Source organism: Myotis nattereri (assembly GCF_964212035.1).
Source record: "Myotis nattereri genome assembly, chromosome: 3".
Lineage (NCBI taxonomy): Eukaryota > Metazoa > Chordata > Mammalia > Chiroptera > Vespertilionidae > Myotis > Myotis nattereri.
The window spans coordinates 123,842,981-123,915,069 of record NC_138077.1 but is presented as its reverse complement, the minus strand read 5'-3'; the positions used below and the strand labels follow the sequence as shown (position 1 = coordinate 123,915,069).

General features: G+C 43.1%; 1 protein-coding gene and 1 pseudogene across 5 annotated transcripts; both read left to right on the top strand.

Moving 5' to 3' along the window:
• Positions 1–3,564: 3,564 nt before the first annotated feature.
• Positions 3,565–4,752, top strand: LOC308515474 (actin-related protein 2/3 complex subunit 1B-like; annotated as a pseudogene). The gene has a single exon. The product of its transcript is annotated as an actin-related protein 2/3 complex subunit 1B-like (transcript).
• A 32,788-nt stretch (positions 4,753–37,540) lies between these two features.
• On the top strand, positions 37,541–62,992 carry ECI2 (enoyl-CoA delta isomerase 2). Of its 4 annotated transcripts, XR_013995660.1 has the most exons (11): positions 37,541–37,670; positions 39,498–39,660; positions 43,148–43,246; positions 43,470–43,658; positions 45,360–45,429; positions 54,274–54,376; positions 55,127–55,247; positions 59,764–59,853; positions 59,953–61,164; positions 61,254–61,397; positions 61,999–62,258. XR_013995660.1 is itself a non-coding variant. In XM_081086221.1 (10 exons), the coding sequence occupies exons 1-10, from the start codon at positions 37,615–37,617 to the stop codon at positions 62,152–62,154; spliced, it is 1,191 nt and encodes a 396-aa protein (XP_080942347.1). In that variant the 5' UTR covers positions 37,541–37,614; the 3' UTR covers positions 62,155–62,992. The 4 variants fall into 4 exon arrangements, 2 of the variants coding, with proteins under 2 accessions (XP_080942347.1, XP_080942348.1); XM_081086221.1 differs by lacking the exon at positions 59,953–61,164 and having other exon boundaries at positions 61,999–62,992; XR_013995661.1 differs by lacking the exon at positions 39,498–39,660 and having other exon boundaries at positions 37,606–37,670.
• Positions 62,993–72,089: the final 9,097 nt, after the last annotated feature.

Genomic DNA, 72,089 nt, shown 5'->3' with positions numbered 1-72,089 from the left:
CAGTGTTTCTCTCTCATCGATGTTTCTAACTCTTTATCTCTCTCCCTTCCTCTCTGTAAAAAATCAATAAAATATATTTTTTTTAAAAAAGAATACACTGGAATGAATCGACCACAGATTAGATGAAGCAGAGGATCAAATTAGTGATTTAAAAGATAAGGTAGCACCCTAGCTGGTTTCGCCCAGTGGGTAGAGTATCGGCCTATGAACTAAAGGGTCCCAGATTCAGTTCCGGTCAAGAACATGTATTTCAGTTGCAGACTTAATCCCTGGCCCTGGTCAGGAAACCTGCAGGAGGCAACCAGTCCATGTGTCTCTCTCATATCAATGTTTCTTTTTCTGTGTCTCTCCTCTTCTCTCTCTCTCTCTCTCTCTCTCTCTCTCTCTCTCTCTCTCTTTCTCTCTCTCTCTCTCTCTCAAAATCAATGGAAAAATGTCCTTAGATGAGGATTAACAAATAAGTAAATAAAAGACAAAGTACCAAAAAACACCCAGTCAAAGCACATAAATAAATAAATAAATAAATAAAATGAGAATAGTTTCATGGATCTCTGGGACAACATCAAGCATATCATAGGGGTACCAGAAAAAGAAGAGAGCAAGGGACTCTGAACCTATTTGAATAAATATTGCCTGACCCTCACCAGTTTTGCTCAGTGGATAGAGTGTTGGCCTGTGGACCAAAAGGTACCAGGTTCTATTCCAGTAAAGGGCACATACCTTGGTTGCAGGCTCCTCTCTGGCCTGGGCCCTGGTCAGGGCTCATGCAGGAGGCAACCAATTGATGTGTTTCTCTTAAATGGATGTTTCTCTCTGTCTTTCCCTCTCTTTTCCACTCTCTCTAAAAATCAATAGAAAAAATCCTTGGGTGAGGATTAACAAAGATAAATAAATAAGTATTGCCTGAAAACTCCCCTAACCTGGAGAACCAAATAGCCATACAAATCTAAGAAGTACAGAGAGTCCCAAGCAAGAAGAACCCAAAGAGGCCAAACTAAAACACAATTAAAATGCCAAAGGTTACAAAGAAAGATCTTAAAAGCAGCAAGAGAAAGACAGTTATCTGCAAGGGAGCTCCCATAAAACAGATTTCTCAACAGGAACTCTGAAAAACAGGTTTGGCACAAAATATTTAAAGTGATGAAAAGCATGAACCTACAACCAAAACCTCTCTACCCATCAATGTTATCATTTAAAACTGCAGTAGAGATAAGGAGCTTCCCAGACAAGAAAAAGCTAAAGGAGTTCATCATCACCAAAGCAATATTACAAGAATCTTATATAATAAAAGCCTAATATGCTAAGTGTCCAGTTGTTCGGTCATCTGTTCAACCAATCAAAGCGTAATATGCTAATGATATACTAAGGCCACTCAACTGCTCACTATGACCTGCACTGACCACCATGGGGGAGATGCTCCGACCAGTAGGTTAGCTTGCTGCTGGGGTCTGGCCAATCAGGGCTGAGTGAGAAGGGCCAGACACGCCTTAGAGCCCTCCCTTGGCCCCTCCCCCCAGCAGTCCCACCCCCCATCGGCCCCCATCAGGGCCGCTCGGCCAGACCCCATCAGTGCATGAATTCATGCACTGGGCCTCTAGTGTTAAATATACTTCTTTAAGAAGAAGAAGGAGCCCTGACCAGTTTGGCTCAGTGGCTAGAGCATTGGCCTGCAGACTGCAGGGTCCCGGGTTTGATTCTGATCAAGGGCATGTACCTTGGTTGCAGGCACATCCCCAGTGGGGGGTGTGCAGGAGGCAGCTGGTCAATGTTTCTCTTTCAATGATGTTTCTAACTCTCTATCCCTCTCCTTTCCTCTCTGTAAAAAATCAATAAAATATGTTTTAAAAAAAGAAGAAGGAAAAGAGAACATAAATATCTATATACTAGAGGCCTTGTGCACAAAAATTTGTGCACCTGGGGGTGTCTCTCAGCCCAGCCTGTGCCCTCTTGCAGTCTGGGCCCCCTCGGGGGATGACCACCTGCTGGTTTAGGCCCGCTGCCTGGGGGGTTGGGCCTAAACTGGCAATCAGACATCCCTCTGGCAGCCCAGAAGCCCAGCAGCCCTCAGGGGATGTCCACTTGCCAGCAGGGAGCAGGCCTAAGCTGCAGTCTGACATCCTTAGAGCTGCTGAAGAGGTGGGAGAGGCTCCCACCACCACTGTTGTACTGGCAGCCATCAGCCTGGTTTGTGGCTGAGCAGAGCTCCCCCTGTGGGAGCACACTGACCTCCAGGGGGCAGCTCTTGGATTGAGCATCTACCCCCTGGTGGTCAGTGTGTGTCATAGTGACCAGTCATTCCCAGTGGTTCTGCTGTTAGGGTCAATTTGCATATTACCCTTTTATTATATAGGAGTGCCTGGGTGAGGGGCTGATGGCTGTTTGCAGGCTGGCCACAGCCGCTTCAGGGTGGGGTCCCTCCCTGGGGTGCCTGGTCAGCCTGGGTGAGGAGCTTATGGTTGTTTGCAGTCTGGCCACAGCCCTTTCAGGGCAGGGGTCCCCCCTGGGGTGCCTGGACAGCCTGGGTGAGGGGCTGATGACTGTTTCCAGACTGGCCACAGCCCCTTCAGGGTGGGGAGTCCTGCTGGAGTGCCTGGCCAGTCTGGGTGAGGGGCTGAGGGCTGTTTTCAGGCTGGCTAAGCCCCCCAGCGGGTACCCTCACCCATGAGGGTGTGGCCAGCCTGGGTGAGGGGCTGATGGCTGTTTGCAGGCTGGCCACAGCCCCCAGCCTCCCAAGCTTCCAGTGAGGCTGGCTGGATGCAGGTATCTGGGATTTATTTGTCTTCTATAATTGAAACTTTGTTGCCATGAGCAGAGGCCACAACTGGCTCAGGGCAGGCAGGAAGCTCGGCTTCCTCCATTGCCCGGGCAACCAAGCCTCCTGCTTGCTCCAGCTCCGTGGCTGCCGGCCACCATCTTGGTTGGATTAATTTGCATATAGTCATTCTGATTGGCTGGTGGGCATGGCTTGGGGCATAGCAAAGGTACAGTCAATTAGCATCTTTGTCTTTTATTAGTGTAGATATAAAAGGCTAATATGCAAAGTGTCCCATCAGGAGTTTGATTGCTCGCTATGATGTGCGCTGACTACCAGGGGGCAGCACAGAATGAAGAAAGGCCCCAGTCGGCAGCCAGAAGGTCCCAATTGGCCCTGATCACAGACTAGGCCTAAGGACCCTACCTGTGCATGAATTTTGTGCACCAGGCCTCTGGTGAATAATAAAATAGCAATAACTATGTACCTATCAATAATTACTTTAAATGTGAATGGATTAAATGCACCAATCAAAAGTCAGGTTAGCTGAATGGACAAAAATACCAGATCCATATATATGTTGTCTTTCAGAGATCCCTTCAGATTGAAAGACACACACAGACTAAAGGAAAGGGATGGAAAAAGATATTTCATTGCAAATAGAAATTTTAAAACATTAAAGTAGCAATACTTATATCAGAGACTTTAAAACAAAGGTTTAAAGGTGAAGAAGTAGCTGCGGGTCCCAGAGCCAGTTTGGCCTGTTGACTGCCCAGAGTCCTTGGCCTGGAGCCCTGAGAAACTGAGAAGCCATGGACTGCCACAGCTTCCTGGTGGAGCCCATCAGCTGCCAGGCCTGGCAGACGGACCACCCGGAGATTGCCATTTGCCCCAACCACCCAGAGGTGGACACCTATGGAAAGGGCAGAGCCAAGTGGGTCAGGGTGCACCGACTCAGGCAGCACAACGGGCAGGTGACAGGCCTGACTGGGCCCCGGAGAGTAACCGTCTTGTGAGCTGCGGCACAAACCGCAATGCGTATGTGTGGACTCTTAAGGGCCGCAGTGGAAGCCCACCCTTGTCATCCTGCGGATCAACCTGGCTGCTGGCTGTGTGCGCTGGGCCCCCAATGAGAACAAGTTCGCTGTGGCAGCGGCTCCCGCGTATCTCCATCTGCTATTTCGAGCAGGAAAACGCCTGGTGGGTGTGCAAGCACATCAAGAAGTCCATTCGCTCCACCGTCCTCAGCGGGGACTGGCACCCCAACAGCGTGTTCCTGGCCTCAGGCTCCTGCGACTCAAGTGCCCGATCTTCTCAGCCTCCATAAAGGAAGTGCAGGAGTGGCCAGCACCCATCCATGGGGCTCCAAGACGCCGTCTGGGAGCTGTTGTTTTGAGTCCAGCAGTGGCTGCCTCTGGATACACGGTGTCTTCTTTTCAGCCAGGGGCAGCCGCCTGACCTGGGTCAGCCACGACTGTACGATGTGCCTGGCTGATGCTGACAAGAAGGCAGTCGCGATCTGGCCTCTTAAAACGCTGTCACTGCTAGCCGTGACCTTCCTGACCTTCGTCGCAGGAAACAGTCTGGTGGCTGCAGACCTTGACTGCTTTCCGGTGCCTTTTACCTACGAGAGTGCCTAGGGGGCGCTGAGCTTCGGTGGGCGGCAGGAGGTGCCCAAACAAAGCTCGCAGCCGGCTTACCAGCCTGTGAGCCCTTCCAGAACCTCCACAAGGGCGGCGTGGCTGGGGCGGGCGGAGACTGGCTGCACAAAAACAGCATCAGCCAGATCTCCGTGCTCCGCGGGAGGTGGGGGAGGGGGAGGCCGGCAAGTGCTTGCAGTTCTGCACCACCGCGTGGGCATGGACAGGGGCATGAGCATCTGGGATGTCAGCCTTGAAGGACCTCAAGATGAAATGACCTGTGAGGAAAATGTTGGCCTCCTCCCAGCTGCTGGGGGAGGGGTCAGGGAAGCTAAGGGTCACTTTGCTGAATATTTCTAGGGTACCATTTTGGGTCCCCACAGGGGAAAGGGAGGAGAGGAGGCCGGAAGCTTTTCTTACCTATTTGAAGGAACACGTGTCTTTTTCTTAAACAAATACTTTCATTTATTGTAAAAAAATGTCCCCAATGCACTCTGCTGGTCAAGAACTGCTTCAAAACGTGGAGATAATAAAAATACAATTGTAGACATGAAAAATAAGTACATAAACAAACAAACAAAGGTTGTAAAAAAGACAAAGAAGGACACTATATAATGATTTTAAAAAGTCAATCCAACCCACCTAAATATATAAAGCAAATATTGATGGACATAAAGGGAAAATTGACAGTCAAATGGTCGTAGTAGGGGCCTTTAATACCCCCAGTGACATCAATGGATAAATCTTGCAGACAGAACCCTGGTCGGGTGGCTTAGTTAGTTTGAGCATCATCCTATACTCCAAAAGATTGCAAGTTTGATTCCCAGTCAGGGCACATACCTAAGTTGCGAGTTCAATCCCTGGTGCTAATGATAGGCAAGCAATCAATGATTCTCATATTGGTGTTTCACTCTCTCGCTGTCTCTCTCTAAAATCAATAAAAAATAATATCCTCAGGTGATGATTAATAAAAAGTCTTCCAGACAGAGCATAAAAAAGGAAACAGGTCTTAAATGACACATTAAACCAGAATGTTTTAAAGCACTTTGCCACATTTATTATGAGTTGTTTTCTGACAAAAGTAGTATATGTTCACATGAAATTTGGGAGACACATATAAGTACCAAAAATAAAATAGAATTATAAATAATGGCATAATGATAGCCACTGACAGTATCTAGGTATATATACTTTCAGTCTTTTTTCTATTACACACATATACACCTACACACTGCATTTAACAAGACTGGGCCCACGTTCTGCACCAGGTTTTGCTATCTGTGTACCAAGTAAAGGCTGTTGCTCCCCAGTATTAACTAGACTAAGCACGGATAATTCCTGCTAGTGGAGTATTCCAAAGCCTAAATGTACCATAAAGTGAGGGAGGGTTCTATTTGACCAGGTGGGAGGGACTTGAGAATGTTTTTATCTGCAGGTGAGAAACCCCAGCAGAGCTGGAGAGCTGAGGGCCTGAGGGGCATGGGGATGGTGGCATTTAAGGCATAGTTCGGGGGAGCCTTGGTCCGTTCTAAATGAGTATTGCACTTCCTTGTCTTAGAACACATTTTCAAAAATTTTCTAAAACATTTGCTCATTGTAAGAAGGTTGAGTAATTTCAAAACTTACATAAAGAAAATAAGTTTCATGTAATCTTATCAGCCACTGCTCATATTTCTTTCCTGATAATGATCACAAAACTCATGTATGTATCTGTCCATAAGAAAATACATTGGTTACTGTAAAATACTATTAAAGCGTAGTTACAGCTGTGCTTCTGCCAGAAAAGCCGATTGGGAAACTTGAGTCAGGGGAAGGTGTGAGGTGGGTTACAAGGAGTCCGGGTGGGTGTCAGGCATGGCTTCCCTCGCCTCCAGGCCAGCTCAGCAAGGGGACAGTTCCCTGTTGTGGGACCCGTTTCAAAGGGGCCAGTGCTACCAGAACAGGAGCCCCAGACACTCCCTTACCCTAGAGACACAAAGAGCCAGCAAGGGGTGCCGCAGTGGGTTCTCTGGGCTGGGCAGTGACCCTGTATGGTCACAAGTCGCCCCTGCCTGCTAGGAGTTCACAGCTCATCACAGCCCAGGAGAACGGGGCTCATGTAGGGCTTGCCCCTAGAACCACATTCCCTTTCAAAGGGTTTGTCTTCCTAAGAAATCGCCTTGTCTGAACTGGCTGGTATTCCAACTCCAGACACTGTGACAATGCAGGGGAGAGGTGAGGCTCTCTGTCCCAGCATTTAGGATTATAACTGACGCCATGACTTTCTTTTTGTGATAGTCGAATGTGTAAGAAAAACAGACACCCACATTTCCCCTTTGGCATAGTACATCGTGCTTGCCAGCAAATTACCACACCTGGGAGAAGGGAGGTCCCTGTCTCTTGCTTTTCTCATTAATGCTGGGATGGGGGGTGGGGGCTGAGAGAAAAGGAAAGCAGACCAGAGGCTGGGGAGGGCGCCAGCAGAAAGGAGGCCAAGCCTGTTGTGTCTGGCTCCGGCCTGGGGCACCCAGGGGATTGTCTTCTGCTCTGGACTTTTTAAAAAGGCTTTTCTATAAACAGTCACTGATTCACATAATGCATAACTCAACAGACAATAAGATTCCCTTATATTTTATACAAAACTACTTATCAAATTTAAGTGGGGCCAAAAAGATGTTCTAAAATGTAAATAAGTTACTACCATCTTCTAATGCCCCCTGGCTGGCAGTAGCCTTCTTAGAGAAGGATGGCAGCCTCTCCCGCCCTGGTGATGTTTCCTGTATGCTTCTCTCTCCCCTCCAACCCCAAGATTGCACAGAGGGCGGCCCAGCCCTCGGCCACAAGATCCGCCTGTCCAAACAGCAGCCATTCAAGGAACCTCACTGTAGGACAGCTGGGGCTACAGGACAAAGACAGCGACGGACCCTCCCCACGAGGGTCTCTTCTCAACCAGCTGAGCTAAGTGACTCAGGCGTTAGATTGCTGTAAACTCTGGGCCACCACATAGGCCAGTGATGGCGAACCTTTTGAGCTCGGCGTGTTAGCATTTTGAAAAACCCTAACTTAACTCTGGTGCCGTGTCACATATAGAAATTTTTTGATATTTGCAACCATAGTAAAACAAAGATTAATATTTTTGATATTTATTTTATATATTTAAGTGCCATTTAACAAAGAAAAATCAACCAAAAAAAAATGAGTTCACGTGTCACCTCTGACACGTGTGTCATAGGCTCGCCATCACTGACAGACCAAACTAGCTTCCTAGCTTTTCAATTACCTTTGGTTTCAGTCAACTATAAACTCAGCACAGAGACCGGATTCTGTCCACCACAGACACGGGCATTAAAGGCACAAAACTGCACAATGATGAGAAAGGTCCAACACCTCACAAAGAATGTCCTAGACTTGCTTCCTCAAATGGCTCAGAAACTCTTCCCCACTGGAAAGTGGGGAAGGAGGGCTCCTCCTGCCCCAGCAGAGACTCTGCTGCCGAAGAGGTTCACATTGGACTGCAGGCTGGGTTGCTGAGCAGCCTCCGCATTGGGCCCTACTGGACGGTCCACTGAGTGGGTGCACAGAGAGCAGGGAGTGCAGGAAGCCACCCATTGTCTTCACTATCAGAAAAGTGCAAACAAGGATCCCGGAATGCTGGTGAACCTTGAACCCATGGCAAAGGCCAGAGTTATGCACCGATTGTCTAGTCCAGACAATGGGGGCTCAAGCTATTTCCTGATCAAATAGTCTCAGAGTAAATCCTTCTAATATTTACTGACCTTTAAGATAGTCTTGAGAGAAAAATCAGGTTACAGTAACAAGATGGGTTTAACATTTACAAAGATTAACATGGATAGCTTTTTATATAAATTCTTTTATAAGCTTACTTCGTTAATACATTCTCATTTTAATTCTATTCTATGGCTAATCAGATATAATATAATTAATATAATCCTATATAATAAAAGCCTAATATGCTAAGTGTCTGGTCATCTGGTCATCCCTTCAATCAATCAAAGCGGAATATGCTAATGATATGCTAAGGCCGCTCAACTGCTCGCTATAACATGCACTGACCACCAGGGGGCAGACAGTTGACCGGTCAACCAGTCGCTATGATGTCAACTGACCACTAGAGGGAAGACACTCTGACCGGTAGGTTAGCTTGCTGCTGGGGTCTGGCGGATCGGGACTGAGCAAGACAGGCTGGACATGCCCTAGAGCCCTCCCATGGTCCCTCCCCTGCTGGCCAACCTCCCATGTCCCTCCCCAACCCTGATCGTGCACCAGTGGGGTCCCTAAGCCTGGCCTGCACCCTCTCACAATCCAGGATCCCTCAGGGGATGCCAGAGAGTCCATTTCAGCCCAATCCCACAGGCCAGGCTGAGGGACCCTACTGGTGCAAGAATTTGTGCATCAGGCCTCTAGTATAATTTTTTTTTTTACCTAATAATAGGCAAACATGTAAATTGACTGTACTTTCACTAAGCTAAAAAGCCAATCAGAAGAGTATGCAAATTAACCCAACAAAGATGGTGGTTAATTTGCATACATAGGCTCCAAGCGGTGGAGCAAAGCCTAATGGCTCTGGGGCCGGAGCAGCAAAGCCTCACGTCTTCGGGGCCTGAGCAGTGAAGCCTGACGGAAGCCCTGTGTGTTTATGTCTCCCATCAGGCCCCAGCAGCCCCAAGCCCCGCCACCTCTGTGCTGGGGCTGCTGGGGCCGGATTGGAGACACAAACATGCAGGGGAGCCCAGCACCCAGCAGCCCCAAGCTTCACTGAGGCGGTGCTAGGGCTGCTGGGGGCTTGATCGGAGACACAAACCAACAGGCCTGGCACCCAGCAGCCCCAAGGCCCACCACCTCGGCGCTGGGGCTGCTGAGGGCAGGATCGGAGACACAAACCCTGCGAGCCCTGCACAGGACAGGTGCTCCACTCCAGGCGAAGTGCTTTCCCTCCGGCCCCGCTCTCCCTGGGAACCTGGAAATCCGCCTCTGGGGCAACTGCACAGCAGCCATGCCTGGCGAGCCATGGAGAGGGTGACCTACCCATGCGGATGTGTACGCTGGCGGAGGCCACACAGCTGCCATAATTGAAGTCGTCCTTGATGTAGGAGCAGGGGTAGTGGGGATCAGAGTGGGCCAGGTTGGCAATGGAACCCCAGCTCCCACCGAATGACTAGAGCACACGGTCCTCAGTCACTTCCTGAGCAGCAGTCAGCCCCCACCGGGGATCAAACCCAAAACCTAAGTAGGTGCCCTGGCAGAATGGAACCCAAACCTTTGCTGTGGCAGAGGAGCTCCAACCCACAGCAGGGGCCAGGGCAGCCAGAGGGGTATTGTTGAGGGGCCCTGACAGGCAGCGTGCAGCACAGTGGGTTAGAACCTCCTCCTGATACAGCAAGGTTGCCGGTTGGATCCTGGTCAGGGTACAGACAAGAAGCAACCAGAGACAGAATAATAAGCAGAACAACACATTGGTGTTTCTCTCGCTCCCTTCCTCTCTCTAAAATAATCAATCCATAAATATTAAAATAAAAAATAAACCCTCTGGCTTGCAGAGTTGCTAAAAAAGTTAGAAAGTGAAGTCCCATCCCTTCCCGCTCATTCAACAAATACTTCATGTGCTCCTTCAATAATCACACTGGGGATGGGTGTTTGTTGGTTTGTTTTGGTTAATCCTCACCTGAGGACATTTTTGCATTGATTTTTTTTTTTTTTTTTCCGGAGAGTGGAAGGGAGGGAGGAAGAAAGAAACTAATGTGAGAGGCATCAATTGGTTGCCTCTTGCTGAATCCCCAACCAGGGCCCAGATTGAGCCTGCAACCCAGGTACGTGCCCTTGATTGGAATCCAACCCGGTACCCTTCAGTCTGCCTGCAGAAGCACTCTCCACTCAACCAAACCAGCATTTCTTTTTCTTTTTAAGTCCTCCCCTAAGGATATGTTTTCTTCATTGATTCTAGAGAGAGAGGAAGGAAGAGAGAAGGTTCCCCAAGCATTCTGACAGCGATGGAATCTACCACCTGTGTATGTGCCCTCACCTGGAATCGAACCCATGACCCTTTGGTACATGGGAGGACACTCTAACTACTGATCCACACTGACCAGGACCTGGAGGTACACTTAAAAATTTTTTCAGATCTGCCCTGGCCAGGTGGCTCAATTGGTCAGAGTCTCAACCTGTACACCAAAGGATTTCCTGTTGGATTCTAGGTGAGGGCACATACTTAGGTTTAGGTTAGATCCCAGTGGGTCAGCAGGTGCAGAGGCAGCCTACTGGTATTTTTCTGTCACATGGATGTTTCTTTCTCTAAAAATCAATTTTAAAAACATCCTCAGGTGAGAATTAAATTTAAATAAATAAATATATATTTATTTATTTAAATAAATTTATATATATAAATTTTCACATCTAAAATTTTATTTGGTTCTTTTTTAAATTTTATTTTTCATTTACAGTTCACATTCAATATCCTATCCTATATAATAAAACCCTCATATGCAAATTGACCAAACGGTGGAATGACTGGTGGCTATGAACTGACCACCAAGGGGCAGCCGCTCAACGCAGGAGCTGCCCCCTGGTGGTCAGTGTGTTCCCACAAGGGGAGTGCCACTCAGCCAGAAGTGGGGCTCACAGCTGGCGAGTGCAGCGGTGTTGGCAGGAGCCTTCGCGGCAGCACTAAGGAGCAGCAAGCCGAGCGGTAGGAAACAGCAAGCAGGTGGGCGGTAAGGAGGGAGGGGTCCCGGACTGTGAGAGGGCACAGGCTGGGCTAAGGAACAACCCCTCCATCCCCAGTGCATGAATTTCATGCACCGGGCCTCTAATATAATATAATCTACATATATAAAACCCTCATATGCAAATAGACAGAATGGTGGAACAACCAAACAACTGAACAACCGGTCACTATGATGAACGCTGACCACCAGGGAGTGTGCACAAAACATGGCAGGCGTTGGCCATGGCAGGATGGTGGAGCAGGTGAGCAGGGGTGCCAGACCAAGGCGGGGCACTGGTCGCTGTCATCAGGGTGAGACTCTGGTGGTTACTGAAAATTCTTTGCTCCCGTGCACCATAGTCCTACCTGGTGCTCACACCTGCTACCAGCACCAGCCCTGCTCGCACCCGCTGTCAGCACCTGGCACCAGCCCCGATCACTCAGTGCTGTCAGTGGGTGTGAGCAGTGGCTGCCAGCCCCAATCACCCCTCAGGGCTTTGCCAACTCCCGCTGCTCCTGAGGGGTGATCAGGGCCAGCAGTCACCTCTCGCAACCACTGCCGGCAACGGCCCTGCTTGCACCCACTGCCAGCGCCAGAGCTGCCGCTCACACCCACTGCCAACGCCAGCCCCACTTGCACCACTGCCAGTGCCCGGTGTGGTCCCGATCACTCAGCACCATCAGCGGGTGCTAGTGTCAGCTGCCAGCCCCAATCGTCCCTAAGGGCTTCTCCACCTCCCCCTGCTCCTGAGGGGTAATCAGAGCAGCAGCCCATGCTCGTACTAGCTGCTGGTGCTGACCCCAATAGCTCCACACCATCAGCGGGTGAGAGCGGGGCCAGCGCCGTCAGTACATGGGAGCGGCGACAGCGGGAACAGGGTTGCCCACAGACAAGGGGCTGGGGGCCACGGCAAGAGACCCGCCCCTGTGCCCACTGCAACCTCGCAGCCCACAGTTCCTTTCAAGGTGCATGAATTCGTGCACTGGGCCCCTAGCACAATACAATACAATACAATACAATACAATACAATACAATACAATACAATAAATTTCCTCCTACAGAAAGCACAATGTAGGCTCTTGCCCCTCTCCCTCTGCCTCCTGACCACCCTAGCACTTCCCCGTGTGGCTCTGTGTTTTCAGGGAGCTGTGAGAATAACAAAATGGTAATTTTTGATTTCTGATATTTTTCCCTTGATTTGCCTCTAGTTTCCCCATAACCTCATTCAGTGTAATTTGGTAAAAACAGTCAATTATACTTTAATAAAGATTTAAATAAAAGAGAGAATGTAAAGATATTTACACCCACCCCCATAGTTTTACAGAGGAGAAAAGGAGAAAGCTGTTTTCTTCTCCTGGGTGTAGGGCAAGTGGCATTGTGGGGTGAGCCCCTGAGCCAGCTTATCAGCTGCACAAATGGAATAATTTTTAACTAGAAGTCTCTGGACTTCATTTAACAGAGGAGGAGTGAGTGAGGAAATGTAGGCATCTTGGGAGCAGAAAGCATAACTTTGCGAAGAAAATGACAATAAAACCCAGGGCAAATAGAATAGGACTGGTATGCAAAGAGCAGAGCTTGCTGTGCAGGGTGAATGAATAATCAGCATAAATGACAGGCTCAGGGGAGAATCCACAGGAGACTGACCAGAGGGGACTGATGAGTGCAGACAGCAATCAGAGAGCCTAGGACAGGGGTGGGCACACTTTTTGTGAGTGCGTGCCAAAACCAGCAAAATCTCTGACTCAAAATTCTTCTGCGTGCCAACCCTAATTTTTTGAGAACATGTTATGCCTACTTGATGTGTATGTATGTGAAGAACCTTGAAGAAATAATAAAATTCATTTGAGTGACAAAAACACAGTATATGATGATGAAAAATACATTTATTTTTTAATGTATACATGTACACTAATAGTCCAACAGAAAACTTTGACTCCGTTTGATATTATCAGTGGGACTTATGCTGCTGCATCACTGATGACAGAGATTTTACATCAGGTTTATATTTCGTGACCTTCAGAGATATGCACGAGCTACTACTTTCATCCGTCAGGCTACTCCTATTATGAGACTTAACAAAATTCATCACTGAGAACAAAGATTCACAAGCGTATGTGGATGAAAACATGGAGAATAACACCATTGCAAAGTTTTTTAAACAGAAAAAATTTTCTGGAATGGCATTTCAAGTCCTCAATAGTTCGTTTTCAACACTTCTCTCTGGTATTCCTGTCTCTAATCGCTTTTTTTTTTTTTTTCAATGTTTTCCAAGTCAACTCTAAGGTCAATAAATTTCTGCTTCCAAATTGAGCTACTCTGAAATTCAATCAACTGCATTTCAAAGTCAGCCATGTCTATCCATGAAAACATTTGTAAGTTTAGTTCCTCCAGTTTCATGCTGTCTGGAAACCTCATGAATTTTGCTGTCTCTTCCAGTTCTCTGAATTTCACAAATCTTGAGAAGAACTGCTCAATAGTTGACTCGATGATGTTTAAAAACAGCTTTTGAAGGCTTTGACAGTCTGTTCTGTCATCTTTTGGGAGGTCTTTGATGTGCCTCTTGAGGTTTGGGAAATATCTAAATCTCTCACCATCCATATCCCTCTTAAAGACTTCCAGTTTCTTTTCAAAAGCCTTTTTGTAACCAAACATAACATCAAATGTCTTGCCAGTTCCTTGTAATTTAACATTTAAGTCATTCAAATGTTCACAAAAATTGTAAATGGAAGATTATAAGAGAGGGTTTCGCATGCCAGCAAAAGTTACTGGCGTGCCATGTTTGGCACGTGTGCCAGGGGTTGCCCACCCCTGGCCTAGGACAAGTCTGACAGGCCCCTTCTGACCAAAGAAGCTTTTTTCCTCAGGGGATATTTGGGCAATCACATGGTCTCAGATAATGATGGTCTTAACCAGCAAAGGACAGCAACACTGCATGTGAGCTAGGCTATAGGTCACTCACCCATGCACCTACCACAGTAGGTTCGGTTTGATCTCTCACTCCCACTAGCAGTTCAAAGCAGTCCTTACCTCTTCTTCTTCCCAGTCCCTCCCTTCATGTCATTTCCAGAGGCACATCTCTGATGCACACTTTGCCACTACCCTTCACCCCCACCTTCTGCAGCAGCCCAGCTCCTGCATGAGCCCAGCTCTGGGCCACAGAGGCTCAGGGAAATTCTGCCCACTTGCAACATATCCCTTTTAAGTGCCACTTCAACCAAGAAGCTAAACAGAGCTTCTCTGTCTGTTTAAACCCTCTGACCTGTGTCTAAGGCTGTGAGATGGGCCCCCTTGAGGGTCCCGAGCATTTCTCCAAAACTCAATTTTCCAAAAATTAATTCACCAAATGGCCAATTCACTAAAGGGCTGACTCACCAAAAGCCAATTTGCTGAGTTGTTGACTGAGGCTCACAAATTATTGATTGGGGCCCAGCCATCCAGGGCCAGGGCTCCTCACCCACCCAGGGCTCAAACCCATAGTCATAAACAGAGATTTTGCCTGGGTGTCCACTCCTCCCTATATAACTCTCCCAAAAGCCTGAGTTGGCTACTGGTCCAAGGATTTGGGGATCCTGGGTCCCCACAGTTGCTATCTCAGCCTCTTGCTCAGGGGATGTGAGCTCTGGTCCCCCAGTAACATCTCCCAAGTGATCGGTAACAGCACCACAGGCCTCTGGGTTGACCGTACTGGCAGTCACCAAGGGGTAAATAGGGACAAAGCCTCCTTTTCCAGACTCTCTATGTTCATTCTAGTTTGAGGAGAGCTGCACAGTAACCCTTTCAGCCTGCTGTTCTTAACAGACAAACCCTGGGGAGGTGCCGCTCTTGTGAACTGAGCTGGGATGTAAGGCTCATCGGCTGAAGCTTCCCGCCTCTGACCTTATATCTCACTCCTACTTTGCTACCACCCTCTACCTGCCACTTCATTGCATAGTCTCAGTTTTGCATGAGATAAGCCCGTACAGACATACCTTGCTTTAATCACATTTCACCTTCTTGCACTTTGCTGATATTGTTTATTTTTTACAAATTCAAGGTTTGTAGCAACCCTGCCTCAAGCAAGTCTATCGGCACCATTTTTCCAACAGCATTTGCTACTTCATGTCTCTGTGTCACATTTTAGTAATTCTCACAATATTTCAAACTTTAGTAACAGTAGTAGTATATTTCTTACGGTGAACAATCATCTTTGATGTTACTATTGTAATCACTCAGATGATGGTTAGCATTTTTGAGCAATAAAGTCTTTTTTTAATTAAGGTATATACATTGTTTTTTTAGGAATCGTGCTATTTCATACTCAATAGACGACAGTATAGTGTAAATATAACTTTTATAAGCATTGGGAAACAAAAAAAAATTGTGTGACTTGCTTCATTGTGATATTTGCTTTATTTCAGTGGTCTGGAACGGAACCCACAATATCTCTGAAGTATGCCTTAGATAATTTAAATAGTAATTTTGAAATATTTTGCTTCCAGTGAGAAGATATTCTGCAGGTTTCCTCATGGCTTGCTTAGAAGATTGACCCTTTCCCTTGGAAGTCAGAAGGGATTTGTCACTTAGAGCCATGATAGCGAGATTTGACAAATATAAAGCTAGTGGGCGTCCTACAGTGTAAGCTGCACTGAGGCTGATTCCATCTGATTCAGCTCCTCCTGACGGTCAGCTCACACTATTTGCACCACTTCCTTTAAGACTTCTGCAGAGACTTCGTTGTTTTTGTTGTTAATCCTCACTCGAGGATATTTTTCCATTGATTTTTAGAGCGAGTGGAAGGGAGGGGAGAGACAGAGAGAGAGAAACAGTGATGTTAGAGACACATGAATTGGTTGCCTCCCACATGCGCCCTGACCAGGGCAGGGATTGAGCCTGCAACCCGCGTGTCCTTGACAAAATCAAACCCGGGACCCTTTAGTCTGCCGCCAGCACTCTATCCACTTAGCCAAGCTGGCTAGGGCTGTAGAGACTTTTAGAACCTGTTTTACTGACTCCTTTCATGTGGGTCATTCATTATTGAGCATTTCCCCAGATTTTAAAAAAAAATTATTGTTAATGGAAGAAACATTCAAACCTGTGAAGAATTTTTGTGAGTTTATTTGAGCCAAACTGTTGACAAATGGGAAGCAAAATCTGAACAGATTGAGATAATGCTCTGAAGAGCGGCAGTTTTGCACCTTGTTGTATACATCACAGTCAAAAGAGGAGACTAAGTGGGTCGCATGAAATCCATTGGTGATGGATTAGGGCGGCAGGAGAAAGCAAAGCAGGGAAACCTCTGGGATTGGGTACAAAATAAAATGACAGACACACATACTTATTTTACTTCGGAGGGTGCAGGATAGTTAACAGTCAACAATGAACTCAATAACCATGAGGGGACTTGTGGTCTCTGCAGAGCGATGCCTGTGCTTTGAGGGGTCTGGAGAAAGGGAAATTACTTTGTTTTTGCAAAGGCATGTTAGCCAGGCATGTTATCCTAGGGGCAAAAAGACAAACGGACAGGCTTCATTAGGTGAAGATTAACATTTGTTAGGGAAAATGCTTTCTTAGGGACATGACTTCCCACTCTAAACTGCTGTTAGTTTAAAAAAAAAAAAAAAAAGTTTTAGCCTGGCTGCCGTGGCTCAGTGGCTGAGCGCCAATCTACGAGCCAGAAGGCCATAGTTCACAAAACTCCCCCAGGGGCATACTTTGGTCTAGGTCAGCGGTTCTCAACCTGTGGGTCGCGACCCCTTGGGTAGTCGAATGACCCTTTCACAGGGGTCGCCTAAGACCATCCTGCATATCAGATATTTACATTATGATTCATAACAGTAGCAACATTACAGTTATGAAGTAGCAACGAAAATAACTTTATGGTTGGGTCACAACATGAGGAACTGTATTTAAAGGGCCAGAAGGTTGAGCACCACTGATCTAGGTGAATGTGAGCACTGGACATCTGTGCTCTGAAATGGAAGTGTCTCAAAAGATCTGCTCTTTTCCTGCACTTTTAGTGACTCTAAGAGGTTTGGAGTGGGAGAGCAAAGTCCAAGGGCAAATACAGTCAATGCTGGCATCTATATGTATAAAAGGCTAATATGCTAGGTGACCGTCCAACTGGTCGCCATGACATGCACTGACCACCAGGGGCCAGACGCTCAACCCAGGAGCTGCCATGATGTGCACTGGCACCACGGACCTGGCACCCAAAAGCAGCACTCAGCTTCCATTAAGTGGAACACAGTCCCCGCCACCACCCTGGAGCGACAGCCCACCAAATCACAGCCAAAGCTGCCAAGACCCCATGGCATAAAACACAGCCCACAGCCCAGCCCAGCCCAATCCGGAAACAGTCTCTGTGAGTGCAGGGTAACGACATCACATAGCAACACCCAGCTTCCTCTCCCTAGCAACAACTAGCCTCCTTGCAGTTTCTTCAGCCCAGGAACACAACTTTCTTTATATCCGGGTGTAACCATTTCACACTTTAACCAAATGTCTGTGAAGCATTTTCCCGTGCCTCATCTCATTTGATCCTCACAGAAGTCCTGGAGTAGGTAGATAGGAGACTTAGTGGAATCCTATTTTGTTTTCATTAGCTGGAAAACAGAGATTTAGAAAGCTTAGAAACTTAACCCAACTGAAAAGAAGTAAGAAATTATGGACCTTGAAAATGACTTCAGGTTTTCTCACGGTGCAGAATATAGTCAAACACTGCTGCAGTTAAATATTTTACCCTTTGTTCTCCCTGCATGATCTACAATAATAATCTGCTTCATGTTGATATTTACTGCTGTGTTGCTGAAAGAGAAGTTGGGGTGCTTCACTGGGCTGGAAAAAGTTTAGCTAAATCAGAAAGCAGCTCTAATTAAGCAAGTTTATTCTATATCTATAAAAGGCTAAGTTGACTCGCACATGCACAATACATATAAAGCTCTCACTGGCGCCAATCGCACGCATGTATTTTGATCTGTCATTGTTGATCATGAATTTGGTTGACACCTCTATTATAAAGAAAGGGTGAATAGCGATATTAAAATATTTCTTTTAATTAATTTCCTTTCAAAGTGCACAAATCTGTGCACTGGGCCACTGGTTGAAAATAATACTGAACTTTGTTCCCACCACAAGGATTGAAGTCAACACCTTTGTTGAACTTTCTCAACAACTCAGGGCTGAGCTCCAACTTTGGGAGTCAAAGTTCTCCAGGTGTTAGGAAGTTAGGCAAGGGGTGGGGCCTGCCCTGGGGTCCTGACAGGGGTAGGACCAACACTGCCTTCCAGCAGGCAGCAGACCACCAGCAGGTAGGTTCAGAACAAGCACATTCTTGGCATAAGCTCATAGGAAAAGGGCTTGACTTCAATACGACCTTACTGTGACCCTGAACTAATTATAATAGAATTTGCATTGCGGTTTTCTCACACACACACACACACACACACACACACACACACACACTATGGGTTTTTCTGTATGCATTATGGGTAAGGGCATGCACAAAAGAAATATAATTTTTTAATCCTTGCCACGACCTGCACAGTGGGGTTCAGGATCTGAAGGAGAGGCCAATGCACAAATGAAAATGCTATACAAGAAATATAAATTTAGCAGGCATTGTGGGTCAGGGAGTGTCTCTTTCGTGAATAGCACACTGACCTCTGGCCTTCTGCTTTTTATTTACTTGAATACACATTTGCCCTTTAGCAATGCATACATCCATAGCAAAGGTAAAGTTTGGTAGACAGTAAAAGGATTATCAGGTGAGGGAATTGCCTCGAGCCACCACTATCTCAACACCCAGTGCTTAGCATCAGCCCTGCTAACACCCAAGGTCCATCAGCCTTCCGCATTCCTTGGTGCACTCTCCTGACAGTATCAGCAGTGGGTGGCTTCCCACAAATCTTTTTCTGTCAATCATCCCTGAATGCAAATGAAAGTTTCAACCCAGAAAATCTCTCATTTAAACCATATAACCCAGGAGTTCAGGGCCATTTTCTCTCTCTGCTGGCCCATTCCTCGCTTGGAGTGTATCTTCAATACATCCCACTTAGCTTTATTTTCATTTTCATTAAAATCTTTTTTTGCATCATGGAGAACTGAGGTCCCAGCTGGTAACCCCAATTGGTAACATAGGGTGCCTGGAAAAATCTCAAAATGAGAAATAATGTAAATCTAATTTCCCCCAGACCACACCAGACTTGGTTCAGTGAAGGACCTGGCTGACAATCCACTAGGATTTGGTCTCAATAATGACCCTCCCCCACCGAGTTATCCTTCTCACTCTCTCCTTATGGACTCCATATTTCTTTTAGCTATTTTTGCTTTTTACTTTTCAGAGGGTTCTTAATCCCTTGTGCCCTGCTGGGCCTCTGCTGTTCTTAAAATTGAAAAATTGCCTTAAATTATTACAGGTCTTTCAGCCAATGAGTGTCTGGCTGGCTTTGAGTGGCACTGCATAGCTTGGGCCCCATTCTGGCCCAAAGGTTCTTTTAAGTTTTCAGCTTGGACATTTAAGTCAAAATTAAAAACAGGTAGTGGTCATATGCTAATAAAAGAGTAAGCACATCATCAAAGGCTATACTATAGAGAAAAGGTTGAGGCCAAGGACCAAGTTAACAGCTCTAAGCTGGATGAGGCTGTTGTAATTATTTGAACGCAACGGCAGTCTGAAATCTAAGGTGACAAGGCTCATAAAGAGGCAAGAGAAATGAAGGGTGGCCAGTGCCTGAAACAAAAGGCACAGATCTCTAAACTAAGTGTTTGACAGCCCCTCCTTTGATGGTCTTTAGTAATATAGGCTGTGCTCAGCCTCCAACATGGCTCTAATAAATCAAATGTATAAATTCATCTGCTTAGAAATGTCAAACACTGCTGGAGTGAACATACCCACTGTGCACTTAAAGCCATTCCTTTGTAATGCAGGCCAGTTTTCTAAACCAGGGTGCTTGTCTTCCAGCTCTCACTGACACCTGGTGGCTAAATGCCCAAAAGATTAGGACACTGCTTTGTAGGACTTTTTTGTTGTGGATGACAGAAATCTGACTGAGAACAGTTTACGCTATTACTGAGGAATTTTGTTATTTTTTAAAAATTATCCTATATAATAAAAGCCCAGCAACCGAATGGCGGAACAACCAGAACAACCGGTCGACCAGTCGCTATGATGCACACTGACCACCAGGGGGAAGATGCTCAACGCAGGAAAGTCCTTCACCTGGGTAGCTCCCATTTCCCACTGTGGAAGCGCTGCTCGGCTGACCAGGATGAGCAGCGCTCCCACAGCAGGCCGATCCCCACAAGCTATGACCCCTGACCAGTTCATGAACCCCATGCACCAGGCCTCTAGTTTATTAAATAATTTAAAATTTATTGGCAAGTACTAAATGTATCACTTAATTCAAGGAAGGGTTGGCCAGCTGGCTATAAAGAAAACAGGGATGTATTTGGGTGTCAGTAACATTTGGAGTCAGAGTTTGGATACCCCCAGGACTCTTCATCATTATCTGTGCCTCCATTAGCCTGCTGTCTCCCTGCTGGACAGCTTTTTCCACGGGGCCAGAATCATGGAGGCCAATTCCTTGCTGCTGTTGCCTATGAAGGTATGTTTCACTGACAATTCAGAGCAATCCAGGGAAGGACTGTTACGAGACTCGGTGGGCAGTGCACCCACCTGACCAATCACTGTGGTCAGGGGTTGGGGCTCCACATAGCCCACCCATAACATAAAGTGTCTGTGGGAGGCCGGGGAGAGGATTCCATAAATATGGCAACTCCCAGGAGAACCATGGAGTTGGAGAAGAAGAGCAGCCATTCCCAAAGGAAGGAAAGGGGCTAGGCATCTCCTAACAGAGATGTCCGATGCACATTCAGAAAGTCCTTCACCTGGGTAACTCCCATTTTCCATCAAGGCTCAGCTCAAGAAAACTTTCTCTGCCCCCTAGTCTGGATTAAGTGCCCTACCCAGCACTCAGTACCCACACATACATCTACCTCTATATTGGGTTTCTGATCAATTGCCTGACCCTACCCCAGACTATGATTTTCTTGGGAATACAACTGTGGTCATACATTTTTGTGTTTCTAATACCTAACCCAGTGCCTGGCACATGACATGCTTTCCATAAAAGTTTGTTGACTAATGAATGCATCAAAGAAACATTGAAAAATAACAACGGTGATGGGAGAGAGGCTATAGACAAACCAACTACAAAACAGCTCTTGGACCATTTAGTGCAAAAGAGAAGACACTTGAGAAGATCCTGGGAGCAGCATCACACACCAGCACAGAACCACCGTAGTGCTCACAGAGTCATCAAGAAATACCTAAATTTTTTTCACTTTATGTTGTTTACTATAGAGAATTTATATATTTTTAAGATGTTCATTAAAATGGTGAAGAAGTAAATATTAGTATCCTTGATTTCTGTGAAAATGTGCTTTCCTGATTCTCTTCTCTATTTTTAACTAAGGAAAGCAAAGGGCACTTTCCACCTGCCAATTCTATAGCAGAGGCAGTGTGAGGCATCAGGGCTATAAGGTATTCACAGCCTGCTGAAACCAGTTGAGGCCTTTGGGAGCAGAGGACAGAGGGCTCTTGGTCACGCCGGGGGATCTGGAAGCTACCAGAAACAGCACTATAGAGGAAGACAGAATAGAGATTTGGGTTATTTGGTTGCAAGCACAAAATCTGACTCAAGCAAAATCAGACCATATTAGAAAGATCTATCAAAGATAGACTCAGAAAAGACAGGAGTCAGAACAGGTCCAGGGATCCGGAGGTCCAGACAACAAGGACTTGCTGACCATCGGTCAGAGCTCCAGAGCTGGGAGGAGGAGATTCTAGCATTTCCTGTTCTTCCTTGCATCATTTCAGTCATATTTCCTAATCCTGAGATGAGGATCTAGGGACCCACCCTGAGTCACACATCTTTCCCTTAGCCAGGGTAGGTCAGAGTGTATAAATGGCAGATCCACAATTCTGCACATATGGTGGAGAGAAAATACCCCTTTCAGAATAATGAGGCTCAGTTGATAGTGTGTCGTCCTATGCACTGAAAGGTTGGCAGTTTAATTCATGGTCAGAGCACATCCCTGGGTTTTGGGCTCGATCCCAAGTAGTGGGGTGTGCAGAAGGTAGCCAATCAATGTTCTCTCACATCAATGTTCTCTCTTTCTCCCTCTCCCTTCCTCTCTCTAGAAAAATCTTTTAAAAAATAAGGAGAAAGAGATTCTGATAATAAAACAAGAAATAATCAGTAAGTATAGCAGAAATTATCTAAATGAGGAGGAAGAGAAGAGCTTGGCAGTTGTATGGAGATACAGTTGCTTATATTATTGGAGCAAAAGTTCAATGTTGGGAATGACAAGATTGAGCAATAGGAATGGGAAGGGTTGACCCTGAAGAACTTTCAGTCATAGTCTATGCCAGCGGTTCTCAACCTGTGGGTCGTGACCCCTTTGGTGGTCGAACGACCCCTTCAAAGGGGTTGCCTAAGACCATCCTGCATAGTAGATATTTACATTACGATTCATAACAGTAGCAACATTACAGTTATGAAGTAGCAACGAAAATAATTTTATGGTTGGGTCACAACATGAGGAACTGTATTTAAAGGGCCAGAAGGTTGAGAACCACTGGTCTATGCATTATCCCAACAGCCTGGAGAGGCTCCAGAAACCACTGGAAGGTTTGAGACAGGGAAGTGACTTGATAGGGTTTGTATTTTTTTTTTAATCCCTGGCAAAGATGGAACTGGCTGGGAATGGACCACCTGAAGGGAGGTGGGTGAAGAGTGATGAGGAGCACAGTGGGAGATGGGGATAGGGGTCAAGAACAAATGAAGGGACAGAACCCCAGAACTTGATGGTTGAACGTGGGAAACAGGGTCAGGGAGTCAAGAATAATAACAGGAATAATAACAGGAATTCTGGCTTTTTTCCTGTTGTGACAGGAAACAAAGGTGAAGAAACAGCTGAGGTCCCAGGAGCACAATAAAAAGTGAGTTCAGCCCGGCCGGCTGACCAGTTCAATTCCTGGTCAGGGCACATGCCGGGTTATGGGCTTGTTCCCCAGTGTGGGGTGTGCAGGAGGCAGCTGATCAATGATTCTCTCTCATCATTGATGTTTCTCTCAATTCTTCTCCATCCCTCTCTCAAATCAATAAGAATATATCTATTTTTTAAAGTGAGTTCAGTTTTGGACATGTTGAGTCTGGGGTTTTTATGAGGTTTTGCAGGGTCTTAAAACCTCAAATCTACCCCTCCCCCCCCCCAGTATAATTGTTTTGTTCATTTTATTTATCAAGCATTTATTGACCTCCTAGAATGTGCCAGTGTTGGGAATATAGCACTTAACACAATCTCTGCCTTTTAGAACTTGCCATCTAGTGGACAGATTCTAATAAAGATATACAGCACAGTAAGATAATGTGCTACATAGAAGGGTAGTTAAGAAAGGTCAAGTAAATTTCCTCTTTTACTCTTTGGCCTAAAGCCAGACCTAGGTGGAAGAAAGCTTTTTTAAAAATCTTTTTAATGATGATTTTAAATATTATAGTACTCCTGGAGTCATTTTTCTTGTGATTCCCAAACTGTGTATTTTTAACTCTTCAGAGACCTTCCATTTTCACACTATAAAGACATGAAATTACCAAAAAATTTCCTCTTCTATATTTTAGTTTGTTTCAACTCAATATGTAATTTATATTCACACAGTATACATATGAAGGGATAGAACCCCAGAACTTGAAGAGAGTTTGTAAACAGCTACAATAAACAACAAATTGGTCAGAACACAACTTGATAGAAAGCCAAGCTGTTAAATGAATCCCAATCACTCCCACAATTGCCATATGCCCTGCCACCAGAGCAGCCCTGGGAGTGTGTGTGTGTGGCGGAGGGGGGGAGGCGGGGGGGCCCCAGGCAGGAAATCTGGAAACTCCTTCTTGGTTTCCCCACCTCCACCCTCTTGCTGCTCTCCCGTCCTGACCCAGAGGATAATTTCGTGTGTCTCACAGACATACACATCCCTGAGGTCACCTGTTTTCAAGAAATTATGGTGCAAAACTCATCCTGGGAAATGTACTACAAAGATGTCTCTTATACCATGATTCATATTGTGAAGAGTAGAAGGCAAAGATGAAGGGGGAGCTATTCTATCTGCTGATTTAGGAGTGATGCATGCTCTTGATCAATGGCTTGCCATTCTCTAACTCAGCGGTTCTCAACCTATGGGTCGCAACCCCTTTGGGGATCAAAAGGCCCTTTCACAGGAGTCGCCTAAGACCATCGGAAAACACATAATTACATATTGTTTTTGTGATTAATCACTATGCTTTAATTATGTTCAATTTGTAACAATGAAAGTGGGGGTCACCACAACATGAGGAACTGTATTAAAGGGTCGTGGCATTAGCAAGGTTGAGAACCACTGCTGTATACACTTTGAGCCAGTCATCCATATGGAGAAATACTTTGTAAGGAAATAAATATGTAAGTCACAAGTATGTAGCTCCAAGATGGTCTCATAGCCCTTTTATGACAAAGAAAACTAAGACTCATCCTAAATGTCAAATGAAAGGTTGCTTATTAATAATTGATAACACATCAGTACAGTGAAATCTTATTTAGCAATTATAAACAAAGGCTTCTTTTTTAAAATTTATCTTTGTATTACAAAGTGTTGAAAATATTATAGATGCCCCCTTTTTTTTTCCTTTAAACCGCCTCCACCCCGGCCCCCACCCCCTGTCTCAAGGCCTTCATAGCACTATTGTTTGTGTTCATGGGTTATGCATATCTATAATAATAAGAGGGTTATGCATATCTAATAATAATAAGAAGCTAATATGCTAATTAGACTGGAATCCTTCTGGGTGTCATTCTGGACGCCCTTCCAGATGAAGCTGGGGCCAGAGTAAAGCCTGGGTCCCGAGTGCCAAGCCAGCCCGGGTCCCAGATGCCGGAGGGAAGCCAGTGCCAGCAGCTGGGGTAAAGAAGGCCTACTCTTGCACAAATTTTCATGCATCGAGCCTCTAGTATGCATATAAATTCTTTGGTTAATCTCTTCCTGCCCTTCCCTTGCCCCCTTTCCTCTGAGATTCATCAGTCTGTTCCATACCTCCATGTCTCTGGATCTATTTTGTTCATCAACTTATCTTGTTCATTAGATTCCACATATGAGTGAAATCATATGATACTTGTTTTTCTCTGACTGGCTTATTTCACTTAGCATAATACTCTCCAGGTCCCTCCATGCTGTCTCAAAGAGCAAGAGATCCTTCTTTTTTAAAGCTGCATAGTATTCCATGGAATAAATGTACCACAGCTTTTTCCCCCACTCATCTACTGATGAGCACTAGGGCTGTTTCCAGATCTTAGCTATAATAAATAGTACTACTATGAACATAGAGGTGCATATATTCTTTCTGATTGATGTTTGGGGATTCTCAGGATATATTCCTACAAGTGGGATCACTGGGTAAAATGGAAGTTCCATTTTTAATATTTTGAGGAAACTCTAGTAGTGAAACCATAAAAATCCTAGAAGAAACAATAGGCAGCAAAATCTTAGACATCTCTCATAGCAATATGTTTGCCAATACATCTCCTAGGGCAAGGGAAAAATAAACTAATGGGACTATATCAAAATAAAAGGCTTCTACACAGCAAAATAAACCATCTTCAAAATGAAATGGGAGTCCACTATATGGGAGAACATATTCACCAATGATACATCTGATAAGGGGTTAATTTCCAAAATATATAAAGAACTCATACAAATTAACAAAAGGAAGACAAACAATCCAATTAAAAAATGGCAAAAGGACCTAAATAGACAGTTCTCCATAGAGGACATAAACATGGCCAAGAGACATGTGAAATGATCAAAGTCACATCAGAGAGACACAAATTAAAACAACAATGAGGTATCACCTTACACCTGCCAAAATGGCTACCATCCGCAAATCAACAAACAGCAAGTGCTGGAGAGGATGTGGAGAAAAGGGAGCCCTAGTGCACTGCTGGTGGGAATGCAGACTGGTGCAGCCAGTACGGAAAACAAAGACTTCTTAAATAAACTACAGTTCAGCCATTCAACTAAATATTATATGTGGAAAGAATAAAACTTCCGCTCTAGCCGGCTTGGCTCAGTGGATAGAGCGTCAGCCTGCAGACTGAAGGGTCCCAGGTTCCATTCTGGCCAAGGGCACATGCCTGGGTTGCGGGCTCAATCCCCAGTAGGGGGCGTGCTGGAGGCAGCCATTCAATGATTCTCTCTCATCATTGATGTTTCTCTCTCTCCCCTCCCCCTTCCTCTCTGAAATCAATAAAAAAATATATTTAAAAAAAAAAAAAAGAAGAATAGCCCTAATCGGTTTGGCTTAGTGGATAGAGCCTGCGGACTCAAGGGTCCCAGGTTCGATTCCAGTCAAGGGCATGTACCTTGGTTGTGGGCACATCCCCAGTAGGGAGTGTGCGGGAGGTGGCTGATCAATGTTTCTCTCTCATCAATGTTTCTAACTCTCTATCCCCCTCCCTTCCTCTTTGTAAAAAAATCAATAAAATATATTTTTTAAAAAAGAATAAAACTTCTTCTAGACAAGATGGAATAAGGGAGACCAGATTTACATGCTCACCCAAAACACCTAAAAAAAATGGACAAAATACACGAAACAATGGTTTTCAGGCATTGGATAATAGGCATCGCAAAACAATTCTCCAGAGAGAAGAGGGAAAAATAAAGTGATGCCTGCAATACCCCAGCTTACTGCTTTGATAAATATTTCAGACCATGGCACAGAAAGGTGGAACTTAGTCAGAACCTCGTGGTTTCTTGAGTTGGGAGGTCAGGAAGGTCAGGACAGCTGAAGTTCACAGTGCTGAATATCAACAAGGAGAGAGCTGAACAAGAGGGCATTCTCATTAATGTGCAGGTGTTTCTCCTCATGTAGACAAACATGAGAAAACTAGCCCAGGTCAGGGAAATAATTTCCCAAAAGGATTAGAAGGAACGACCTCCAATGATCACACTGGGGCAGGAATAGTGCCTGCTCTCACCATTCAGAGTGGAAAACTTTTTTTTTTTTTCACGCGAGGACATATGCTTTTTTAAATTTTATTTGATTGATTTTGAGAGAGAGAAACTTCGACAGGTTGCCTCCTGGCACCCTGACCAGGGTTTGAACCCACAATCCAGATATGTGCCCTGACCACGAATCAAATTCACCACCTTTCAGTGTACCGGACAATCAACTGAGCCACGCTGGCCAGGGCTGAAAAACATTTTAATTCAGAGAGATTGGGTACAGTACTCAGAAAGGTTTTGTCTTAATAGTGGAGGAAATTAATGCTAAACTAAACCTGTTCTGATCATCCCTTAGAAGCAACATTTAAAAAAAAAAGTATTTCTTTATTACCTTACCCACATTCCAGAACAAAGTTCAAGAATATTTACAGAAATATAAAAATATCCAGCACCTATCAAGATAAAATTTCCAATATCTGGGATCCAATTAATATTTAGCAGGCATGCAAAGAAGCAGAAAAATATAACTCATTATGAAGAGAAAAATTAATCCATAGAAACTAACACAGAAAAGATATAGATGATAGAATAGTAGATAAAGTTATTAAAAACAGTCTTTATTATTGTTTTTCATATGTTCAGGGGATGAGAGGACCCAGTAAACATGTTAAAACCAAAATCAAAGTTCTAGAGACAACAATACAGTGTCTGAGATGAAAAACGTACTGAATGGAATAACAGCAGATTAGACATTGCAGGAGAAACCATAAGTGACATTGATCACAAAGCAATAGAAACTACCTAAAATAAAACACACAGAGAGAAAAGATATTGAAAAATATACAGAGTACAAGTAGATTGTTGGACAACTTCAAGCAGATTAATATACATGGAATTGTAGTCTCCAAGGAAAAAAGAGGGTGTAACAGAAAAAAATTAAAAAAAAAGAAAGATTTAAATAATATGTTAAAACTGTAAGTCTACATATTCAAGAAGGGCAAACAAACTTTCAGCACAAACAAGAAGCATGAAGAAAACTATACCAAAGCACATCATAATCAAATTGCTTAATACTAGTAATAAACAGAATATCTAAAAGCAGATAGAGGGGGGGAAAACACGTTATATGCAAAGGAACAAATATGAGGATGACAGCAGATTTCTCACCAGAAACAAAGCAAGACAGTGAAATAAGAGGTTTAAAGTACTAAGGGGGAGCCCAGCCGGGTGTGGCTCAGCAGTTGAGGGTCGACCCAGGAACCAAGAGGTCACTGGTTCGATTCCCGGTCAGGGCATATGCCCAGGTTGCAGGCTCTATCCCCAGTGAGGAGTGTGCGGGGGGCAGCCAATCAATGATTCTCTCTCATCATTGATGTTTCTATCTCTCTCTCCCTCTCCCTTCCTCTCTGAAATCAATAAAAATATTTAAAAAAAAAAAAAAGTACTAAGGGGGAAAAGAAAAAGAAACTTCTGTCAATCTATAATTCTTTACCCAACAAAAATATCTTTCAATATGGTTATGCAAACAATAAAACAAATAAATATACACACAACGGTTACAATTACCACAACTTAGTAACTTAAAACAAATCTATTACATAGTTTGGAGGTCAGAAGTCCAACATCAATCCCAGTGGGCTAAAATCAAGGTGTTAGTGAGTCTGCATTCCTTCTCGAGACTCTATTGGAAAATGTTTGCCTTTTACAACTTCTAGGCTGCCCCTATCACTTCAATCTCTGCTTCCATTGTCTTTTTCCATGACTCTTACCCTCCTGTCTCCCTCATTTAAAGACCTTTATGATTACATTGGGTCCACTCAGATAAACAAGGATAATCTCCCATTTTAAGATCCCTAAATTAGTCATATGGCAAAATCCCTTCTGCCATGTAGGAAACATATTTACAGGCTTCGGGGGACATATAGTTCATATGAGGGAGAGACAGTCACATACACAGGGACTGTGGTCAAGGGACAAAAGGAAAACAGGATCTACCGGAGAAGGGCGAGATGGAGCAGAAGACAACTGCAGTCTGGAAACAGTGAATCATTCTTTATATTTTCCATCTAAACTGATTGGTCAGCTGCATATACAGCTACTTCTCGTTATTGGTGGAAGTTAGATCCTCTACAGTTGCAGGGCACACTAAGTTCATGAATCCAGAACCATTGCTCCTAGGGAAAATACAGGGTTAGGTTCCTACGAGCCTCTGGTCACAACATTTTCATGAACTGATCACTACATAACCTTGCTTTATGAGTGTTTTTTTTCAATACATCAATTTAATATATAATGAATCAATATATCAATTCAATAAGATTGAACTCATGACCAACAGCACTACAACTCAGCCTGAAAGAAGCTTATCAAGCACTTGTATTTTCTCCGTAAGGCACATCACAGCCTTCTTGCACCTAGGTAAGCTAGGCAGCACTTAAGTGCTGCATTTGGAGGCAGTGAAATCACCAAAAACACAAAAATGTAGAAAACCTGACACTAACGAGACCGTGAAAAGGACACTTGTTCACAGTATGAACAAGAAGGCAGAGCGTCACCTTATTGACCTCAGCTGGGAGCACGCATGTGGAGAAACTCAAATTTTTCCATTCTCGGTGCACATCTGCAAACAACTGCTGAAGGCCAGGAAGCATCGATTCTGAGGTTACAAACACATTTTAGCAAGTAGGTGAATTCTCAGATACGGAGTCTGAGAATAATGAGTATTAGCTATGTCTCTTCAAGATCGTCATTTGAACATTTATGGATAGAACTTTTAATTTACTCCTTTCCTATACGAAAAGGAGAGGCGAGGGCGCCCGTGCTGGTCAACAAGGGTGACAGCCGCTCCACCACCCTGGATGCCATCCTCTGACTTCTTCCTCAGCCTGGAATCAAAGTGCGTCATAAAACATTGTGCTGACTACAAAGCTTAGGATTCTTCTGTGGCTCTCTCTCCTCAGTTCAATTTCACTGTAGCCATTGTTCTTGTCTAAGCACTTAGGGTATAAGTTAAGCTTTGGTAACAAGAAAAAGTGGAATGACTCTGGAAAAATCAGGCATTTCTTGTAGATTAATATCTATCAGTTTCAATCATTCTCAGAGCAGAGTGCCTGAGGGAGATCTCTATGCTAGAGAAGAACAGTTGAAAAATAATCGTTGAGAACTGTTAGGTTAGGTGGCTCAGGAGGCAGCGTAGGAAATAAAGAGAGTCGAGTTAATCAGAAAAGAAAGAAAGGAAAGGCTTTATTCTGCGTCCCGGGCCACCCACGAACCCCAAAGACAGGGCACATGGATCCACACCAGCAGGGAGGGGGGGCGCTTTTTTTATACAGCTGTTCAGTGAGGGCGGGGGAGCATGAGCTGTGGGAGTTCCGGCCGCGGGGGGTCGTCACGGTTTCCAGGTGTCGTCATCTGTCTGGTAGCTGACCTGTTAGGAATTCCAGGGCGGGACCGGTATCTGTGTCACCATTTACCTGGTACACTGGCCTGTTATGGATTTCAGGAAGGGCCCAGTATCTACGTCACCATCTGCCTGGTAGAGGCATGCATCAGCTCCTAGACCCCCTTTCGACCTAACAAAAACAAGGCAGAATTAATGTTTGTATAACACAAAACAAAAAATGTGGATAAAATAGCTTTGGGTGAATGAACAAATTATCCGGCTATATGAAATTAAAGCTGGGGTGATATAGTGAGTCAAATGTTTACTTCTGAAATGTCTTTCTTCCCTAAATTATAACAATTAGGAGTAAGAAAAAACACATGAGATTCCAAATATTATTTTAAATTTTGCTGACATGAACATATAAGACTAAATAGGAAGATGGCGCAAAGCCCACCTGGGTGTGGGGGTAGTGGAGGAGATAATTTGGTGAAGCATAATAATAGTACAGGTGTAACTCATCTCCAACAGTGGCATATAGCTAAAGCCCAAAACAGTTATAATAGAGAACACAAAACATAGACTAATACCTTTCATGACTAATAGAAAACATCATAGATTTTTCCTCAGAAATTTATAGAGTTAAATAATACCTAGCTACTTTAGTACCACTTTTTCTAGTTTGTTTTTGTGCAGGAAACTGGCTATAGTTAAATTCCTTCTCCTCAATCTACCCTCATTGAGAAAGAAATATTTCAAAGCACAAAAATACTAATTTATCCCTTCTGACAACTTAATAAAAAGATGACAATTTACAACTTATCATCAAATGTGGAAAAACATGGTCTAGATAGAAACTTTCAACAGCTCATTCACCATTCCACACACAGAATATTTTATGTCAAGAAGTGTGCCAGACAGAACCTAGAGACAGAACATGGCAAAAGATCCTGGACAGAAACTGGCAACAGAACCTAGAGACAGAACCTAGCGAGAGAACCTGGCTGAAGAACCTAGAGACAGAACCTAGCTACAGAACCTGGATAGAACATGGCAAGAGAACCTGACTAGAACCTGGTGACAGAACCTGGCTGGAGAACCTAGCGAGGGAACATGGCTACAGAACCTGGCTGGAGAACCTAGCAAGAGAACATGGACACAGAACCTGGCTGGAGAACCTACACAGAACTTGGCTGGAGATTGTGGCTAGAGATCCTGGCAAGGTTGCTGATCAACTGAAAACTTTCTCCATGTCATTCCTTCTTCGCTGACTCCATCCACACCTATGGGGAACCCCTGGGCCTGCTGGGGTTGGACCCCAGCACCACAGCAGATTAGGGGAAGCTGAGGATCAAATCAGTGAATTAGAAGAAAAAGTTGATGCCCTGACTGGTCTGGATCAGTGGATAGAACATCGGCCTGTGGATTGAAAGGTCCCAGGTTCGATTCCAGTCAAGGGCATGTACCTTGGTTGTGGGTACATCCCCAGTGGGGGTTGTACAGGAGGCAGCTGATCAATGTTTCTCTCTCATCGATGTTTCTAACCCTCTATCTCTCTTCTTTCCTCTCTGTAAAAAAAAATCAATAAAATATATTTAAAAAAAAAAAAAGAAGTGTGCCAGGAGATGGGAAATGGGGTTTACTGAAAAGGGTAGAATTCCTCTCAGGGTGTGCCCTTGGGTGACTAAGGAGACATTACTAACCAGGTGCTATGAGAAAGAGAAGCCTGGGGAGATTATAGGAGCTCAGAAGGAGAGAACATACCCAGTCGAAGGTCAGAAGGAACATCCTGGATAAGGTGGTGCCTGAACATAGACATACAGAGACTTAGAGAACCTCAAGTTTATACTAAGTGAAAGATTCAAATGTGAACCTTGGTGAGAGATGAACTGGGCAGATAGGCAAGGGCCAAACCTTGAGGGCTTTATTGGTTAGGCTAAGAAGTTTGGATTTGTTTAGAAAGCAAAGGGGCAAACCACAGGATTTTCAATCATGGGGGAAGAATTATGAGTGTAGTGTCAGGTTTACAATTTAGGAAGATCAGCCAGGAAGCAGGGTGAGAATGGACTGTACATGTGGGGCTCAAGTCAGAAAAAACGGCTAAGTGGCTGTTTTGCAACTTAAGTAATGGCAATTCAAGTAACAGTAATCCAAACATGATGAGGGCCTGAATTAGGATAGTGGTAGAGGAAAAAAAATGAAGAAACATTTAGGAGACAGAATCCCAAGGACCTGGAAACTGATAGAAGTGAGGTGTCAGTGAGACAGAAGGAGTCCAGGATGCTTCCAAGTTCCTAGCCTGCACTGCTAATTGAACAAGGATGACAAATAGTTTCTTATGACTGAATGCGACAGGCTTTTTATGTTATAGTAACAGCACCTGATGATATTTAAATATCGGAAATAAAAATAATCATTGTGACTGATGGGAGTGTCACAAATGGTAAATTCTACTCTGTGATCTTAAAAAATAAACATTTAGCCCCACAACTGAGCACAACACTGTGAAGTGGACATCTGCCGGAAGCCGTTCCATCCTTGCTGCTTGACACAGTCGCTGCAGGGAAGAAACATCTGCACAGCGTATGCTCCAAGGGACCTGGCGTATATGGCATACTGTTCTTAATATGTTTGCTCCCCTTCTTAGTGCTATGTGTTCTAACCAGGGCCACCTCCCTGAGAAAGGTTGTTTCCCCAGATGGGAATGTTTCCCTGGATTAGGGATTAACGGGACTAGGGAAGGGAATGAATCAGTAAAACCCCCTAGTGTTACAGAAATACCATGTACCACTTATGAGGAACTCAGACTAAGGCTGTTAGCAATAAATTCAGGACTTGCTAGGCCCACATCCCCAGGGGTCTGCCCACCAGAGAAAGTACCAACGCCTATACCCCTAAAAACCTGCCGACGCAGGGCAGTCCCAAGGAAGATCACCAGAAAGGCTAAAAGGACAACTATCAAACAGCTAAAGAAACACCGCTGCAAACAATGCAGGCGGGCTCCTTATCTAAAAATCTTATGTGAGCTGTGCAAGCAGAAAGACTTAACCTAAGTGCCAGGCAGGTAGTTCATCACCATAGCTACGAACAATCACGCTTAAGCTACATAACCTTTACTTGGGCCACAGAATAGGAAAACCTCCTTCAGTTATTTTCTTATAGCTTAACAGTAGAGCAGTAGAATAGTGACCTTGGAATAGAAATAACAAACTAGCCCTTATAATGGAACACAGAGACTAACCTTAAGAATAGAATGTAGAAACATAGACAATAGATAAGATTAAAATCAACAGAACTAGATAGAGATAAGATTTTTAGCAAAGGTCAGATAAGAAACTATAAACATAAAACAAGGAACTGTAAAAAGGTCAAAGGAGGACCCAAAACATACCATGATGTAACTATGGAGGCATGCTTATAGAATCAAATAGTATAAATACAGCTGTAACAGGACAATAAAAAAGAACATGACTATGCTGATCATCTGAATGGTGTCTCCGTGTCCTTCATTCTTCGCCAACGCCATCCACACCTTTGGAAACCCCTGGACCGCTGGGGCTGGACCCCCGCAGACATCCTGACCCCTAAGAGTTATTACAGCCCTGTGACCATTCAAGGGGTCTGGGATTCTCTGTACAGACAACAGCATCAATCCCATTGTAAGCAGACCCCTTCTGACAATCAATCCTATAAAATAAAAACCTAATATGCTGAGTGTACCGACTGTTCATTCAACAGTTCGATCAGTCGCTTTGATGCACACTGACCACCAGGGGGCAGACGCTACGACTGGTAGGTTAGCTTGCTGCTGGGGTCTGGCCGATAGAGACTGGGTAAGAGGACCCGGACATGCCCTAGAGCCCTTCCTGGGTCCCTTCCCAGCCCCTATCATGCACTAGTGGGGTCCCTTGGCCTGGCCTGCACCCTCTGGCAATCCAGGACCCCTCGGGGGATGTCGGAGAGCTGGTTTTGACCCAATTCCCACAGGCCAGGCCTAGGGGCCCCACCCGTGCACCAGGCCTCTTATACTCTATAATAGGATCTAACTGAATAGGATATTAGCGCCAGGGGAACTGATCATATAAAACAGGGTGGAGCTCAGACTTTTGGATGAGATTTTGACTGGGCTTCTGCATTTCTTACTCTTATATGAAAGCATTTCACTCTAAATCAGTGGTTCTCAACCTTCCTAATGCCACGACCCTTTAATATAGTTCCTTATGTTGTGGTGACCCCCAATTTCATTGTTACAAATTGAACATAATTAAAGCATAGTGATTAATCACAAAAACAATATGTAATTATATATGTGTTTTCCGATGGTCTTAGGCGACCCCTGTGAAAGGGTCATTCGACCCCCAAAGGGATCTCGACCCACAGGTTGAGAACCGCTGCTCTAAGTGAAGTATGGTAGCAATCATCTCAGGTAGAAACTATAGTTTAACTTTAACCCTGCTGTTTGGCTTCTGTACTTATTTGCTTTGTTTAACAATAGAAAAGTTATTTTGATTTTCTGAACTATATAAATCATCCCATTCGATTGAATTGTAATATGTAATATGAATCATACTGCTCTTAGAAAGCACATTTTCCTTTACCTGGGAAGAACAGCACAGTTATCCCAAGGTCAGAGGGCTCCAGTTAACGTGTCCCTGTTCACTCAGTGTTCCAGAGACCCAAAAACTGTAATTTAGATAACAGGCTGCTTCTACTTCTGTAAACTGCTTTTTGCAAACCAGGTTCCTCATTCCAGACCCAAGGTCTCTAGATAATGTGTTTCTGTCAATTCAGTGATCCGGAGACCCAAAACTATAATTTAGATAATATGCTGCTTTGCTTCTGTAAACTGCTTTTTTGCAAGCCAGGTTCCTCATTCAAACCCTGGGATGTAATCAATACCTTTGTGATTTTTGCCTATATAAACCTGGTGTTGCGACCATCTTATCACTATGAGATCTGGGAGAGCGAAATGCCCCCTCATAGTCCCGGATTTGCAATAAACGTGACCCTTTAATTCGACTTCTTGAGGTGTCTTTGTGTGATTCACGGAGTACATTACAACATAAGTATATAGTAGGAATATATGATTATACTAGGAAATGGATAACCAGACATACTACTTAAATCTTCAGTGGCTCTCCATTGCTCTTGTTGTAATGTACCCCGTGAATCACAGAAGGATGCCTCAAGAAGTCAAATTAAAGAGTCACATTTATTGCAAATCCGGGACTATGAGGGGCCATTCCCCAAATCTCATAGTGATAAGATGGCTGAAACACCAGGTTTATATAGGCAAAGGTCACAAAGGTATTGATTACATCCCAGGGTTTGGAATGAGGAACCTGGTTCGCAAAAAAAAAAAAAAAAAAAAAAAAAAAAATCAGTTTACAGAAGCAGTAGCATCATGTTATCTAAATTACAGTTTTGGGTCTCTGGATCACTGAATTGACAAACACATTATCTAGAGCCCTTGGGTCTGGAATGAGGAACCTGGTCAGACTTAAGCATGTTATCTAAATTACAGTTTTGGGTCTCCGGATCACTGAGTCAACAGGGACACGTTAACTGGAGCCCTCTGACCTTAGGGTAATTGTGCTGTCCATCCCAGGTAAAGGAAAATGTGCTTTCTAAGACCAGTATGACCACAACAAATAGGATTTCACATTACAATCAACAGGGTATTCAATTGAATGGAATGATTTATATAATTCAGAAAATCAAAATAACCTTTCTATTGTTAAAGCAAATAGGTACAGAAGCCAAACAGCAGGGTTAAAGGTAAACTATAGTTTCTATCTGAGATGATTGCTACCATGCTTCACTCTCAACACAGAATCCGAAATCCTTATCATGGATAAAATCATCTTCAGGTTCAGGTGGAGCATCTAACCCACTCACAATGGCTCCCTTTTCTGAGAACTGGTCTCTTCACCCATAAGGCCATGGTCACCATGATTAAATGACGTGGCCTGCACTCTTGGGAACAGTTTAATACACCAAGGTGGACATTCTCTGCCAGTAATGTCTTCGCAACCCTCTCCCCTCACTCAAACACTGCCATTTAAGGGGTCTTTAGTAAATGATAGCTGGTGGAGATGCAAATAATTTGGGGGATGGGGGAGGGGAGTTACTTCAAAGGTTATGGTTTTATTGCTCTGTAGGACATTAATCATTTTTGTATCAAACTTGGCAATCTATTCCAGCATTTTTTTACACTAACTATATAAACTATTCTTTCAAATGCTGTTATTACTATACTGATTCCCTAATTAGTAAGTTAAGTCAATCTTTGACACATGTTCTTTCTGTATTTGTTAAATTATACTTTTGATAAAGAGCTAATTTCCCACACCTCACTTTTCTGTGTGAAATATAAGAGGCATAAGCCCGGGAGAGTTCACTTGTATTATAAAAGGGTTCGCAATCCAAACCTGCTTCCCAGTAAAGGACTTTTAAAAATATTAATAGTATTTCTATGAGAGGAGTTTCATCTTCTGGAGCCCACTGAATCTCCCAGAATCCGCATTTTCCGACTAGTGTATCCCATTACCTCCGAGGGCCACCTCTAACTCAGCCTGGGAGCAGGGTCAGGGTCTTTGACTCAGCTCAGCCTCCCAAACATCATCTTGCAATATCTGAAAAAATATTTAGAATAAGTCCAAATTGTTCTACTTGGCCTTCAAACTCACCCCCACCTACACTATTACCCAGATCCGCCTGATGAAGCACAAATAATAATGGGCCACCTGCACGGAATAATAAACTCACTTGGGCCTTGGACTCCGAGCAGGGGGTTGAATCAGGACTTTGACCACTTTGGGAAAGTCACCTAATTAATGTTTTCTGGACCTCAATTCCCACACCAACAAAACGAAACAATGACCTAGCGCGTCCCCGCCCACCTGCTCCCACAGCCCCGCCCTCGCGATCCGGCCCCGCCCCTATTGTGTCTAGGCCCCGCCCCTATTGTGTCCCGGCCCCTCCTCGCCACCGGCCCTCCCCGCCCTCGCCCCGCGTCCGCACTCCCTCCCCCAGTCCCTCCTCCCCCCATCCCCGCGCCCGCCTATCCGGGGCCCTTCCACCCCAGCCCCGCCCCACCCACCGAATTCCTCCACGCCCCCGGGATCGCTATGGCGGGCGTGGCGGGGAAGCTGGCCCGGCGCTGGTGTCGGAGTGCCGTCCGGAGGTAAGTGCTGAGCCCGGGCCGGTCACCCGCGGGACGCCGCTGTCCTTGCGGGGGTGCCGCCGCGGGAGCTCCCTCTCTGTGTCTTGTCTCGGCGGCACCGGGGTTTTGCTGGTAGGGTCTTCCGAGGAGAGAGTGACACCAAGTGCCCTTCAGAAAGGCGCACCCTCCTCCTCGGCGCGGAGGGGTCACGGGGAGGCGTCGGGAAGCCCGACTGCTGTTCGCTTTGCGCGGGGCCGCCACCCTGGCTGCTCCGGGCTGAAACGCACCGACTGAGAGCGTGTGAGCATGCTGTGCTTGTGTGCGGACGCTGTGGAAACAAAAGTCTTAGGAGCAGTGTAACCAGCGGTTCTCAACCTGTGGGTCGCGACCCTTTTGGCGGTGGAACGACCCTTTCACAGGGGTCGCCTAAGACCATCCTGCATATCAGATATTTACATTACGATTCAACAGTAGCAACATTACAGTTAAGTAGCAACGAAAATAATTTTATGGTTGGGTCACAACATGAGGAACTGTATTTAAAGGGCCAGAAGGTTGAGAACCACTGTCTGCCTTTTGGAGAATACTTCTGTAATGCCAAATGGCGGGGTACAAAAACCATGTAAAAACCCAAACGAATCTATCCGTAGGAAACAAAAAACCCTGGGACATGGTGGTTGCCTTGTGGTAATGGAGTTTTGAGTTATTTTCTTTATTTTCTATATTAAACGGTCGTGTTTTGCAATTTTTTAAAACTCACTTTATTTTAAAATAAGTAAGTTTGCACTATAGTTTGTGAGAACTTGCACATTTAGGCCTTATTTGGACTTTTTTTATTTTTACTTTCTTTTCGTTTTCTACTTGGAATCTGCCAGGTGCCAAATTCCTGTAGGATACAGAGTTTTCCCCACGGGGGAGAAAACCAACACTCGGTCAAATATTTAGTATAAAACCTATTGAAGACCAGTTTTATTGAATTACAGAATAATATCTCAATTCTTGATCCTAGACTTCATCCTACTCTTTGAAGATTACATTAGTGCAGAGGAGGTGATACATTTGCTATGTTTGGGCTTTATTTGTAACTATTATTTGGTCATCTTTGGTGCAATTAACTTTATTATCCAAGATCATCATTGTGAACATCCATTTTTTGCTTGTGGCCTCAATATTGTGCAGTGAATTTTCCTTCCCTCTGCTAACTGTGTGAGCGTAAGAACTTACCAGCGGTGCTTGCTCCCGGCTGTCTGGTTAAAACATAGTGGGGTTAGGAGTGAGTCTGTGTCTGCTCATTGTTAAGTGCAGAGGCTGTTTCTAGGCGTTGGGACACAAACTACTAAATTCTTTCAGTGCAGTTCCCCCCTTGGTCCTAGTCTCCTGCTCTCTTCTACCTTGTATGCCTTTCATTTACTTCTTGCCTGTGGCAAAATTAAAAGGGCATTTGGGCTCCTCATACCTCGTTTTATTGCACTTTGCTGCACTTAACAGGTGTTGTTGCATTCTCTTTACAAACTGAAGGCAAGACCCTCCACCAGCCAAAAGATTAGAACTTGCTCTATTGCAAAACTCACTTTATTGTGGTGGTCTGGAGCCAAATCTGCAGTATCCGTGTGGTATTTAATTTGAATTGCTACAAATAATGTGCTGGATAGTAGCTTCTTTTACTGTTATTTTTAAATTACTACAGTTAGCTTCTGTATTGATGTCTTATCTAGGGATCATTTTGGAAACCACTGACCTTTGCACCCAGGTTGCTGGGGCAAGTATAGGGAACATATTTGTAGAGAAACATAGCATTGTAGTATGTAAGTGTTGGGAATAATTAGACATCCGTCTGCCTGTTTGCAGTCCTCTGCAGGTCACTAGTTTCCCATCACTTCAGTTGCACTTGAGTGGAACAGCAATGAGAGCCAGTCAGGAGGACTTTGAAAGTGCAATGAATCAGGTAAAACTGTTGAAGAAGGATCCAGGAAATGAAGTGAAGCTAAGACTCTATGCACTATATAAGCAGGTAAATGTCTATGGTCTGATATAATTTAGAGATGTTTCGAGTAGATAGCGCCTCAAATTGATAAACTGTATGTTTTACTGAAATTCAGCTTTACTATTTTTAGGGTTTGTTTTGCTGCCTTTATTTTTATCTTTTTTTAAATATATTTTATTGATTTTTTACAGAGAGGAAGGGAGAGGGATAGTCAGAAACATCGATGAGAGAGAAACATTGATCAGCTGCCTCCTGCACACTCCCTACTGGGGATGTGCCCGCAACCAAGGTACATGCCCTTGACTGGAATCGAACCCGGGACCCTTCAGTCTGCAGGCCGACACGCTATCTACTGAGCCAGTCGGCCAGGGGCCAGGGCTGTTTTGCTGCCTTTAAAGAGTGTATTAACCTAAAAATAAAATGTCAAAGTGAAAGGCTTAACAAGTATTTATTTGAGGTCACAGAATTGCAGTTCAGGGTACAGATTCAGGCAGAAACACAAATTGCATCCCAATTACAGGGTGAAGGCAAAGGTTTTTTATAAGAAAGGAAGGGAAATGATTACATGAATAAAGGAAAGAGATTTCTATTGGTGTTGACACATTGAGTTACTGATTCTATCTTCAGAAAGGTAAAATCTTTCCTTATGGCCCGGGTGTCTGCTTTCCTGTAGTTTTACAAATAATTGCTTTGGCCCAGTCCAAAAATTATTTTGCCAGTTCACAAACATTTCAGAGGTTCCAGGAACAAAATGTACAAGCAATTTTTCTGCAGTAGCTACTTTGGCTCTATTTTAAAACCATTCCACTTGTGTGAACTTCTCACAGGAGTATACATGTGTTTGTATATTATATTTTCAAACCCTGTTAAGGCAAAAAGTAACCCCTCAGGACCACTTCAGAGGAAAAGAGACTTGAAGTATATAACAACCAAATGTGTAGACCTTATTTGGCTGCCGATTCGAATAAGTCAACTGAAAAAGTTGTTTTGAGAAAGCTGGGGAAATTTGAATATGGACTGAGTAGAAACTGTTAATAGTATAGTGGTTATATAAGAAAATGCTGGCCGAAACCGGTTTGGCTCAGTGGATAGAGCGTCTGCCTGCGGACTGAAGGGTCCCAGGTTCGATTCTGGTCAAGGGCATGTACCTTGGTTGCAGGCACATCCCCAGTGGGAGATGTGCAGGAGGCAGCTGATCGATGTTTCTCTCTCATCGATGTTTCTAACTCTCTATCTCTCTCCCTTCCTCTCTGTAAAAAATCAATAAAATATATTTTTAAAAAAAGAAAGAAAAAGAAAAAGAAAATGCTGATCCCCCCCCCCCCCCCCGAATGCGTATTAAGAATGTAGGGTGTGCCCTAGCCAGTTTGGCTCAGTGGATAAAATGTTGGCCCTAAGACTGAAGGGTCCCTGGTTCGATTCCGGTTAGGGGCATATATGTAGGCTTGATACCCAGCCTGGTCGGGGTGTTTCCTGGTGTGTGCGGGAGGCAACCATTCAATGTGTCACTCTGGCATTGATGTTTCTTTCTCTGTCTCTCCCCGTCCCTTCCACTCTCTCTAAAGAATCAATGGGAAAATATCCTCAGGTGAGGCTTTAAAAAAAAAATAATAATGTAGGATGTGCCCTAGCTGATGTTTCTCAGTGGTTAGAGCATCTGCACACATACCAAAGGGTCACGGGTTTGATTCCCAGTCAAGGGCACCTGGGTTGCAGGAGCCCCAGCTCTGTAGTCGGGCCTCATGCAGGAGGCAACCAATAGATGTCCCTCTTCCTCTGTCTCTCTAGAAATCAATGGAAAAAATATATCCTCACGTGAGGATTTTAAAAAAAAAGAATGTAGGAGTGAAATTGAATGGTGCTTGGGGTTCACTAAAATAATTAAAGCAAAAAAGAAAGAAAAAGATGGAGGAAGCGAGTATGGCAAAAATGATAGTTGTTGACTGGGTGATGAGTATTGGAAATTCATTGTAATATTTTATTTTTGTGTCTCATTGAAAACTTTTATAACAAAGTTTCAAAATGTAAATTTTAAGTTGCAGTGTCTAAAGACTAGGGCTCCTGTGTGTTACCTGTTATTCTCTTCCTGTGATTGGCATGAGCCTCTCCTACCAAAAAGGGGTATGACCTTTGCCCTTGGCTTCTGGGCAAGATTACCTTAGATTACCCAATATCTAAAGCCTTGAAATGCCATGCCTGATAGGAGTGTCTTTGCTGCAGAATCTAACAGTGTGATTTAGAGTGGGACTGGCCATAAGATAGCAACAATGTGATTTACAGTGGGACTTCAGTTACATATTCCCTGCCGATGAAGCTCACGATGAAAACTCTGAACACTGAGACTTGAGTGAGCTTCCCTGGTAGGTGATAGATATCCATGCGTGTTGTCACACATCGATTCTGGGAGAGGTACACTGTCCTGACCCCACAGTGGGGTGGGAGGGGTGTACTTCCCCAGACTTCACCGTATGTATCTCCTCCCTTGCTGATGTTAATCTGTATTCTTTCCTGGCAGTAAATTGTAATCGTGAGTATAACAGCTTTCAGTGAGTTCTGTGGGTCCTTCTAGCATATTTCTGAACCTGCGAGTGGTAATAGGAGTCCTCTAAGCTTGCATTTGGCATTAGAAGTAGGGGAAGTTTTGTGGACTTGGTTGCCTCTAATTTCTGAGGTGGTTAACTCTTGCAGTCACTTTTGTTTCTTTGTCTTTGGACAGTATTAGCTTTGTTTACTGCCTTTGTTTTTCAAAGCTCTTCTTTCCTCTTTTAGCTAATTATATTATGTAATTTAACATTTTTAGTTAATTTTTAGTAGTTATTTAGTGGAGTCTTAAATTGCCATTTCTGAAAAGTAGTTGATAAGGTAGAATATTTTATCTCAAAACACTCACTCCACCTACCCTCAAACAAGTAAAAAGCCTAGTTGCTTTTTGCTTTCTACTCACATGTCCTTTGATTCAGTTTCCTAAGGGGCAGTGGCTCTGACAGCCCCGTCCTGCTCCCTCAGCTACAACTCTGTTGCTCAGTCACCAGAAATCCACCACTGAATTAGTGGCAGGCAGTTTTTTGTATTTTTGAATGGGCTTTTAGGGTAGACTGTGAGTTTCTAAATGTTTATTGGCTAATTACCTTTAAAGATTGTTTGCTTGAATATTTTATTTATATGTGAAAATGTGATTATCAATTTAAAACTAATGAACTATTAGAATTTTTGAAAAGTGCTTTCCCACAGCCTTTATCTTGCAGCATTTTCACATGGAGGTGGTTGTAACTTATTTCACGGATTCATAGCCAATAGCACACTGTCTCTCCAGTCTTTTTTCTGTTACTTGTGCATTTTTAACAACAGCACCAAAGAGAAGACAAAAGGGAAGTTCAGATCTGTTTATGTACCTTGTGAAAGTAGTTGGGAGGGAAGGCACATTCATCCTAGTTGTGGATTTTATGGATCTTACACTTTAAGGCTCCAATTTACTTGGACATTTGGCTAAAAATCACCCCTCTCCTTTTCACAGGCCACTGAAGGACCTTGCAATATGCCCAAACCAGGCGTGTTTGACTTTATTAATAAGGCCAAATGGGATGCATGGAATGCTCTAGGCAGTCTGCCCAAGGTAAATTTGTTACTTTGCTTTTATTTTACTTGCTGTACTCCTAAAGGAAGTTGGGTGTTTCTCATTATCAATCCATTATAGATGGAGCCCTTGAGATCTTAATGTAATTCTATTGAATCAGAACCTCTTTCTCCATTGCAAGGTACTACTTCTTAGCATAGTAAGTTTCTCCAAATGCTTATTTGTTGACCATGGGCTTAAGTTATTGTCATCTTCTCTTCAGGAAACTGCCAGGCAGAACTATGTAGATTTGGTATCCAGTTTGACTTCTTCATCCGAGTCCTCCAGCCAAGTGAAGCCTGGAGCAGACAGGGGACAACAGGAATATGAAAACCTAGTGGTGACCTCTGAAGACGGCATCACAAAGATCATGTTCAACCGGCCCACCAGAAAGAATGCAATCAGCACCCAGGTGACCTTCCCTTCCCTAGAGTTCTCCACCTCCCCCCACCCCCCGCCCGGCTATTATACCCAAAAACTATAGTGTTTCAGTATCATTCCTGTTTTTGTGATATATCATTTGATTTTTGCAGAAAGGTTAGTAATTGTGGCTACTTCTTCACACAAAAGAGGTAGGCCTTCATTATTTAGAATCTGTGAGCTTCAGGTAGGTTCTAAATTTGTGAGCTTTAGGGAGTTCCCCAAAGGGAACTAACTACAACTTCCCAATGATGGAAGCACAGATAAATCAATATAAATGGAACATACGTTAATGTGCGAGAATGTGTGTAGAGGTTCTCTAAGGTTGGCATAGACCATCCCCAGAAGTATTTTCATGTCGCTTAGGCTTGAGAGTGAGCACTGCTCTACCTGCATGAAGCTTTATTTGGAATAAGTAGAGGGAGAAAGGAGAGCAGGACTTCATCTAAAATCAATTATAACCCACCTCTGCTTGAAATGTGCTACTTCCCAAGAGCAACTTTAGTCTTTGAATCTGTCATTGAATTAGAATGATAATAAAAATAAGCACTTTAACCATTTCACCTTGAAAAAAAATTACAGGGAGTTAATTGGATGCTTGGTGCTGCACTAGAAGTGAAATCTGAGAGGGCTCTGACCCCTTTCATTGAGTTTATCATTTACGTCTTAAATAAGAATTTCATGAAGTTGGATATATGCCACTCAATTCATAAAACATTTGGTTTTCAAAGCTGTTTTTCCTTTTATCCTGACTCTATATTATCTTGTTAATAATAATAATAATACTAGCTACTCTTTACAGAGCCTAGTATGTGTCAGCCGTTTCCACATTCCCACAAGGAGCCTAGTTGTTCAAATTCACATAACAAATATGGAGGAAAACCTAACCCAAAACCCTGATATATCCATCTCCTAATCCTGGCTCTTGCCAGTTACCCTGTCCTACTGTGTCATCATGACTATAATAATAATGGAATGACTTCCTTATTCCCTTCCCCAGTGGAAAGATTTTACCTTTATTCATATATTTTGAAAAATTCATACATATTTTTCTAAGTGTCTTTGTATCTGTAAATATCAGCCTTCTTCATCATCTTCTCCTACCTTGAAGTCTATCTAAGGTAGAAACTGCGCCTGCTTTAAATGCATTAAAAGTGATAACAACTACACATCTAGTATTTTCAGCAATGTTGCTGATTTAAAATATTGGGCCTATTGTCCTTCACTATCCTTACAGTGTCTTGGAAATCCCAGTCTTTTAGCATCATTAACACTTCCCAGACTGACTACCTGGGCTACTCATGCTCTTTCTTGAGGTTGTAGTTGAAAAGTTGCTTCAAGGAAATCTTTCTCTGGCCACTTCCCATCATATCCACCCTAGATAAGTATCATGCCTTCTCTGAGTTTCCTGCTACTTTGTACTTTCCACCCATTTTAGAGCAAACCCCTCTATTCCAAAGGCTCAAGGATTGTGTCTTATTTGTTTACTTTTGGAAAAAGCATCCACTATAGCACTTGGTACATATACAAGCAATCGTAAAAGGAATAAAAATCCCTTCAAGTGTATTGGGCTGGCTTTTTGATTATTTAAATACAACCAACATAAGTGTTTGGCACTGTGCAGAGAGCAGGCCTGCAGACTGACATTTAGGGAATCCATCCCATAATGGTTATCATCTTCCCCTTTTCATAGATGTATCAAGAAATCATGCTTGCACTTAAAGCTGCAAGCAAGGATGACTCGACCATAACTGTTGTAACAGGTAAGACATTTTCTTAGATTCCTTTTGTTTGTTTGTTTTCAACAGGAGAAAATCAAAGTGTGATACATGCATGGGGAATTCACATAGATATAAATCAATGAAAATTCCAAAGGCAGTGAGGCAACATTGGATATGTAAGGTATTTTGGCAAAGGGAAAAAGGGGAGTAACAGGGTATTAGAGTTCAGCAGAGAGACTGGGCGATTTACAAGTAGTTGAGGAAGAGCAAAACTTTTCTTAGATTTCTTAATTAAATTTCTATTTTGGGGGATTTCCTACTAGATAGGAAATTGAGTACATAAGCTCTAAGGTCTTGTCCAGTACTAAGATAATCTAATTCTTAAATATATGAAAAATTTAATAGGCACAAATTGGTATTTATAAAAAGCAGATACACATAAGTAAGGAAAGTATTATTGGTACTAAAATTGGGTACTTGCCAATAATAAGAGAAAAGTAATCTTGGCAGCATTACTTTGTGAAAACATTCTAAATATGTTGCCATAATAGAATAATGAAGCAAATTATAGAACATCCATTAGACTGTATATTGCACAAGCATTCAAAAGTATAATTCTAAAGATCAACAGTATAGAAAATGTTTAAGATATTAAAAAAATTAAAAATATATCAGTATTGTGATTATACTGGAAAATAAGATGGATGCCCATGGGCCTGGGCTGATGAAAACATGGAAAATGGAAGTTGTTGGATTTGGAACGGGCATATGCATAGTGGGGACTCAGATCAGCTTGAGGTAAATCCTGGGTTCACTCCTTACTCCTGTGGGTGACCTCTGCTTCTGAACAGAGAAGACAGTGTTTTACTAACGCCATTGAATGGATGAGATGATGACATGAGATAATGCAGGTAAGGGGCATGGCACACAGCAGAAACCTGTTAGAAGTAGCTGTTACTGTTTGTAGGCATGGCAGAAGCAAGAGTGATTTTATTTTTAAATTTTCATTACAACTTGTAAAATAAATAATTATCTAGGGATATCAGATACGTCTTACTAAAAAATAGAGGCGGGGGGAGGGGACTCTAATAGCTGATTCGAGGGAGGAATAAAAGAGAAGAGTTGAAAATGGCCCTCGTATTTCATTTGTATGCCCAGCTAATTTAAGAGAATAAATATAAGAAAAAGAGTCTAGAAATAGCATTGGTTTGATACTGGAGAAAAATGTTTTATATTTTTTAAATGAACTGTTCTTAATTAAAGTAAAATATAGGTACATGGTATTTTTTAAAAAAACAAAATGAAAGTTACATAACAAAACTAAATCTCACTCTCCTTGGAACCCCAATCCTGCTTCCTAGAAAAACTCAGTTTTCCTTGATGCCTTTCAGAAAGTTGTCTATGTATATACAAGCATGTGTGTGTTTGTTTCCCTCCACTTAAAAAAACCAAAAACAGAAAAGGAAGCATATAATACACACATATTATACCCACCTTCCTTTCTTAACATTTCCTGAAAAATTGTCCTGCCAGTACATACACTTCTAAGTTTTTCTCTTCAGGACTACAAAGTACTAGTATTAAATTTTTTGGATTTCATAATTCATCATTCCACTATTGATGAACATGTAGATTGTACTTAGGCTCTTGCTATTGAAATGGTGTTGTAGTAAGTACCCTTGGATATATGTCTTAGAACTAACATGCAAAATATAGGCTGTATTCCTAAAAGTACGATTCCTAAGTTTAATAACAATGATAATAATGGTTAATATATATATAATACTTTGTTTTCCAGGCACTCTAAGCACTTTAATTATTTTTAAAGTTTTCTTTTAATTTCTTAATTTTTTTAAGCTTTCTCGTAACAAGCCTATGTGACTAGGCCCTATTATTACACTAATTAATGGGTTAAAAAACTGAAAGATTAAGTTTTGATAAATAGTGCTTTCACTCATTATTTTCTATATATTTTCCACTTTTGGTTTCTAATTCCTCTTTGATCTAATCATTACATGATAATATTCCTTTAATTTCCAGAAAGTTTGTTTGGGGGTTTCCATTTCTGTTCATTCCTAGCTTTATATATTATAATCAGAAATAATCAGTTTTACTAATTTTACTTTTTTAGAATCTATTAAAATTTAGTGTATATTACTATCTATTGAAAATTCTATCTTGAAGATAAAGAAGTAGAAAATGACCAATTTTTATATCCTCCAGGAGCACTTCAACAGTTCTGTGCTATTTTATATATGTGATAATGTACAATATAATATATGAAAAATAATTTTAAGTAATACATTTATTCTTTTTTTAATTCTTTTTAATCCTTACCCAAGGATATGTTTATTGATTTTCATTTTTTTAGAGAGAGGGGAAGAGGGAGATGGAGAAAGAGAAATATCAATGTCAGAGGAAACATTGATCGGTTGCCTCCATATGCACCTCGACCAGGGATAGAACCCAGAACCTAGGTATGTGCCCTGACTAGGAATCAAACCCACAACCTTTTGGTGTACTGGACAGTGCTCCAACTAACTGAGTCACCCAGCAAGGGTTATCATCATTTTTAAGGTGTAGAATTTAAATTGTCAGTTTATATTATTTTGATTCCTCAAATTCTGTTTTCCTTCTAATGACTGTCTTGGATGGAAAAAAATGAATTAAAGGCATCTATCACTATTTTGTTTCTGTCACTTTCTCCTTTGTGTCAAAAAAAATAGGCCTTTGTTTTAAAGCATGTTTTTATCTTGATGATACTAAAAGATTTATGGTTAGTCTCTTCAATATGGAATTTATCCTTTATTGCCAACTGGCCCTCTAGCTCATTTAATGCTTTTTGCCTTGAAATCAACTCTGTCAAATATTAATGCCATAACACCTGCTTCAGTACTGTTTTCACTTGTCTGTAAACCTTTATTGATCTTTTAACTTGACACTTTTTTGAATTATTTTTTATTGGCTGTTTCATGTAGCACATTTTTTGGGTTTTCCTCCTCTGATCGTATGTGTATTTATTATAAAGGTTTGTGTGTATGACAGATATGTTGGGTTTTAGTTCTGGCATCTTACATGCTGTCATTTATAATGCTTCCTTTAATTGTTATTTTTTACTTGATAGTCTGTGTTTCTCATTTCGCTTAGTGTGTGTTTTATTCCTCACCGTTTCGAAGCTTTTTACTGCTTTTACAGCTTTATATGGTGCACATAAACATCTCTATCTTCTATTACTCCCTTCGGGCAGTATCTGTTGGCTGCCTCCATGAAAGGTGAGGAAGTGAGCATGAATCCCCTGATATCCTTAAACCTCTCTCCAAGTGTATAATCTGTTAAATAGAGCTCCATTATTTTCTAGCATTGAATGTTGCTGGGGAGATATTTGAGACAACCATTAATTTTGGTTTTAGTCCTTTAAGATCATTTTTTTTCTCTAGATGACCATGGGATACTTTCCCATTTTTTTAAATCACTTTTCCCTAGGCAGTGCACACCCTTTTTAAACTGATTATTAAGGCCTTATTTTAAATTTTCTTTGATAATATCTCTGAATATTTTTGTTTCAATTGATCTGTTCTCTTTGAAAGAAATTCTGGTTATAGAAAAGTAATGTTTGGTCTGCTGGATCTGTTATCTATTATTTTCTCTGAATTCTTTTTTTTTATATATATATATTTTATTGATTTTTTACAGAGAGGAAGGGAGAGAGATAGAAAGTTAGAAACATCGATGAGAGAGAAACATCGACCAGCTGCCTCCTGCACATCTCCCACTGGGGATGTGCCCGCAACCCAGGTACATGCCCTTGACCGGAATCGAACCCGGGACCCTTGAGTCCGCAGGCCGACGCTCTATCCACTGAGCCAAACCGGTTTCGGCTATTTTCTCTGAATTCTTAACTCTGTAGTCTTCCATTTGTTTTGCTCAGTTGTCTCAATCCTGTATTTCAATGCCTTGATTGCATTTTTAGCAATGTCTCTTCTCCTTTTACTGCTTCTAATGGCATCATTTCTTTAATGATTATGGTTTTCTCTTTCATTTTTTCCTGGATTCTCTCAGGCACCTTTTCATTTCTTTCTATTGTCCATCACTTCTATTTTGAGTCCATAGGACAGCTCAGCTCTTAATGTTTTAGGTAGGTGGGTAGGTGGGTGGATGGATGGATGGATGGATGGATGGATGGATAGATAGATATAGGATAACCATAAGCATTTTTTGGAAACGATTTATTGCTCGGAAATTTATTGAAAATACTATTTATGACACTATTTCCTTCTAGTGGAAACAAGGAAGAAATTGAGGAACAAACATTATGTAGTCATACTGCTGAAATTAATACAGCTCTTTGCTTCTCATCACCCCACACATAACTGTGTAAAGCCCTGCCTACAAAACAAAGATGTCCTTTGAATCTTTCCTTTGAAACTGGCCCTCGAGCCCATGTGATCTCTGTTTTTGCTTAGGTCTCCACTGACCATTATATAATTAAATCCATATTTTCAGGCTTTATTTGACTTTCCCTCCTTCTTAAAGCTCTGTCTTCTCTAGGCTGTAGGGGCACAGCCTGCCCCTGGTTTTCCTCCTGTTCCTGATTGTTCTCTCTGATCACCTTTGCAAATTCATCTTCTATGTGGCCACCAAATGAAGTATTCCCGAAGGTTTAGCCCTGGGCACTCTTCCCTTCTTGATCTGTGTTCTCCCTGGACCCTCTCATCCATGCCTACTATTAAACTTCAACAAAAGTCTTTAGCCTATGATTCCCATGTCAGTATCTTTAGTCCAGGATGCTCCCCGGGGTTCCAGACTGGTATGGGTGTCACTTCCCACATCTCTACGTGGGTCTTTTTTAGTGTTCCAAATTACAGTGGTGGTTCCATATGTACCATTATGTAGATCAGAATCCTAGCATTCATTTTTAAAATATTTTTTTATTGATTTTAGAGAGGAAGGAAGAGGTAGAGAGAGATAGAAACATCAATGATGAGAGAGAATCATTGATCAGCTGCCTCCTGCACACCCCCCACTGGGGATCAAGCTGGCAACCCGGGCATTTGCCCTGACCAGGAGTCGAATCATGACCTCCTGGTTCATAGGTCGATGCTCAACCACTGAGCCACGCTGGCCAGGCCCCTAGCATTCATTATTGATACTTGTCCCTTCCTCAACTTTCGTGTCCAGTCTAATCTCATTTCACTTTATCAATATCTCTGGAAGAATCGATCTTTTTTTCTTTCTGTCTTCTCGGCACTAGTCCAAGCCACCACGGACTCGGTCTGAACTGAAGTCAGCCCATATCTAGTCTCCCTGACTCCCTTTTGCCTTCTTCTTTCTCATGCCCAGTCCAGTCTCCTCACTACATTCAAAATAATCTTTTCCAAATAAAAAGCTATTCCTCCCCCATTTAAAAGTCTTTAGTGGCACTATGGCGCTTCAGTGGAGAAAGAAAAATCTTTTAACAAATGGTGCCAGAGCAACTAAATTTCCATATGGGGGAAAATAAATTTCAATCCCATCTTACACCTTACACAGAAATTAATTTATCTAAGCATAAAACCCAGAAACATAAAGCTTCTAGAACAGAACAATATCTTTGTGACTTTGGGAGAGGCAGAGGTATCTTGGACAGGAAAACAACAAAACAGCATTAGCCATAAAAGAAACAATTTATAAATTAGACTATCAAAATTTAAAATTAATATAAAGTTACAGGCTGGAGAAAAATATTTGCCATATAAAAATCTGATTAAGAACTAATATTCAGAATATATAAAGAACTACTAATTAATAAGATGAACCATCAGATTTTTTAAAAATACATTTTTATTGATTTCAGGAAGGAAGGGAGAGGGAGAGTGAGAAACAATGATGAGAAAGAATCATTGATTGGCTGCCTCCTGCACGCCCCCTACTCAGGATGGAGCCAGCAACCCAGATATGTGCCCTTGACTAGAATCAAACCTGAGACCCTTCAGTCTGCAGGCTGACACTCTACCCACTGAGCAAAAACAGCCAGGGATGAACGATCAGATTTAAAAACTGGATAAAGACTTGACACTTCATAAAAGAAGTGAAAAGGTTCTCAATATCATTAATCAAAGAAATGCAAATTAAAACCACCCTGAGATATGTCACCCACTAGACTGGCTAAAATCCAAAAACAGACAATATCAAATATTGGTGATGATGTAGAACAACTGGAACCCTTCGACATTTCTGATAGGAGAACATTTTGTAGTTATTAGTTGGCAACTTGTTATAGAGTTACACATCAGCTCAGTGACATAACAATGCAAAAATTCAAGATAAATTAAGGATATATCTATAAAAAAAAAAACTTGTACAAAGAACAATCATGGTAGCCTACTTCACAGTAGCCAAAAACTGAAAGCAACAAAATGTCTATCAAGCGCAGCCAGTGTGACTCAGTGGTATAGTGTCAACCTATGAACCTGGAGGTCCTGGTTCCATTCCCAGTTGGGGCACATTCCCAGGATGTGGGCTCGATCCCCAGTAGGGGGCATGCAGGATGCAGCTGATCAGTGATTCTCTCTCATCACTGATGTTTCTATCTCTTTCTCCCTCTCACTTCTTCTCTGAAATTAATAAAAATATATTTTTTAAAAATGTCCATCAATAAGAGAATAAATGATCAAGTTATCCTAGTATATAAAAAAAGCCAGGGGCTGTCATGACCGAAACAACTGGACGGACGACCGAACAGCAGGCTGAGTGGGGCGACAAGGCCGGTAGGGGGATTAGTGAGGGACGACCAAACGACTGAATAGCAGGTTACGTGGGGTGACCAGGCTGTCAGGGGGCAGTTAGGGGCAACCAGGCCAGTGGGGGGGGGGCAGTTGGGGGTGACCAAGCTGGCAGGCAGAGGTAGTTAGGGGTGATCAGGCTGGTGGGGGGCCAGTTAGGGGTGATCAGGCAGGCAGGTGAGCAGTTAGGAGCCAGCAGACCTGGATTGTGAAGGGGATGTCCCAGATTGAAGAGGGTGCAGGCTGGGCTGAGGGGAACCCCCCCATGCACAAATTTCATGCACCGGGCCTCTAGTCTATTTATAAAAGCCTAAGCAACCGAACAACTGGTCAACCAGTCACCATGACATGCACTGACCACCAGGAGGCAGATGCTCAATGCAGGAGCTGCCCCCTGGTGGTCAGTGTACTCCCACAGTGGGAGTGCTGCTCAGCTGACCACCTGTCTCGGTGGCCCACCAGCCCAATGGCAGCCACTCCCTCAGTAGTCCCTCAGATCCAATATCTGGAGAACAGGCCAGGCACCTACAGACCACACTGCCAGCCTCCTGGAAGTCGGCCTTGGATGTCCTGGCCGCTTCCCCTCCCTAGATGCTCCACAAGGAAGAAATGATATAAAAGCTGCTCCCAACAACTGGGGTGAACGTCAATGGGAGGGATCTGGATCCTGGGCCATCAAGGGTGTCCCACCACCTGCCTGGAGGGCCAGTCACATCCTGGACCCCTAGGCCCCCCTCTAGATGGGCATCAGATGCAGGTCTCATGACTGGCAAGTCCTGCTGCAGCAGCATGAGCCTCTCCAGATCAGGACTGACTGGGCGCGAGTCCGGGGCAAGTGCAGCAGGGCCAGGATGAGTGGGAGCAGCAGGTGGCGTTGGACTGCCAGTTTCGGCCCAGTCCCCACAGGTCACACCGAGGGACCCCACCCATGCACGAATTCGTGCACCAGGCCTCTAGTTGACTATACAATGAAATGCTATTCATCAATAAAAGGGAATAAATAACTGACACACACACAAGAACATGGTGGATCTTTAAAACATAGTTGAGCAAAAGAAAGAAGACACACAAAAAAGTATATATTGTATGATTCCAGCTAAACAAACTTCTAAAATAGGCAAAACTATGGTAATTGAAGCCAGAGAGCCTCAGGACAGGGTTGGGTAGAAGTTTAAGGGAACTTTTTCTGGGATGATGGATGTTTTGAATTGTGATCACACAGATATTTACAGTTCTCAAAAATCACTGAACTGGCCCAGCCAGTGTGACTCAATGGTTGAGCATTGACCATGAACCAGGAGGTCATGATTCGATTCCCAGTTAGGGCACCTGCATAGGTTTCAGGCTGGATCCCCGGTAGGGGGCGTGCAGGAGGCAGCCAATTGATGATTCTCTCTCATCATTGATGTTTCTATCTCTCCCTGTCCCTTCCTCTCTGAAATCAATAAAAACATTTTTTTTTTAAATCATGGAACTGAGTCTTTAAAACTGGTCATTTTATTGTATGTAAATTATACTTTAAAACAAACAAAAAGAAAAGACCTTCAATGGCTCTTCAAAGGAAGGATCTCCAAAGCCTTGCATGCTTTATCCTACCTATCCTCACCCTACTCCTACTCCAGCTGCTTCCCCCGGCCCCCTGCTTTTTCTGCCCTGGCACAATGGTACTTCTTTGAACCCATCATAAACACCAGGGTTACCCCCTCCACAGAACCTCTGCACATGCTATTTCTTCTGCATGAATATTGTTCTCACACCTTTTTTTCTAGTTAACCCTGCCTCTCCTTCAGATCTCAGTTCAATGTGAGAGAGACACATCGATTGGCTGCCTCCTGCACACACTTTTCCTTAGAAAAGTCCCTCCCAAAACTCTGATTAAACCAAACCCCCTCTTACATATACTCACATTCTTGTCATGTACCACTCCTTTGTGTCATGGTTTCATTGCTTACACTTACTTGTGTGTTTTAAAATCAATGTCTATTTTACTCACTAATCTGTAAATTGGGGCAAGAACCAGAGCTGGTGCACCAGTGTGTTTCCAGTGTTTGGCACCGAGCCTGGTACATAGATTCTCAACAGTTATAGAATGAATGAAAGGTGAGCTTGTTGATTTTATTTACAGGAAATGGCGACTATTACTGTAGTGGGAATGATCTGGCTAACTTCACTGATATTCCCCCTGGTGGAGTAGAAGAGAAAGCCAAACAAAGTGCTATTATGCTGAGGTAAGAATGTCATTTCTCTGGTCCCAGAGGGTTCATCCATATTCGATCAAAGTGGTAATCAGTTGAGCAAAAGAAAAATAAATACTTCTTGTGTCCATGTGATTAATTGTGACTTTGAACAGGCATATTTCTCCAAACTGCTTTATCAACAGGTAGACATTCATTCTATCTCTTTAACTTCTGTTACCTATTCATCCTCTGCTCTACATGAGATGCGATTGGAAAGCATAAAAGTAAACTAGTAAATAAAGGAAATAAAATTCTCTCATATTGAGGCAGAGGAATTTAGCAATTATCATGCAGCCAAAGGAATTCATGACTTCCATGATGGCTGGTAATAGGAGACTTTGACGTAATCTCAAAAAACAGAAGGTGTGAGGCTCGTCTTCCTGTCTCATTTATCCCTGCAGGGTCTCTGATTCCCTCTGAGCTGTGATATGCAGCATATGCTCAGTCAGCCATCTTAATCTCTTAAGTCCACAGCCGCTTTATGGTCCTGACCTAACTGCCCACAATGCAAGATTTGAACCAAGGTCGAATCTAGGACTCACTCTGTGAGCTGTCAAGTGCCATTCAGATGGCTGTCCTGGATGCATCTGGTGTGGCAAGACAGGGAGGCCTGCTGGGTGAGATGGGAACACCCAGTCTGGCCAGAAGAGTTTATTACTTCAGAGTCCTGCTGTCTTGCCTGTGCTTCCATAATGCAGCTTTAGAACATTTAAACATGCTTTTGTATTTCTATTTCTGTAGGGATTTTGTAGGCACTTTTATAGATTTTCCTAAGCCTCTGGTTGCAGTGGTAAACGGTCCAGCTGTGGGGATCTCCGTCACCATCCTCGGGCTGTTCGATGCTGTATATGCCTCTGACAGGGTAGGTAAGCTCCCAGAAACTTAGCAAGTAATGCCAGTAAAATGAGATCCTTGACTCTCCATTATTGTTGCTAGTAGTAAATAGATTACATATTGTTTGTGGTTGAATGGACTAAATTTAAATTTTTCCCAAAGAATTAGTCTAACTAATTTGACTCATTTTATTTTGAATTTTTCTAAACACCAATATTGTTGTGAACATTTTCTCAACTCTTTTCTCAACTCATTTTACAACTCTTTCTGTATTTTAATCAAATTACACAACAGTGATTCAATTTTCATGTTACTCTAAAATATTTTGGAGACTTTAAAAGCTTGTTGGGAGAGGGGGTAAGGGAATAGCATCTTTGCAGGTTATACAAGTGGATTATTTGATACTTTTTTTCCTAATAAATGAATGCTACAGTTTAGAATTTTAGAATATGAAGGTCATTTTTTTTTAAATATATATTTTATTGATTTTTTACAGAGAGGAAGGGAGAAGGATAGAGAGTTAGAAACATCGATGAGAGAGAAACATCGATCAGCTGCCTCCTGCACACTCCCTACTGGGGATGTGCCCGCAACCAAGGTACATGCCCTTGACCAGAATCGAACCTGGGACCTTTCAGTCTGCAGGCTGACGCTCTATCCACTGAGCCAAACTGGTTTCGGCATGAAGGTCATTTTTGAGCATGATCTACTTTCACTTCCTCCTTTGCAGATAAGAAAACTGAAAGCTCAGAGGACTGACTTGCCCAAAACATAATTCAGTCTTGTGTTCACCATTGAATGATACTGATTTTAATTTCTGTTCTTACTTCAGTAGAAAATTTTGAAAAATATGGAAAAGTTCAGAGAAAAAAGTTAGAAATCATTTAGCTACCACTCAAAAGATAACTAGTGCTAACATTTGAGTTATTTAACTTATTGGTTTAACCAGCCTCTGACTGCTGGAAGCCTTGGCTGCTTCCAGTTTTTGTCATTACAAGCGAAGACATGATGAACATTTATCTTAGAACCTTTACCCTAGAACTTTTTACTGTAGAATTAGTAACCACTTCTAGGGTTATCTGGTTATTAGAGTGGCGCTTGATTATGTCATGGTAAAAATTTGCTGTTCTACAACCTGGTGGGAAACGTGATTTTTACCACTGATTAGAGTCCTAGTTGTGTTTGGAGGTGTTTTCCCCACTGAGAGCCAGGCCTGTTTAATAGGGTCCCTAACACTTTGTTTATCTTTTACTGGATTCCATTTAACCAGATTGGGCATTTTGGCAGATCTAATTCTTATTAATAATTTTCCCATAATGGGAGCAAATGAAATTCTAGGAGCTACACTGCCTAACCTTTATATGTGGAAGTTTCTGCTCAAAGGCAGAAATCAGTAGTCTTTGGCTACATTCTTTGTGTTAAATGACCAATTAATTGATCTGCTTTGAACAGGGGTGGCAGATAAGTTAAATGCTGCTCATCGTCAGCTTAGGATGTACCTGTTTGTGGCCCCTTAGCTATGAAGGGTACCTGGCCTGAATTTGGGGGTCTCACTCTTCACTACTTAGAGGGCAAATATCATATTTGAATCTTGTCCTGATTCTCCCACTGTATTCAAAATGACTATCATATACATTATCCTTCTAAAGATTTCTGGAACTTTCTTATGATATAAATTAGAATTAAAATTAAAATCAGCGTCCCCAAAAAATGTATACACATACTTTGAATAATGATAATGGCAGTGTTTATGAAAATACATTTCATTTTCAAAGCTATCAGTTGTTAAAGTGTGTATACATTTTGGGGGGACATTGTATGTGTGTGTGTAGCTAATATATACTTAATATATAAATATAAACATTTTTTTTAATCCTCACTCGTTATTTTTCCACTGATTTTTAGAGAGTGGAAGGAAGGGGAGAGACAGAGAGAGAGAAACATCAATGTGAGAGAGACACATCGATTGGTTGCCTCCTGCACACACATACACCAGAGCCAGGTATCGAGCCTGCAACTGGGTATGTGCCCTTGACTGGGATTGAACCCAAGACCCTTCAGTCTGTGGGCCAGCACTCTATCCAGAGCCAACTGGGTAGGGCTAAACATACATTTTTTTAATGCTAAGTGATTTGGTCCAAAGTAAAATATTTAACAAATAATGACTACTGCTAAGAGTTCACCCTACTGAATTAAATCAGGTCTTAGTTTTAAATTAGGGAATGACACAGAAGTAAGAACCAGTAGAGAGGAATTCATTTTCTAGGATTCACCATTATCAGCTTCATAAATAAATACATACATTAAATATGGGTTAACATTTAAACCATGTAACCAAATTATTCTTTGTTATAATTAATAGTTAACTCCTATTAGTTTCTCTGTCAGCAAATGGCACATTTTCTCTATGAGTTAATAAAAAGGTTGAAATCATAAAAATAGTAAGTATTTGAGTACTCGACTGTGCTAGGCACTCTGTTGATGCACATTGTAATCGTCACCCACTGCACACAGCAGTCCTGTGAGAGAGGTACTCATCCACATTGTACAGATGAGGAACCTGTGGCACAAATGGTTAAGAAACTCCCAGAGTCACAGCAGTCTAACACCATAGCATCAGACTAAACCCTTAACTACATCTACTGCTCCATTTCCACAGATAAATTAAATGCATGCCTATAACAGTGCTTATAAATAAGTTAACTGCTGCTCATCGTCAGCTCAGTATGTACCTGTTTGTGGCCCCTGAGCTATGGTTGTTGGCCTTTTAGTTTTCATTTTTTCAGTTTTCTGTTCCTTAGGCTGTGACTTCTCAGTATATTTTCTTGAATAAGCTTTCTTTTGGGAGAGGAGGGAGAGAAAATAGGGAGAGAAAACATTAATAACTATATGTTTTTATTATTTTGATTAATATGCTGCATACATTATATATTTACACCTTCTAACAATATTCATTAAAATAAAAACACCATATCTGATAATAGGAAACAAAGCCTAAATATTCTGTTTGCATATTGTCAGTATTCATCAAGAAAAACACAGAAATATTTCTGAAATATAAAAAACATTAAAAATGACTTATTTTAAATAACGAACATTGAAATTGTTCCTAGTGTTTAAAGCAAATCAAAAAACCTCTGGGGCGAAATTGAGACAAATGACAGATTGGGAAAATAGTTTTTCCACTCACATAATAAAGGCTAATCTCTCTAATATATTTTAAAAATACATCTAAAGAGTGATAGGTCACCAACTTAATATAAAAATTTGCGATTACAGCACAAATAGCTCACAGAAAATAAAGTATAAATGACTTAATAATATATGAAAAAGACACCATTATGAAAATGACTTGTAACCAGAGTATATAAAGAACTCTTACAACTCAATAATAATAAAACAATCTAATTTAAAAATAGTGGGAAAAGTACTTATAATAGCTACTCCACCGAGGAAGATATGAAAATGACTAGTAAGTACATGAAAAGATGCACAACATTATTAATCATTAGGGAAATGTAAATTAAAACCACAGCAAGATACCACTACATACCTACTAGAATGGTTAAAGTTAAAAAGACTAATAATAACAAGGTTTTGCAAGGATATGGAGCAATTAGAACTCATACACTGCTGGAGGGAATGTTAAATGGTACACCACTTCAGAAAATAATTTAGTAGCTTCTTATAAAGTTAAACCATACATTTACCACACAACCCAGCAATTCCACTCCATGAGAATTGAAAACATGTTCCTGCAGAGACTTGTACACAAGTGTTCATAACAACCTTATTTATAATAGCCAAAATACTGTAAATTACACCAATGGCTTCAACTGATAGAAAGATAAATAATGACACATCCATGCAGTGGACAAACTAGTAATACATACAACAACACAGGACTCTCAAAAGCCACATGCTAAGGACAAGAGCCTACAAAAGGACAAAATGCTACACAGTATATTATTTCATCTATATATATAAAAAGCTAAGCGACTGTCCGACCATCCAGTAGGTATGATGCACACTGACCACCAAGGGACAGACACTCAACGCAGGAGCTGCCGAGCTGCGGTAACATGGCAGTGGTGGTTCTCGGGTGATGCACCCCAGAACCAGAGAGGAGGGAGCCCGATTAAATATTAAAGTATTCTAATTAATTTCCTTTCAATGTACACGAATCCATGCCCTGGGCCACTAGTTTACATATAAATTTCTAGAAAAGTCAAAATTTTAGGACCAGAAAGCAGATCAGCAGTTTTTTGGAGCTGAGAGGAATGGATGGCTGCGAGGGACACAGCGGATGATTGGGGGTGATGGAAATATTCTGTATCTTATTAGGGTGGTGGTTACATAACTATACATTTGTTAAAATTTATCAAACTGCATACATTAAAAGAATGAATTGTGTGTGTGTGTATAATACCACAATACTAATTTTTAAAAAGTTTTCAACTAAGTAATGTGAGGGTATAGATAAATAATGATTTTTTTAAATCACATACAAAAATTATTTCTTTTTAATTTTCTTCTCCAAATAGGCAACATTTCATACTCCTTTTAGTCACCTAGGCCTAAGTCCAGAAGGATGCGCCTCTTACACTTTTCCGAAGATAATGGGCCCAGCCAAGGTAACCTTTGAAAAACCTTAAAGATAAATTTTAATGACATCTCTTTTCCAAAAGTAATCCTGTGCTCTCTTCTCTTTCCCTCAATAATAACAACAAAAGAGAAGGAAATTTTCTGCTCATCAACTCTTAAAGAGTTTTAGAATGAAGAACCAGGCTGTGGGAAATGTCTGCTATGGGGGGAAATCAGAAACTCGCTCTCCAGCACCCCAAATCTGGGGAACTGGTCTTTCCACTGGCTGCCGAGTGCCAGCTGCACCACAAGTGGCACAGGCCTCCTCCTCCACAGCTGTGCGGCATTCTTCAGGGGAAGGACTGGAGCTGTGCCCGCCTCCCTTGGTCTGCGAGGCTGATTCCTCTTCTAATTTCCTCATGGATGAGCATCATCCACTGAAAGTGATACAGTGACATCTTTACTTTCAGAATCATGGGAAGTACCAGCAGATGTGAGGCCCCACGGGGTCCCACTTTGTCACAGAGCCTTTTCATCAGCTGGTTTTAGCAGGGTATGAAGGTTCCTGGAGTGGCTAGGTGGCTGCTCAGGTCTATCACTGGGTCTATGAAAGCATAATTGTCACGCTCTGTGTACATAGCTCCAAAGGGTTCATGACAAGACCAGAGAGACAGGGATAGGGAAAGGCTTAGCAAACATCCTTCAAGGCCTGAAAGGGAGAGTAGGAATTGAGCCTATTTTCATTGCTGTTGGGGTTTTGTTACATATTTTTTAAGTCTTTTCTGTCATATACCTTGAATTGTTATTGAGGTTTTAACTTTGAAACATTGGCTAGAAATAACCCAAAGGTTTAAAAGCATTTGGCTATGAAATAGTCTTACTTTTCTGGAAGAGAAATTGCAAGTGTAGAAATATATATACTTAGTGATATCGGGGTTTTTTGAAACTGAATATTAGTCTTATCACTTTCCTTCAGTCAAATAGAACTAATTTGAGTACCTGTGCAGGTAAAAGAAAACCATCAGAGCTGGACCACTGGGTAGAATTTCCAGGGAAGGGAATTTTGAAGGTTAGGGATTCTAAAAGTTGGTTGACATTTCCTATGACCATGATTTTTTTTCTTTTTAAAAATAATTGTTTATAGTGCATAAAAGCAGAAAATCATATCTTCTGTGGGTTATAAAGTCAGCACCTGCTTCAGGTCATTTCTGCCCCAGCTTCCTCTCCAACACAGATAACACACAGAAGCAACAACCCTACAAACCTTCTAGAGAGCCTCACTGCTCAGTTTGCAGATTATTGCCTATTGATGTCCTCAGTTTCTTCCTTTGAGAAATACTAGCAACCTCGAAAGACCATAAGTAAATCTCCCTATGTCTATTAAAAGCAATTCTCAAGTTAACAGCCTCGTTTCATTAAGTTATTTTCTTAGTCTTGCTTTTCATTTCAGGCAACAGAGATGCTTATTTTTGGAAAGAAGTTAACAGCAGGAGAAGCATGTGCTCAAGGACTTGTTACTGAAGTTTTTCCTGATAGTACTTTTCAGAAAGAAGTTTGGACTAGGCTGAAAGCATATTCAAAGCTCCCCCCAAATGTTAGTATTCTTTTTATTTTTTTACTTGTATGAACCATGGATATAATTTATTTACCTTAAGAAAATAAGCAATTAAAAAAAACACACACACAAGACATCTTGGTTGGCTTTAAGTACACCTAAATTTGAGATTAAAAATTATAATGTTAGCAATACTAATTTTTAGAAAATTTATCAAATAGGCATTCCATTTCTATGACATGAAGGCAGAGGGGCCAGTTCTTTCTGGGGATAACTTTGAGGAGAATGATAGGCAGTATTTGCCAAACACTTTTAGTCTTGATTCTAGGTGAGAAACTAGGTAAGATAGCTTAACTTTTAGGTGATTCTTAATGTAGCACTTTTGTTTTCATATGTGATTGGTAGTGACTGATTGATATTTTTGCTGCTCAAATTGCCATCCTGGAATCAGAAGCTTTAGTATCTAAGATGGTTTGTATGCACATTAAAATTTGAGAAGTACAGTCTTATATTACACAAATATGTTAATGTCTAATCAGATTGAATGAACAGTGAAGAAACAAGAATCAGAATTTTAGAATAATCCCACGCTATTAGAATACCTCTTAACCTTATTGTTGGTTTTGTTTTTTGTTTTTAGTCCATGAGAATTTCAAAACAGGTCATCAGGAATATGGAGAAAGAAAAGTTACATGCTGTTAATGCTGAAGAAAGTAGTGTCCTCCAGGAAAGATGGCTATCAGACGAATGCATAAATGCAACCATGAACTTCTTATCCAAAAAAGCAAAACTGTGATGACTAATATAGCAAAGTTAAGCATTTCAAAGGAGGGGACGTGCTATGATTTCTAATTTCCAATACTTCAACTAAATAAACTTCACTGTGCCTTTTTTTCAGTGATGAAATATTTATGATTATTATATTCACTAGAGCTGTGATAAAAAATTATATAAAACAAGCTTTAAGAATTTACATAGTTTTGATGTTCAACTCCTGACTCTGGTGGAGGAATGAGAGCCTTATGGGGCCTCAGTCCTCTCAACTCCAGGTGCCCCCCCCCCCCCCCCATGTGCTGGGCCTTGGCAACCTCAGCTGCTGCTCCCACATTGCCCTGGAGCCAGTTGATCATTTAGAATTTGATGACACCATACTAGTGTTCTCTACCGGGCTAGTGCTGTCACCTAACAGTATTTGGGACTGCTGGGGCATATTTTTGGTTGTCATGGTGACAGAGGATGTATTGAGTGTCCAATACTAAGACTTGGTAATATCCAGCATGCCAGGATAGTCACACCTATTAAAGAATTTCATCTAAAACACCCATCATTGAGAAACTTGTTACACCTGGCAGTTTTAGAGTTCCACATCTAATTTTTATTCCCAAAATAGAATTACCCAAGTCAGAATTACAACTACTACATTATCTGAATTTTATAGGTTTGTGGTATTTATTTTAAGTCCCCACTTGTGGAAATGTTTTCTTTCCCCAGAAGAATGCTGGAGGAAACTGTGAAACAGCTAAATGTACTCTCCTGCTACACTGATGCCACAATAAGTTTTGTTTTTTCTTAACCATTGAGGTGTCTACAATTCTGCAAAACAGCCAAGTTATTTTAAAAAGTGCCCTTTTCCTAACAATCTTTGTTTTGTGTTTTTTTTAGCAAAATTACAATTTGATCTTTTACGTAAACAACCAATGGGGAGAGTGTGGAGGCACATAGCATGCCTGTTTTGGGTGCTCTGGAACTGTTTTGTAGCCAGTGGTTTTTAGTATGCAGCAGATGTGTTAAACTTCAACACCAGCTGAGGGATTCAAACTTGACCCCATAAAAATCAAGGAATGGGAGGGGAGGGGGGGGTGGGCATTGGGAGAGAGCCAAAATGACTTCTCTAGTGCCACGATGTAAATAACTTTATTGTCAGAGTTTTCATTAGAGTGGTAAGCGTTTCATAAAAGATCACTTTAAAACTGAGTTAAACCTTGATACTTTAAAAAACTTAACACACTAGATTTATTGCAGCCTTTCAAAATTAGCAGTCTACCATATCACATATGTGATAGAGCATACTTTTTCTATAACCAGGTACCTTTTGCTGCTTTTGAGTAAGACTTTTCCTGGTTAGATTTTAAGCATTGCCAAAAAGAAGAACTTGTTCTGTTCCCTTGACTGTAGCGTAGCCTCATAGCTCTTGATGCAGCATTTCTATGAGGAAAATGCGTGTCTGCCTGGAAATCCGGAGGACTAGCCATGTTTCCTCAGACCCAACATGTAGTTTGCACTCTTGCCTGTGAGGAGCTCTCTGGCATGTGATTATTTACTTCAAACTAAAGTTTCATGTGCATCCTGTGCAGAATAATTTTTTAATGTCAGATATAACACACTGCACATATTGCTTTTGCACTATTTTAAAATTTTTGTAATAAATAGAAAATATATTCCTTGAGTATGAGACTTAAATAGATGGCCTTATCACTTTGTTTTATAACAAATTTTTTTTTCTCAATTATTCTGTTGCAATGTTACTCCGAGCAAATCCTATGCCAAAATCTTGTATAATGGTTGCATGGCAGATTAAATTTTACTTTTGCATGGTAAGAGTATTCAGTTATAGCCTTCATAGTTGGAATTTGGCATTCCGGCACAAAGTCCACATGTATTCAGAAATCCAAGTTGGTGACATACATTTCATTTGGATGTAAGCTTTGCTTTCCTTTGTTTTAAGACCATTTCACAATAAACATTTTGGCAGTAAAAAAAGAAAAACTTACATAGGTTGTTGGTAAAGGGACCCTTACAACTTTTGACATAAATGGTTGTTGCCAGGAACACTGCACCATGGTGCCAGGGGTCCTGCTGTGGAAAGCACTCACAGCATTGCATGCTGAAGTCGTGTTCTCAAACACCACGATGGCACTTTGCTGTCCACAAAGGCTCACTGACTTAATTGGCCCAAAATTGGACAGCTTCTGGATTACTGACTGGAGATCTTCAGTGGGTTTCATGTTCCTTTTCAGCCATCTAGCAAGGGAGCAAATGGAAACAGTAGTATCACCCAGAAAGTAAACAAAAACCTTAGTTTTCATTTATTATACCCGTAGGGGAAAAGTAAATTTACAGTTCATATGGAAAATAACACAGTAATCCTATCTAATAAAAGAGAAACATGCAAATTGACCATACCTCCGCTATGCCCACAAGCCAATCAGAGTGACTATACAAATTAACCCAACCAAGATGGTGGCCGGCGGCCATGGAGCTGGAGCCAGCAGGAGGCTTGGGTTGCCCCGGTGATGGAGGAAGCCAAGCTTCCTGGCGGCCCTGGCCAGCTGTGGCCTCCGCTCAAGGCTACAAAGTTTCAATTATAGAAGAAAAATAAATCCCAGATACCTGCTTCCAGCCAGCCTGGCAATCCACTCACAGAGGTGCTTAAAAAAAAAAAAAGAAAGGAGAGGCTGGGAGCTTGGGTCACTGGGGGGCTTGGCCAGCCTGCAAACAGCCAGCAGCCCCTCACCCAGGCTGGCCAGGCCCCCTAGCAGGGACCCCCACCCTAAAGGGGGTGTGCCAGCCTGAAAACAGCCCTTAGCCCCTCACCCAGACTGGCCACACCCCCATGGGGTAAGGGTCCCCACTGAGGGGCTTGGCCAGCCTGCAAACAGCCATCATCCCCTCACCCAGGCTGGCCAGGCACCCCAGTAGGACCCCCCCACACACACCCTGAAGGGGCTGTGGCCAGCCTGAAAACAGCCCTCAGCCCATAATCCAGACTGACCAGGCACCCCAGTGGGACCCCCCCCCCAACCATGAAGGGGCTGTGGCAGGCTGAAAATGGCCCTCAGTCCCTCACCCAGGCTGGGCAGGCCCCCCTCTGACACTCCCCACCCTGAAGGGGGTGTAGCCAGCCTGAAAACGACATCAGCCCCTCACCCAGGCTGGTCAGGCACCCCAGCAGGACCCCAACACACACACCCTGAAGGGGCTGTGGCCAGCCTGATAATGGCCCTCAGCCCCTTACCCAGGCTGACCACTGCCCCATGGAGTAAGAGTCCCCGCTGGGGGGCATGGCCAGCCTGCAAACAGCCATCAGCCTCGCACCCAGGCTGGCCACACCCCCATGGGGTGAGGGTCCCCACTGGGGGGCTTGCCCAGCCTGCAAACAGCCATTAGCCCCTCACCCAGGCTGGCCAGGCACCCCAGTGGGACCCCCCACCCTGAAGGGGCTGTGACCAGCCTAAAAACAGCCCTCTGCCCCAAATCCAGACTGGCCAGGCACCCCAGCATGACCCCCCATCGTGTAGGGGCTGTCGCCAGCCTGAAAACGATCCTCAGCCCCTCACCCAGACTGGCCATTGCCCCATGGAGTAAGAGTCTCCGCTGGGGGGCGTGGCCAGCCTGCAAACAGCCATCAACCCCTCACCCAGGCTAGCCAGGCACCCCAGCAGGACTCCCCCATCCTGAAGGGGCTGTGGCCAGCCTGAAAACAGCCCTCAGCCCCTCACCCAGGCTGGCCTGGCACCCCAGCGGGACCCCCACCCTGATCTGGGACACCCTTCAGGGCAAACCAACCAGCCCCCACCTGTGCACCAGGCTTCTATCCTATATAATAAAAGGGTAATATGCAAATTGACCCTAACAGCAGAATGACTGGGAATGACTGGTCACTATGACACACACTGACCACCAGGGGGCAGACGCTCAATGCAGGAACTGCCCCCTGGTGGTCAGTGCGCTCCCACAGGGGTGACGGCTGCTAGCACAGCAGTGGTGGCAGGAGCCTTTCTTGCCTCCTCAGCAGCACTAAGGATGTCCGACTGCAACTTAGGCCTGCTCACCTCAGGCAAGTGGACATCCCCCGAGGGCTTCTGGGCTGCCAGAGGGATGTCTGACTGCCAGCTTAGACCCAATCCCCAAGGGAGCAGGCCTAAGCCAGCAGGTGGACATCCCCTGAGGGGTCCCAGACTGCGAGAGGGCACAGGCCAGACTGAGGGACCCCCTGAGTGCACAAATTTTGTGCACTGGGCCTCTAGTCTATATATGTAAAAGCCTAAGTGACTGTGCGACCATTCAACATCTGACTGGTAGCTATGACACACAATGACAACCAGGGGGCAGACACTCTGGCTGGTAGCTGTGACCATCAGGGACAGATGCTCAACGCAGGAGCTGCCAAGCTGCAGTGACTTGGCAGCTGCAGTTCTCAGGTGATGCACCTGGAACCAGAGAGGAGGGAGCTCGATTCTGGGGTGCATCACCCCAGAAGTGCCTTCTCACAATCTGGGACCCCTTTGGGGATGTCGGAGAGCCAGTTTTGGCCTGATCCCCACAGGCCAGGCCGAGGGATCCCACCAGTGCACAAATGTGCATCGGGCCTCAAGTTAATAAATAATAACACAAGAACGGACTGTTTGACCTAAAAGTGCAAACCTACTTTTGCCCCTCCCTGAATATCCTTCATTCTTATTTAACTTGTTATTTTATAAAAGGCACTAGAGGCCTGGTGCACAAAATTTGTGCACTGCGGGGGGGGGGGGTGTTTGTCCCTCAGCCAGTCTGCACTCTCTCCAATCTGGGACCCCTTTGGAGGATATCCGACTGCAGTTTAGGCCTGATCAGTCGGACATCCCTCTCACAATCCAGGACTGCTGGCTCCCAACCACTTCTGCCTGCCAGCCTGATCGCCCCTAACTGCCCTCCCCTGCCAACCTGGTTGTCCCCAACTGCTCTCCCCTGCTGGCCATCTTGTGACTGTGGGCGCCACAATCTTTGAGGGTGTCGCAGTCAATTAGCATATTCCCTCCTTATTGGCTGATGGTGCCGCCATCTTTGAGGGTAGGCCGTCAATTAGCATATTCCCTCTTTATTGGCTGTGGGCACTGCCATCTTTGCAATGGCATGAGGGTCAATTAGCATATTCCCTCTTTATTAGATAGTATACCTGCAAGCTGCTTTAACTGTCCTTTAAATTCTGTATTGAGTACTGCCATATCTATCAATTGAAAAGGATAAGGGTATAATTTCAGTGGCTACAAAATTGGCATAAAGTATTTTGCTCTTCTAAATGTCCCCTCTTTTTAACCTTCAAGCATCAGCATCCAGGTAGTCAAACCAACAACTTCTAACTTATTAGTTCTTACTATTTTTTTTCAGTAATGCTAATCCAAAATGTTCACTCTTATGGTACATACATGAATAATACCTTAACGTATATTGAGCACTTATTGTCTGTTACTAGTGCTTAAAGCCCATAATCACATTTAATTTTCAGGACACAATGCCAAAAATGAAAAATGAGGTAGGTAATGTTGCTACCACCATTGCACAAGTCGGGATCCAGAGGCATAGAGATGTAGTAGCTTTTCCAGGCTCAAACTTCTATTAAGTGTTGCAGAGTACCAGTTCCATCCTGACACCTTGAGCCAGTGACTGCCTATCCCACTAATTTCAACTAAAATCTCTTGGCAAAAATATGAAAAAATTACTTGAGGATGCTGAAATTGAAAGCAGATGGATTGTGTCGGTACGGAGAATAATCTGCACAGGGAAGCATCAGACTGCAGGGAACAGGACCTCTCTCCTGAGCATGTGACTTATGCTTCAAAGGCAACCCCCCCTGTGGAGCAGTGCAGTAGTGGCCATGATGTGGCTGCCTAAATAAAATCTGAGGTAAAGAGAAACATCTTTCTAATTAAGAAAAGTATCCCTTGGGGGGCTAAAGTGAGAGTGAGAGGAGAATCCCAGAGCAGAAAGAGAAAGAGACCTTCCTTTAATTCTGTATAGGAACCCACACAAGTTTGTTTTTGTTTTTTTGTTTGTTTTTTTTTATTGATTAAGATATTACATATGTGTACCCTCTACCCCCCCCCCCCCCCCGCTCATCCCCTCACCCCCCCGTTGTCCGTGTCCATTGGTTAGGCCTATATGCTTGCATATAAGTCCTTTGGTTGATCCTTCCCCCTTGCCCCCACCCTCCCCTACCTTCCCTCCAAGGCCCGACAATCCAATCAAAGCCTCTCCGTCTCTGGATCAGTCCTTGTTCATCAGTTTATGTTGTTCATTATATTCCACAAATAAGTGAGATCTTGTGGTATTTATCCGCTCTCCAGTTCCATCGATGCTGTGGCAAATGGTAAGAGTTCCTTTTTCTTCTTCCTCTTCTTAAAGAATACCTTTCAGCATTTCATATAATGCTGGTTTGGTGGTGATGAACTCCTTTAGCTTTTTCTTATCCGTGAAGCTCTTTATCTGACCTTCCATTCTGAATGATAGCTTTGCTGGATAAAGTAATCTTGGTTGCAGGTTCTTGCTATTCATCTCTTTGAATATTTCTTGCCACTCTCTTCTGGCCTGCATGGTTTCTGTTGAGAAATCAGCTGACAGTCGGATGGGTACTCCCTTGTAGGTAACTGACTGTCTTTCTCTTGCTGCTTTTAAGATTCTCTCTTTATCTTTTGCTCTGGGCATTTTAATTATGATGTGTCTTGGTGTGGTCCTCTTTGGATTCCTTTTGTTTGGGGTTCTCTGCGCTTCCTGGACTTGTAGGTACATTTCTTTCACCAGGTGGGGGAAGTTTTCTGTCATTATTTCTTCAAAAAGGTTTTCAATATCTTGCCCTCTCTCTCCTTCTGGTACCCCTATAATTCTGATGTTGGTACGCTTGAAGTTGTCCCAGAGGTTCCTTACACTATCTTCATATTTTTTGAATCTCTTTTCTTTTTTCTTTTTCGGTTGGGTATTTTTTGTTTCTTTGTATTTCAAATCTTTGACTTGATTCTTGGGATCCTCTTGTCTGCTGTTGGATCTTTGTAAATTATTCTTTATTTCAGTCAGTGTATGCTTAATTTCTAGTTGGTCCTTTTTCATGTCCTCCATGATCTCACTATACTCCTTGAGGGATTCATTAAATTTATCGGCGGTTTCCATAAAATTCTTGACAAACCTTATAAACGTGGCCTTGAACTCTATATCCAGTCATCTGCCCTCCTCCGTTTCTGACAATTGTGACCTGTTTCTTTGTCTCCGCATTTTGGCTGCTTCCCTGTGTTGATAGAGTGGCCCTGCGCGCCAGGTGTCCTGTCGGGCCCAGTGGCTCAGCCTCCCCAGTTACCTTGGGTGGACACTCTTGGTGCACTCTTGGTGCCTTGGTTGTTGTAGGATCACTGGGAGGAATTGACCTCCAGGCCAATTGGCTGTGGGAAGCAGCTGTGTCTGAAGTGGGAGAATGGTCCCCCTCTGACCACTGGGTACAGTGGCTCCTGGATCTAAGGAGGTGCTAATTCAGCCCCTGCCTGAGGCCACACAGCCGGAGCCACGGAGAGGCTCAGCTGTGAAGCAATGCAAGCCGCTGCGGGGCCTTGGGCCTTCTCTTGGAAGTTCCGGGTCTGCTTGGCTGGGCTGTAGTTAGGTACATTCACATGCAAAAGCCTCTGCTGCAGCCTGGGTGGGGCGGGGTCTCAGGGAGTCAAAAGGGCAGAGAAAGAAGCTATGGCTGATTCTCCGCGCCTGGAGTCGCGCATCTCAGTGTCCCGGTAACGGCTGCAAGCACCTCTGAGGGAAATCCGCCCTCAAGTTCGCCCGCTGCCGCCTGACAGAGCAGCCTCTCCCCGTATGAGTCCTGGGTTCCCAGAGACTTCCCAGAACCGGAGTTCAGAGCAGTCGGGAGCTTGTGATTCAAAAAGACAGCCGCGTCCTCAGGTGCCACCCCCTTTCCACGTGCGCGAGCCGCCACCGCCGCCGCCGCCATACCTCTGCACTCAGCCTCGGCAGCTCCTCTGGCTCTCAGCGTGCTTTTCTTTTCTTCTAGTTGTAGAAATTACACTCAGCCAGCCTTCCTGTTGTTCTGGATGATGTTTGCTCCGTCCTTTGGGATATTTATCAATTGTTGTGGGAGGCGACTATTTCCCGGTGTTTATCTATGCCGCCATCTTAGTTTCTCCCACACAAGTTTTATGAGTGGGACAGACTCAAACAAACATATTAAAGGTTTTGAGAATTAAACGGGCATTTTAACCATCATCCACACAAGATCAAGAGAGAGCATGCAGTCTGACCCTAACCAGGTTGAAAACAAAAAGACCAACATTCTCCAGATAATCTCAATAGGAGCCAGGGGCCATGCAACACAACATTGACAATGTCCATGACACAATACAAAGTTATTTGACATACAAAAGACCATAATACTCTCAGGTGGCAAAAGACAATACATGTCAAGCCTGAGAAGACCTCATGGAATTGTCACATGAAGGCTTTAAAGCAATTCTTATAACGGGCTCACAGAAAAGATGCACACATGAGAAAAGTGGTGTAACCATCACAGTGAAGTGAGAAGACTCCTTTTTATCTTCCCCTAAATTTACAAGTAGGACATCTACAATCCAACAAAGGCTCATTTGCTCAATCCACAGACATGCCTGAGAGATCCACACATGAGTACATCTGCAGGTGGGTGTATTGAAATGTGTAGGGGAGGCAAGATGGGAGGCAGGACAGGGATAGTGTCTGCAGGGGCAGTTCAGCAGCAGCTGCAGGAATCAGGGTTTGACCACACTGCAGCCCACAGACTATGGCGCAGTGGAGGGTAAGAAGGGCAGTGGCAACATTGGTGCCCAAGAAGCCACTCCCCCCACAATTGTGAGGAAACCTGGTGGCAGAACTTGAGAGGTACTAAACAGCACAAAGGTGCTATAAGCCATTAGCAACAATGCTACAGGCTCCTAAGCCTGGCTCTCCCTACCCTACACATCCCCCCGACCGTGGAGGTGGTGCCCTAAGACCAAGGTGAGCTAACACAGTGGGGAAACCCACTACCCCATCACACAGTAGTCAATTTTCATGACAAAGAAACACTCTCTCATCTCCACCTGGCAGCAAAGTAACAGAGGTAAGAGGAAACAAAAATTTGCACTATAGTGTTATCTATTGGTAAACAAAAGAAAAACGTATGGTTATTAACCTGCTGAATTGTTAAGATCAAAACAGTAACTAAACAAGAGTCTAGTACTTCACATGTGTGAGCAGAAGAATAATACATCAAGTAACATGGAACCCAAAAAGAAATAACAAGTCTCCAGAAACCAAACTCAAAGTCAGGAAAAAGTGTGACTTAAATGACAAAGAATTCAAGATGGCAATTTGAGGAAACTCAATGAGATAATTCAGAAAATAAACTCAGAAAGGAGATTCAATGAACTCAGGAAGAAAATTAATGAACAAAAGAAATACTTTACTAAAGAGATTGAAACTATAAAAAAGAACCAAACAATAGGAACAAGATGGTGGTGTAGGTAAATGCCAGTACTTGCCACCTCCCACAATCACATCAAAATTACAACTAAAATACAGAATCACCATCATTCAGAACCACCTGAAAGCTGGCTGAATGGAAGTCCTACAACTAGAGAAATAAAGCAGAAAGCACATTGAGACTGGTAAGGGGCAGAGGCACAGGATGGGCTGATCTGACACCCATGTGTGCTGTTTTTTAATCAGAAGAGAGATGGCCCCTGTGGAGACTTCCCATGAGGAACAAGGGGTCCCAGTCCTATACTAGATCCACCCCAACCCAGGGTCCCAGAGCTGGAAAGAGAAGTCTCTATAACTTTGGGTTGTAAAAACCAGCAGGGATTGAGGCTGCTGGAGACCCAGGTGTCCCTCTTAAAGGGCTGGCACACAAACTTACTAGGACTCGACCCCTGTGAGCTCCAGCACCAGAAGGCATCGGGGGACCCAGAC

Coding starts and splice junctions, on each gene's coding strand:
- ECI2 (XM_081086221.1), top strand. CDS start 37,615: ATGGCGGGCGTGGCGGGGAAGCTGGCCCGGCGCTGGTGTCGGAGTGCC. Junction 39,661..43,147: donor TCTATGCACTATATAAGCAG/GTAAATGTCTAT, acceptor TCCTTTTCACAG/GCCACTGAAGGACCTTGCAA. Junction 55,248..59,763: donor CTGTATATGCCTCTGACAGG/GTAGGTAAGCTC, acceptor TTCTCCAAATAG/GCAACATTTCATACTCCTTT.